The sequence below is a fragment of the Natrix helvetica genome, assembly GCF_964273705.1.
Source record: "Natrix helvetica genome assembly, chromosome: 6".
NCBI lineage: Eukaryota > Metazoa > Chordata > Lepidosauria > Squamata > Natricidae > Natrix > Natrix helvetica.
In genome coordinates, this window is record NC_138553.1 from 37,869,857 (window position 1) to 37,941,945 (window position 72,089).

A 72,089-nucleotide genomic window follows, 5' to 3' on the forward strand; every position below is an offset into this window, starting at 1 on the left:
CCCCTTGGTTGGGCCTCTGCTGACAGTTAGGTCAGCTTCTTGGCTGCCAGGTCATAGTGGGGTGCTCGCTTCTGCAAACCTTGGCGATGTGCCCCTTTCGCTTGCAGCGCTGGCAGATAGCGTCACAGAAATGGCAAGCCGATCTGGCATGGTCTCCTCTGCAGATTGTGCAAGGTGGGAAACACAGTTCAAATTTGCACACCGGCTTGGTGCGGCTACTGCACATGTGGCAGCTGTCAACTTCATCTTCTGAGCTCTCGGCCTCTGCAGCCTCGCAATGTATGCGTGCACTCTTTCACGTGTGACGTGGAGTGCTTTGCCGCTGCAGGGTTTCTGTAGACTTAATGGCCGATTCTGATGCCCTGGCTTCGTCCAAGGCAATTTGTAGAGTGAGGTTAGATTTGGCAAGTAACGTCCTCTGTAAATTAATATCCCACACACCGCATATTATGCGGTCTAGTATAAGTTCGTCTAGGTCTTGGAACTCGCAGTACACTGCGGCCTTCTGTAGCGCTGCAACGTACTCGTCGATCGATTTGCCTTCTTTCTGATTACGAATATTAAATTCATGCCAGCGGATGTGCTTAGACGGCTTGGGAGCATAGTGTTTCCTCAGCGTCTGTTGGAGCACTGACCAAGCGACTGATTGTAGTGGTGTTGGCTCAGAGAAGTCTTTGGCTGTTTCGAACACTTCCGGTCCACAGTAACCGAGGAACATGTTCTTCTTGCAGCCTTCAGAAAGGTCCATGAATTCGTTGGCTTCAAGGAAGCAGTCAAACCTCAGCATATACAATTCCCAGTGTTCGGTGACTGGGTCATACAGAGTCAGTGGGGCGTGCATGGCCATTTTGTGTTCTGAGAGTGTTTTGTGTTTGCGGCTCAAAAATGGCTGCTCAAAGCCGTGCTGAGCTCCAGGATAGATTTACTTGCTGGATTGCTATGCTCTTTTTGGTTCGCTTACTTGCGTTCCAATCCCATCCTCGTCGCCAGTGTTAGATCGGATAATAGAAAGGCACACTCAGACTAAAGGCAACAACAGCTCTTTATTGTAACAGAACATGTATGAACAATCCAGCAAAGGTTGAGTCTGACAGCAGCCCTTTTATAGGGAGCTGTCAGACCCTTCGACCAATGAGATTGAACCTCTGTTCCCGCCGGAACAGAGGATCTTGGTGGAAACCATTATAACAGTTGCTAATATCTAACAATGGGTTTACAACAGAGTGGCATTCAGCAGGTTCTGACCAGTTGTGGAGAACCGGTAGCGGAAATGTTGAGTAGTTCAGAGAACTGGTAAATACCACCTGTGACTGGCCCTGGCCCATCTATTCTCTGCCTCCTGAGTCCAGGCTAATCAGGAGGGAATGGGGATTTTGCAGTAATCTTCCCCTAGAGTGGGGTGGGAATGGAGATTTTACAGTATCCTTCCTCTACTTTGCCCACCAAGCCATGCCCCAAGCTATGCCATGCCCACCAAGCCACACCCACAGAACAGGTAGTAAACATTTTTGAATCTCAACACTGGTTTACACTATTACTTCCCATTTGGTCATTAAGTAAGACATCATGTGACCACATCTTATGATTTTATTTCCACATTTTCCATTAACTCAGCTTGTGAAAAGCTTGTTGTGAAGTAACAAATGGTCATCAGACCACAGCAGGATGCTGTCAGTCATAAATAAAAAGATCGGTCAAAAAACTGTTTTTTGCACTGTTGTAACTTTGGTCATTAAACAAGGCAGTCAGCAAGAAAGGACTATCTTAACTTGGAGAAAAATAACCTAGGATTCATTAGAACCTTTCTTTGTTACTTAATCTAAGTTTGACTGCATTTAATATGTAGGGTTACTGTATGAAGAGGTTGTCTTTTGTCTCAGGAAGCCATAGTACACAAACAACAATAACAACAACAACAAACCACAAATTAGTGCTGCTGCAATAACTTTGCAAAGATAGATACATTGACAAATACATTAAACTGGTGAACTCTCACCTTTGTAAAAACAGCACAGGAAACTTACACCAAAGGGCAATTTTAGATAACTGAAGCACTTTACAAGTCTAACATCACAGCTCCTAAGCTGAGTGGCTTGAAAGTCTGCCAATTTCTTCTTAGACAAGCTGCTTGGAACATATACCAACATCACTCTTCAAAGAAAGGTACTAGATCAAAAATTTTCCTTGAAATACTTCTCAGGTGCTACATCAACTGCTGAGAAATACCTCCAAGTAATGTAGCAGTTGCCAAAAAGAATTAACCTCTGGTGGATTAAAAAATAATAATTTAAAATAAAATACAAAGTGATGGTAAAGATACTACTGAAGATTTCTCAGAAGAGCTACCAGATGGATTCCAGCATTAGTCCATATGGATAATCAACCATAATTTCCTGAATGTTACTGCTTTGAAAACAAAGATATTAATGTTATGGCACACTTGCAATACAGAGAAACATCTTGATTCAAGCTGCACCCTTAGGTGGTGTATTACATTACAATTCAAAGGTTCATTGGTTTTGAGTTTTCAAGCTTTGCAGTTCCTTATACTACTCTAATTAACTCTTCCTGTTTAACATTTATTATTGGGATTTTTTTCCTGGTTTTGGGAAAGCAGGTTAATATTGATGTCAACTCTTTTTTCCTGTTGAGATAGAATATGCCAATATTAATAATGTCCAGCCATGGCCAAATCATATCCTGCTCCTGGCTGCTTCTTGGGACTTCTATAGGGACTTGCATGATCTGTCATCTGGATGGATTTTAGCAGGTACTTGGGGATTTTTACAGCAATTTGATAAGCAGTTTCATTGATTGTCTGGTTAGCCACCAGCAACAAGGGGCCACCTGGACTCTTGATCTTATTGCTCCCCGGGGGCTTCTCTCTGTTAATCTTGGTTTACTGAGAAACTCTGGAAGATGAAGTGGCAGAAGCGATGTCTGAAAGGCTGACGTGTTAGTGGAGAAAAAGAAAAGTAACCCAAGACTTGGTATATACAATGTCAGAAAGAGAAAAGGAGTATTTTGACATCTTTTCCCATTGCAGTGGCACTGGTCAGGGTTGCTGAGTTTTTGTTAGGAAGAGACAAAGTAGATGTCCTGCTTGGCTGTCCTGCGTCCATTTTGCACATCATTTTGTTGACAAACTCATTCAGATTCACCAGATCCTTGATTTCTCCTGGGTATGTTCAGATGGAATGTCTGGGCCAGTAACTTGCCATATTTCCTAGGATTCCTGTTGGCCTGTGAGGAAATGATGCTGTGCATTCTAGTATGACTTCTCCTATCTCTGCGTTTGATCATTGCTGGTTGTCTTAAGAGAAGTTGTGGTATATCCTGCCCTGTGTAACATAATTCCATTTGAGATTAGTTAGCCCCAACCCTTTCGCAAGGTCCTAAACATTTGGTTTTGTGCCCAGGCCTGAGCCCGAGGAGTGTCTTAGCTTTATTGATGGTTGTCTATGATGCTCAGCTGCTATTGTTTTCCATATTATATTATGTATTGTATTGTAAACCACCCAAGGTCACTTATGTGAGAGGGGCAGCTACACAAATGAAACAAACAAAAAGCAAATACATAATCATGGCCTTTCTGCACGCCATATCTCAGTCTCCAACTGTTCTGTTCTAAGGAATGTTATTGAAAGATTAATAAGAATTGGCAGGAATCCAGCAACAGAATACACAGGAAATGGATTATTTGGACTTCTTTCAGTCAGAATTCAGACCTACGAACAGGACGGAGATAGTGCTCTTCATGTTGGTGAATGAGCTAGTCAGGTTCTACAGGAGGGAGGGCAATGCAGCCCTTCTGGTCCTACTAGAACTCTCACAATCTTCAGTATCACCTATCATGGCATCTTTCTGTAGCAGTTTGTAAAGGGCAGGTCTTGTATACAGTATATGCATCTGTAAAATTAATGCATATGCATTTTCTCCTAGCATTTTTCTTCTCCTTTAATACCTGACATATCCATACCCAGAGATTTTCCTATATTTTTGTTTGAACCAGTCTTTTCTTCAAGTTGAAGTTTCTGAGAAAGCATTAATCTGCAACAAAGAATCATCTTCTCCTTTTCCTTTCCTTTTTCTTTCTCATTCAGTTGCTTCAACTATTAAGGGAGATACGAAGTTGTGATTCTTGCTCTTCTGGTGGCCTCAACATTGTTAACTGATGTTGTTGTATTGTGTCTTTGATGTTGCCTCTCCATCTTCTTCTGGGTCTGCCTCGTGTTCTTTACCCCCCCCTTTTAATCTTTTATCTTTTTTCTTTTTGCCAACAAAAAATGGTTTCCCATAAAACATAACATTGTAGGTAGCTTGTTGCTGGTGCTATGGGAGCCTGTTTGAGATCAATATTGGCACTAAGTGAGGGACTTTGGGAAGCAGCTCCAAAAGGTTCCCAGTTAAGTACTACCATTAAACCATTATTTAAATCTGTTTTTTTATATCAAAATACTTTGGCTTTGAGGTTCTTATTAACTATTAACGTATTGCTGTGAAACTGCATTTGATATATGATCTAGTGCTGATTTCTGAAATATTCCTATGAAGCAAGATATTTTTTTGTCCTGTCTAAATTAATTACCAAAGGCTATTAGTGAGATTAATCACTTCTTGCTGTGACTTATTTAGAAGAGAAGTCCTTTAAATCTTTAAATTCCTTTTAACCTGGAACAGCAGGCATATGCAAAGGGGCAGGATCTTAATTGCATTGCCATGATTGCCATCATGCCTGTTTTTGTCTACCTAGACACCACTTATCACATATACTCTGTTTATTTTATTTTCATGTGCCATTGAGACCTACCATTTTCAGGGAAGTATAGAGTAATCTGTCCTACAAACCTGCACCCTACAAATTCCATGCAAATCCTAGTGTCCTTTTGTGTTCCCCGCTTCGTCCTGGGAGTTCCAAGTTGTGGTTATGTGATTTTTAACACTTTTAAGATTTAAAGACATTGAAAGCTGAAAATAAAAGCTTTACCCTCTGCCTGAAAATCCTCTGCCCTGTTATTTCCATAATACTTCCTTCCCCAGTTTATTTCAACAAATCCATACCTTCGGAATGGATAGGCAACCTTTCTTCCAGCTCTGTAATACAACTCCTAAAAACCATGGCATACATGTGGTGAAGCAGCCTTCTCCAGCCTAATGCTTTCCAGATGCACTGGATTAACATGGCAAAAGCTCTTAGTGAACTGAGTTATTTAGATTCCTTCCTGTCTGATTTCAGGCCTAGCCTTGGCATGAATATGGCTTTGCTCTGGTAGATGATCTCTGCAGGAGATAGATGTTGGGGTGCAACGCTGGATCCCACCATTGCTGATGACACAATGGGCCCCAGAAGGTTTTGGACTGCTTGAGAGAGATGGGAGCTGCTGCTGCTTTGCAATAGATTTTGTGTAATGCCTTTCAGCTCTATCAGAAAGTCATATTGGAAGATTTCTGCCTAGCCCCCTAAGAATTATGAAGCAATATTTTGCAAGGCTCTATCTTGTCTCAAGAGATGCAGTAGCTCAGTGGCTAAGATGCTGAGCTTGTCGATCAGAAAGGTCAGCAGTTCGGCGGTTTGAACCCCTCGCTCCGCATAACCGAGTAAGCTCCCATTACTTGTCCCAGCTTCTGCTAACCTACCAGTTCAAAAGCACACAAAAAAGGCAAGTAGAAAAATAGGGACAACTTTGGTAGGAAGGTTCTGTGCGTCTTGGTGTTTAGTCATGCCGGCCACATGACCATGGAGATGTCTTTGGACAGCACTGACTCTTCGGCTTTGAAACGGAGATGAGCATCGCCTCCTTGAGTTGGGAACAACTAGTACATATTTACCTTTACCTTATCTTGTCTCAAGATAGAATTCCTATATTTATAGGGAGTACTATAAAAGGCATTTTGAAAGGGATATGGGCATGCTAGCTGCACTTGCTGGCATTCCTTAAAAGTAGAGCCAAGTATGCATTTGAGTTAAACAAATGTAAAAGTAATGTTTACAGGGCGTAGCAACTGTGTTACAGCCTGTTAGAACCTCCCTAGGTCAAACAGATCCTTTTTAGGGCTGATAGCAGCTTCCGTGCAAGCACAGTGAAGGCATAGTTTCTTTATCTTCAACAGGTGTGGCAAGAGTACCCACACCCCCTTTGAGCAGCTGTGCTTCACTAATGCTACATGGATTTAATCTGAATGATTTCAATCTCCCTGACAAAATTTATTGGCACAACAGTGAAGGAACTGGCTAATACCTGGGCTAAAATGTATGTATATTCTTTGGGGAAAAAACCCCACACAGGAGAATAAGTGAAATGTCTCATGATTAGAGGAAAGCAAATCTTTATCTGTAATTTTCAAAATGGGAATAAATAGGATTCCGAGAATTATATATAGATGAGTTAGGTTGACAATGATACCATGCAAAATGTTAGACCTAGTCACAAAAAGATCAGTTTGTGAAAACAGTACAGTAATTTGCAAAAAAAAAAAAAAAAAAAAAAAGGATGGATTTTTCAATAGGTTTTGATCAACTAATTTTATGCCATGTTTTTGATTGGTAGTATAGTGGGAAGCTACACCTCTCCTAAAAGAATGAAATATTTTGAGAAATATTTAAAAAAGCCAGAATATTATATTTCCCTAAAGGAGAAACATCTTTTTAAAGACAGAAAGTAGCCCCCAAGTATTTTTTAATAGGCCCAGCAGGACTGGGCCAGCCTATCTACAAGACAAAAGACCTTCAGCTCCAGGGTGATGGGATTAAGACATGACCCTCCAGGACATAATAGGATTATCTAGCAGCAGAGCTCACTGCATTGCACAATCTCCTAAGGGCATTGCATCACCCAGCAAACTTCAACCAAAGTTGACTCAGACAAACATGACCCTACATGGCTCCATGAGAGCCTGACAACAGCCAATAGAATACATGTTCTTGCACGGGAACAGGAAATTCAAGTGCAAAGCCCAAGAGAAGGTATAAAAACCCCTCACTCTCAACTCCATGTGGTCAGCTGCACCAGAAACCCATGTGCTTGGTGGTTCTGCTTCATCATTAAACCATCCTTCCAATCGGCCTCCATGTTTCCAGTGTCTTTCTCCCATCTTGGAGCTGAACCAGATGGATATTTCTTCCAACAGTCGCTTCTTTAATAGATTGCAATAAAGCTATTGATATTATATATTTTGATTTTCAGCAGAGCATTTGATAATATACCCCTTGGCATTCTGACTAGTTAGATAGTTAGCTTTGCATTGGGTGGCGTGGCAACTAATGGGATAAAAGGTGGCTATAAACTATTTTCATTAATTATTCCTCTATTCCTCAATATGTTTATTATTTATTTTGGTGAATAGGTAGAGGGAATGGTTGTTAAATCTGAGATGTCACAAAAGTGGGCTGAATACATGGTAGCATAAATAAAATTCAAAATGAATGTCAAAGATTAAAGAAATGGTCTGAAACTGGGAAACTTAAAACAATTAGACTATCTATCTATCTATCTATCTATCTATCTATCTATCTATCTATCTATCTATCTATCTATCTATCTATCATCTATCTCTAATTTTGAAACTGCCCATCTCCCTCATAGAGGAACTCTGAGTCGTGTACAAATAAAATATTAAAGCATAAAAACAGTATATAAAATTTTAAAAAGAGGCAAGGATAATTAAGATTCAACATTAACAGTTAATTAAAAGGTGGGGGGAAGGGCTTCCAGTGCACTAACCAGTTCCACAGGTGCATGTTTCTTTGTGAGCCAAAGCAAGGCAGCATAATCCTGTTTTTACAACTTTCTGAAAGGCTGGGAGAGAGTCCCCCCCCCGTCTTTAGCGGGAAGACTGTTCCAGAGAGAGAGGGGAAATGGAAGAGAAGGCTCTCTTCTTGGACCCTGCCAGACAGAATTCTTTAACTGATGGGGTCCACAATATACATTTTTCATTGACATCTATGTACTCATTCCGCTATTCCATTTTTGTGTAAGAAAAAATGTAAGAAATAGTAAGCCAATAAATAAATTAAAAAAGAAAAGAAATAAAATAAAAAATCCTGAAGTAAGGAAAATGATATATTGTGTAACTAAATCTGGTTTATACCATTATATCATTCAGGTTTTAAAAGAATTATGATCACTCTCTCTAAATAGCTCATGAACACGATCTGAGGTCCTGACCCACAGTTTGAAAAATAATACCTGCAGAATATTTTCCCCCATGGATTGCATTCATTTAGAACAGTGTTTCTCAAACTCAGCAACTTTAAGATGTGTGAATTTCAACTCATGCTGGCTGGGGAATTCTGGGAGTTGAAGTTCACACATTTTAAGTTGCTGAGGTTGGGAAACATTGATTTAGAATGTTCTTCATATAGAAAACAAAATTCAGATGCCCTTGGAGGGGAATGATAGCTTCATGAAAAAGAACAATAGTTGTGAAAAAAGTTGGAATAAGAGTTGCTTAAGAACTGAATGTGAATCAACAGCATGGTAGAAACTGGAAAAATTAAGTTAAACAACATAGAATTTACACATTAAACCATGCTACAGTTTGCTTAACTATGGCTTATTGAATGTCATAATTATTCACCTTCACATGTCACATTAAGCCACTAACAGTGGTTTATATATTTTAATAGATATAAGTTATTAAACCACTAAGCATTAATGAAGCATAAGGTGGTACAGTATATGTAAAAGATAGTAGAAAAAGAGGAACTCATGGAGATTGTTGTAGCTAATTCCCAGCATGGTCAGTTTATAATTGTTTTTTTTAATTATCATCTTTGCTAATTTAAACACACAGAGAAATATTGTTCTGAGCTATGGCTTCTCTTGTTTTAAAGACTTTCCTGAACTATATAGTAGATGCTTCCTAGAAGTTTCAACTCTGTCTCTACCAACACCTTCGGAAAACTGGTTTCTCAGTTCACAAATATGAGTATAAGTACTGCACTGTGCAAGATTAACATGATACCTACTAATAAACATGTAGGTCTTATAAAACATGCCATTTTGACATATTTCATTCCTTTCAGGATATACTACTGCAGGCCAAACATGCTATATTTCAAACAGATTGCCACCTATTTCCATAGAATAAGAGCTAAGACAAAAATCTCAGGTAAATAGCAATTCTACTCTATTACTATCAAAGCAATAGTTTTCATCCTTGCTTTAAAACCTTCAAGGAAAGATATTCTGAAGGTCATTCATTTTTCATTCTTCTAATATGTCCCATGACCAACGTTCTCAACTAGAATCTTATTTAAATAAAATATTTTCCAGAATTCCCTGGAAAAAATAGATAAAAATGAAAACAATAGATTCCCATTAATAAATAAACAGCTCAGAAAAATATAACACATATAAAATTTCCTGTACAGCCTTGGACATCTGTAAGTATTGCATTTCTTTTACAATTTAAAGTACCATATTTTTCGAAGTATAAGATGCACTTCCCCTCCTAAAAGGGTGAAAATTTGAGTGCATCTTATATACAGAATGTAGCCCCACCCACCCGCCTGCCCCCACCCCTTGGCCCATGCTCATCGCGTTTTAAACTTGTTCCAGGCTGCAGGGATTGCCACGGAACATCACCCCCTCCGTGTCTTGCATTTTTGGCCTCTGCGCCTCATGTTTTCATCCTCTGAACGCTCCGTTTGAGACCCGTTCAAGGCTGCAGGGATCACCAGAGCACATCGCCACAGATTGCCGCCTCTGTGCATTGCATTTTGGGCCTCTGCACATTGCGTTTTAGGCCTCTGCATACACTGTTTTTGACCTCTGCACATTGCGTTTTTGGCCGGCGATTGGTGGCAATCATGACCAGCGAACCTGTTGCTAAAGCTCACATCCGGGAACAGATGATTGGAGGTATTCCAGGAGGCCGATCCATTGGTCAATCAGCTGCTCATCCTGAATCAGGCTAATGTGCTGAAGCTGACCAGGCTGTTTGCTAAGGACATCTTATACTCTGGAGCACCTTATACTCCGAAAAATATGATATTTTCTGAATATTTAATTCAAATTGGCCAGTGAAGTAATTTAACAAATTACTTTCTCCCTCACTTGATCCAACAAATGCTTGTATTAGCAATTGAATTTATTTGATCAGATAGAACTGTTTCTTGGATTATTATTACCTATTACTATACATAATATTGTGAAATCACAGCCCCCAGTTTTTTAGCTGATGTTGGCCTTCATTCACACTGAGTTCTTTCCAAGAACCTAGAATGTTGTAATGTATCATTGTAGTATACTGTTTGTGTGGATCCAAGCAGTGTGGCCTTTTGTAATTGACAGATGAACATTTTATCAATGTTTAGATTTTCTAAGTGCATTCCAAGGATCATTGGTATGGCCCCCAGTGTGCCAATAATCAGTGAGATCACCACTGGGGGTTGTTATTATTATTATTTTATTATTATTTTGCTAAATAATTTGCTAAATTATTTTCCAAGATGGCGTCGACGATGGCTGCCTCGGTGAAATGCTCTCTAATGGTTTCAACCCCTGGGGATCACAGAAAAGGAAGTGCAAGATCTATTTCACAGACAAAAGCCCGGAAAAGCACCAGGCCCAAGAAAGATAACTCCTTCTTGCTTAAAAGTCTGTGCTGACCAATTGGCCCCCATCTTCACCCGAATCTTCAACAAATCACTAGAGATGTGCCATGTTCCTTCTTGCTTCAAACGCTCCACTATCATCCCAGTGCCAAAGAAGTCCTCCATCAAGGAACTGAATGACTACAGACCAGTTGCTCTAACATCTGTAGTTATGAAAACCTTTGAAAGGCTAATGTCCCACTTGAAAACCCTCACGGATCTGCTGTTAGACCCCCTTGCAATTTCTATACCGAGCAAATAGATGATGCTGTTAATATGGCTCTGCACTACATCCTACAATATCTTGAATCTCCAAAGACCTACGCAAGGGTCCTAACAGACAGGAAGCAGCAGGTAAAGCTAGGCAAAATCACATCAGATACCTGTACAATTAGCACAGCAGTCCCCCAGGGCTGTGTGCTCTCTCCACTTCTCCTCCCTATGTACCAATGGCTGCATCTCAAATGATCCATCTGTTAAACTACTGAAGTTTGCAGATGATACAACAGTGATTGGTCTCATTTGAGACAACAATGAAACTGCATACAGGTGGGACGTTGAACAACTAGCTTCGTGGTGTGACCTGAACAATCTGGAACTGAACACACTCAAAACTGTAGAAATGGTGGTAGACTTTAGGAGAAACCCTACCATACTACCACATCTTACAATACTAGACAACATAGTATGAACAAAAGTTTTCAAATTTCTAGGTTCTATCATATCACAAGACCTAAAATGGACACCTAACATCAAAAACGTCATAAAAAAAAGCACAACAAAGAATGTTCTTTCTGTGCCAACACAGAAAGCTCAAACTGCCCAAGGAGCTGCTGATACAGTTCCACCGAGGAATCATTGAGTCTGTCATCTGCACCTCTATAACTGTCTGGTTTGGTTCTGCAACCCAACAAGATGGACGCAGACTTCAGAGGATAATCAGAATTGCAGAAAAAAATAATTACTGCCAACCTGCCTTCCATTGAGGACCTGTATACTGCACGAGTAAAAAAGAGGGCCATGAAAAAATTTACAGACCCTTCGTATCCTGGACATAAACTGTTTCAACTCCTACCCTCAAAACGATGCTATAGAGCATATTCTAAATGCCATTGCAGTATTCGGTCAGCAGGGGACACAAGAAATTCAATCAATTTAGCTTCAGAATCCTTGTGTAAAACAGACTGTAAGACAGCTCCTTTAGTAATAGCTTAGATTTTTTTTTCAAGTGCTGCCTTCTTGCTAAGTTTGTTCTGATATTTGGATCCCCAGATGGACATTAACTCCTATCTTATTTGGCAGCACAGCTCTAAGCTATCTGGAGTTGATGACAGCATATCTGGAGAGTACTGGGCTAGAAAAAGCTGTCCCATTACAATAGACAGAAAACAATACTGAAAACAGAAGAGAATAGGGCTTCTTCCCTTCCTTTCTTTGTTCATCCAATAGGTGATCTTTCAGCTTGTTTTGATCCATCAGTTTTAATTATTATTATTATAGACATTCTCTATGTGCTATTACTTTAGGGGCATTAATTAACAGGCACTGAAAGTATTTCCATTGGGCTCATACTTTAATGTACTGAAAAATATCAGGAAATTATTTTTGCTGTGGATGGAACAAGTGGTTCTAGACAGGATTGGCTTGCTCTCACTCCCTTCCTCCATCCCCCCCTCAAAACTTGGTTTTCTTTCATTATCTAAAGGGAGGGAATATATTTATGTCTGCTCTGTTCATTGGATCTACACAGATTAAGGAGCAGCGAATTAGCCAGGGAGGAAGCACACAGAATTGAGCCAAAATCTCAGCTTATGTCTAAACTCAAATGTCTACAGAGCAAACCTTCAAGAGAGCAAAGGTAGTTACAATATGCCAGAATGACAAAATGTGCATTGTGATATCATAATGCAAACCCTTCCCTTTCATATTTACAAGGTAACATTACAACTGTGCCAGCAAACAGAATGGAAGGGAAGATTTGTAGTTTTAAAAAATCTTTCCCCATCATCATCATCATCATCATCATCATCATCATCATCATCATCATCATCACCACCACCACCACCACCACCATCATCATCTCCTCCTCCTCCTCCACCACCATCATGATCATGATCATCCCCATCCCCATCTCTTTTCATTTTAGTACGAGAAATGTAATGACACTTAGTGCAGACCTGGTTCTGGAGCATCTGAAAGTGGAGTGTTGGGGGTCCTGGAAATTCTTTAGCCAATTTGCCAAAGATCTCTGGAAGATCTTTTCATTCTTAAACTTTAGAAGTGATACAATAGCAGAAAGGTACTAGTGTCTTCAGGAACACAAATGAAAGGGGTCAAGTGTCAAAGCTGGCTGTTTGACATCAACCCTTTTCTACTCTTGAACAAGCAGTTTATGTTCATCCATCCAATGATTTTTAATGTATTTTTCATCATTTGTATGTATGTGTCAAAGCTGTCTCATGGCTCAGGACCTAGTTACCTGCGGGATCGTATTCTGCCCCATACATCCCTACGACCCATCCGCTCGCACAGAGAGGGACTTCTCCAGGTGCCGTCCACCAGACAGTGCCATGGGGCGGCGCCTAGGAGCAGAGCCTTCTCTGTGGCGGGCCCAGCCCTGTGGAATGACCTCCCCCCGGATATTAGGACCACTACTGACCTCCGCTCCTTCCGTGTCAAGCTCAAGACCCACCTTTTCCAAATAGCTGGCCTGGCTCAACCATAACTTCGTAACGCTCCTGATGGGTTTTTTAATTTAGTAATTTTATTTAAGGGGATTTTAAATTGTGTTTTTAATTGTCTTTCACTTATAAGTCAACTCTCCTCCATGCACATATGTATATGTCTTTGTTCTTTTTGTATATATGTTTGTCTTATGTGTATTTTTATCCGTTTTGATTGTACGCTGCCCCGAGTCCTTCGGGAGAGGGTTGCGGCTAATCAAATAAAATTATTATTATTATTATTATTATTATTATTATTATTATTATTATTATTATGTACTAAAAAGTGAGGTATTCATATTGATTTCAGTCAGTGAATAGGCCTTGGAACTGTTTCCTAGAATCATAAATTTTGTCGCCTTAGATTCATTTTAAATAATTTAAAATTGTTGGATATCATGATCAATAAATTCCACAACATTTGCTCTTCAATGTATTAATACGAACTATTTTAGGTTCAGATGGACTGGCTCAAATGATTTAAAATGTCTGAATATATTTGCTGAAACAAGTAAACCAATCGAACCACTTTATAATTGAATAATTCATGCCCAGAGGTCATGCAGCTGCTGAATAAAGATAGAGAAATCTCTTGAAAGTTTTTGAATCTGCAGAAACATTTTGCAATCAGAACACTGATTGCTCCAACACTGATTTTTAAATTTTTAAGAAGAGACTGGACAACCATTTGTCTGAAATGGTATAAGGTTTCCTGCCTGAGCAGGAGGTTGGACTCCAAGGTCCCTTACAACTCTGTTATTCTGTATTCTGTAATTTATGAATACTTCAATGAAATTTTGGCAAAAAAAGGTGGTGGCTAATAGGGAAGAGTTAGGAGGAGCTGACATTAAATGTGGAATTTTTAAAGATGACTCATTATCACCTTTATTTTTTGTATAATCACTGATTCCATTGACAAGAGTTTTGAACAAGACAAACTTGGATATGAATTGGTTCAAAAAGGAGTAAAAAAATTCACATTTACGCCATAAGGATGATTTAAAATTATTTGGAAAAATGGTTGATTTGGATGCTGCCAAAGCATCCAAAGAGCTGATAAATTAACTTGCAAATTTATGCTTGAAATCAAAATAGACTTGGGTTTGAGTGTGCACGCAAAACTATACATGAATGCTGCAGTAGGATGAATTTCCGTGGAACCATTTACAGGAAATGTTTTTAAGCTTTTAACATGCCATCCTGAGTTCTAAGATTACTATTTTCCTTATAGAAATTCAGACAAGATATCAAGGGCTCTTAACACAGTCAATGCCAGATGTCTGACTATTTGTAGAAATGCTTCAAAGTTTAATAAGAATATTAAATGACATTTAACATTTGACAACAAAAAAAGAAATGAAATTGAAGAAAAATTCATCACTAATTCTTTTTTAAAAAATATTTTATTTTGTTTGTACAAACTTCACATCCTTGCAACACATTACATTTTTTTACATATCTATTGTGATTCTTTTATCTATACAAATAAACCTTTTATAACTATAATTTTACATATTTTTTGCATTTACATTATTTCATACATTTTTTTCATTCTATTTATAATATTGTATATATTTTCCATATATAGCAGTTTTTATTACATTTAAGTTGTTTTGTATAATATTTATTTGGTATAGTCTACCTCCTATTTCTATCTTTTAATCATTTTCCGGTTTTGTAATTGTCTGTTGATTAGTTGATCTTTCTTCATTTTTTTTTCTTTCCTGCTTCCCCCCCCTCCCCCCCTTTTCCTCTAGCCAATTGTACAATAAATCCCATACGGAGTAGTATTCAGATTCTTCTTTCTCTTTTAATTCTTTCGTGAGCCTATCCATCTCTGCACATTCCAATATTTTTTTATTACATTTTCTTCTGTGGGTGTATAATTATTTTTCCAGTTTTGAGCGAATGTAATTCTTGCTGCTGTAATTATGTGTAGAATTAAGTATATAATATTTTTTCATAGTTTCCTTTTATAATTCCTAACAAAAATAATTCAGGTTTTAGTGCAATTTGGTGTTTAGTAATCTCCTCTAGCTAATCTTTAATTTTTTTCCAATACTTTTTCGCAGATGTGCACATCCACCACATATGGTAGTATGTTCCAAGTTGTTGGTTGCATTTCCAGCAGATAGGTGAACACTCAGGGAACATTTTCGCAATTCTCGCTGGGGGAAGGTGCCATTTGTAGAACATCTTGTACATGTTCTCGCAATATGCCGTTGTTAATTTGTAATTTATTTCCAAACTTTTTTCCCATTCCACCAATTCTATTCTATACCCAAAATTTATCGCACATTTTATCATCGCTTCTTTCACAGTTTCTTCTACCATTTAAAATTTTAATAAATAGTAATATTTTTTAAAATCAATTTTTCTTCGATTCCCTGTAGAATTTTATCCAGCTCTTGCGGCTCCTTATAAAATCCATCCCTTTCCCTGTCTTTTTTATACCTTGCCTGTATTTGTAAATAGGGCCACCAGCCTACATCTATTTCCTCGTCTTTCAATTCTTGCCTTGTTTTCAGTCTTTCTTGGTTGTCTAATATATCTTTATATCTTATTATCTTATTTATGTCCAATATGTTCGGGTATATCAGAGCTTCTATGGTGGATAGCCAGATTGGGATTTTGTTGTAGTGTTTTGTTTTGATTTTTAACCATATTTGTAGTAGAGCTTTTCTAATTAAATGTTTTTGGAAATAGCTATGAATTTTGTCTTTCCCATCCCAGATGAAAGCGTGCCAACCCAGTTCCAAATTATAACCTTCTATTGTTAGTAATCTTCTGTTTTTTAGATTGATCCAATCCCCAATTCATTACTAATTCAAGATCTTAGTCAATCTCCCAAGTTTGTTTCTGTCCAGTTATATTGTTTTGCAAAGGCCATACTTTCATTTGACTGTCTCCTTAACTATTTCATAAGAAATTTACTTTTTTAAAGATTACACCCTTTTGTGGAAGGATCAGGTTAGGAAAGATGGAGCATATTCTGGTTATTTCGGATTTAGAGTTCAAGATATGAACATAATTCATAAAGCCTTGATGAAAAATTGGAATGTGTAGTCTAAAACAACATACTTCATCTTGCAGTTGTGCTGAGCTTCCTCAGTTCTAAGCCAGAATAGCAAATATCCATGCCAACTGAGAATTATGGGACTTTAGTCCCAACCTATTTGGGGAATTCAGGTGGGGAACTGCAAGGAATAGAATGTATTGGTCTATCTGATGACTTACTTGTGTAAAGACAAATATTAATGTCCTCCATAAGCTAAATTGGAATGTAATTTGTTTGGCTCCAGCTATTTTAGATCTACTCACAGTTGCTATTAGCCGTTAAGATTTATCTCAACTAGAGAAAATGCTGAAATAGGTTATGGCCTCTCAACCTCATATCATAACCAGTGCAATGTACTTGAATAGTAATAGCAATAGCACTTAGACTTATATATCGGTTCATAGCGCTTTTACAGCCCTCTCTAAGCAGTTTACAGAGTCAGCATATTGTCCCCAACAATCTGGCTCCTCATTTTACCCACCTTGGAAGCACGGAAGGCTGAGTCAACCTTGAGCCGGTGAGATTTGAACTGTTGAACTGCTGAACTGCTGAACTGCAGCTAGCAATCAGTTGAAGTAGCCTGCAGTACTGCACTCTAATCACTGTGCCACCTCGGCTCTTCATGAACTAAACCAAAGAAAAGGCAAAATATACATTATGTTGCCACATATCCTGTTTGCTTTAAAATAAGCACATGGTGACCAACCCTGACTGGGGCACAGCCTGTAAGAAAACATTGCTATAATCTTTTTTTACTGTAATACCTCTGATTAGTAAAAAAAAAAAAAAGACCACAACTTTTACAAACATTTTTCCAACTTATCTTCTTTTTAACGTGTTAGACTTTGAAGTATCTCAAAACATTGTTCCTTTTGCTGTTAACAATTTAACAACTGAAAAGTCACATCAGAGAACAGTGATTTGAAGGCTGATTGTGTATCCTTCCTTTACATGGCAAATTGTTGATTAAAAATACAGACTAGTTGATTTGACAGAAACTATGTTAGAAATTGATTTCAGGAAATCTCTCACGTGGTTGCTAAAAATTTACGCTCTTCCAAGTAAGCACAAATTATGCACAATATATATGTGTGTTTATGAATGATGGGGAGCAGATTATTAGTATTTTGTGGCTCAAGAGCCACTGTCATCAAGAAGTAAACTGCTTTGGCCAACTACATTATAAGAATAATACTTAGCATGTCTCTTACTTTAAAGTGAGTCCCTTTAAAAATATTTACATCTGAGACCAGGTCCTCCAGGTTAAGATTCAGTCCTAGCAGGAAAATCTAGCTACACAAGTCTAATTGGTCAATTTTGTAGAATCCAAACAATGTAGTTCATTGTATTTGTTTTCAGAGTTCAGCAGGGGTACATCAACTCTTATCCCTTTGCCTCAAGAAATATCACCAGCATGCAAAAATGCCTTTGAACAATTAAGACTGCAAACATACTTATCTGAGAATAAGCTAATTATAGAGAGTACGGTTTACTTTGGAGTAAACATGCTGAACCTCTTCAAGAGGCTTCAAGATAGGAAAAACCTCTCCTGCTTAAAATAGCAGAGTATATACCTTGTCATTATGTCTTAAAAATCCATTATATACTACATTCTGAATCAATAACTAATATTAATACATTGCGAATATTCATGCCAAAAAACTCCCTGAATGCTATTTTATGGACGTCGGAAGGAATAGTAGCAACTAGGGATAAAGCTTATAAAGACTGTCCAATGAAATTGCCTAGTTAGATCAAAGTAGCTTGGCATGAGAAATGAGTAATTCACAATGAATAATTCATCAATTGCATTTACCATTTCATTGGCTTTGCAGAATCCCCATGAGCAGATGCCAGTTCTTTAAAACATCTTCATTATTTTCGTTTTTACTAACCTTCATGTATATATGCTCTTTTTTTTTTGCATTGACTAAAATCTGGCACCAGAAGGAATGGCTTCGGTTTACCAAGTGGGAAGGGATGGGATGAGACAAATAACAGTTGTCTCATTCCTTCTGATGTTCTGCAGGCAAACTTAGGGGCACTTATTAAAAACTCTTCTCTCCTGCCAGGCATCACAGCCTGGGCTTCCATTCTCTTTATTACTGCTTGAAGGTTTTTATCTGTTATTTATTACCCCAGACATTTTCAGTAGCATTTCCTGGGCAGGGTTGCACATGTATGTGGAAAATGCCACACTCATTTGTACGCATGTACCTGTTGCATCTGTTTCCATATCACTCCAGATGCTTAACTTGCACAAGTCGTGAAGATGGGGGGAAAAGTATCAATTTTACTGATTCATTCAAGTGAATCAATGCCCCAGCCTGCTAAAAAGAAAATGGGGTTACAACCCTACGCCTGTCTTTAAGATGTCTTAGTGCTGTAGTGAAAATTATTTGGTGTATTTCACCTGCTACTAATGGAGATCACTTCAACACTGGTCAGCTCCCCACTATTTGATGGATAAATGCATGTGTTTTCCTGTGAGTAAAGAATTTCATTCACTGATGATGAGAAAGTATGAATGGGTTCATATGCTTTTTTGAGTATCCTGGTCCTAAGTCATAAAATGTTTTAAAGATCAAAATTAGTATGTTCCAATGGCGTGGAAATTCAGTCAATTATTTGTTCTTTGTTCACATCCCATCTGTTCTCCAGAACTTCAAGGACCCAAAGTCTATGATGTAGGAAAAGCATTCTTGTATTTAGGAATAGCAAAAATGTTATATATAGGCTTGATGTACATGCGAAATAATAATAATTCTTAAGCATACCTTAACAATACCTCGTTCCTTGGTTAGGATTTGAATTATTACATTTTCAGTAATCTTAGACTATGAATCTAACTGTAAATTACTCACACATCATAAAAATATTGTAACAACAGTTTATAAAATTTAAAACGAAGTATTTGTGTTGCCCATCTGTTGAAGCTGACAGGTTATCTTACTAGACTTGGTATCTGTGTCAACATGATTGTGGTGACCCAGTTGTTACAAATGTGCCTGTTTGTCTGCTACAAAGAGCATTTTGGGGAGGTGGATTAACTCCAAGAGTTCCTAGTAGTTGATTAATATGCACATATAATAGGTTACATACATATGATATTAAATAGCAAATTGAGTCAAACAGATTCTACAGGCCTGTTTGTATAAAATGAACACCAAGGAGTTCAGCTGTTGTCTCTCAATCCACTATTGAAATCAGTTGTGCTATGGAATGGAATGGAATCAGTGTAACAAAAGTTCCTGAAAGAACTGATTGCACTTACATTATCACAAGTATAGCTATCTGTGCTATCTGGGAAGCTACTTTTTTGCATCCAGGATCATATGGAGAGCTGGGATAAGCAAAAACAAGAACATGTCTCTCCTCACCTGAATATAAGAAGGATGGGGTTGATTGGGATCACGCTTTGTGTACGGCATCACCCTCTTCCAGCTTTATGTTCCTCATGCCAATGCCTGATTATGGCCCTGTGCTTCCAATGCCTGATTATGGCCCTTGTTCAGCCAATCTAGTTAGAAGGACACCATATATAATGCAATGTATGCGTTCTTTATTCTACTTTCTCCTACTGAAGCTTCTCAAATGTTGGTGTGTACAGAGTGTCAGGGTTCAGAATAACCTCCAAAATTAAACTGGCTGTAGGTCTGACCCAGAGGTTGCCATATTTGGCTGTAACGTTTAAAAAGTTCTTACATTGGGATGACCCTTTATTCATGCAAAGTCATTTATTCCAGTAATGCAACTTAAAAGGTGAAACTAATATATGAGATAAGACTCATTACATGCAAAGCAAGATAGTTCAAGCCGTGATTTGTCATAATTGTGATGATTATGGCTTACAGCTCATGAAAACCCCAAATCCATCATCTCAGAAAATTAGAATATTACATGCAATCAATAAAACAAGGATTGGATATAGAACAATATCAGCCCTCTGAAAAGTATAAGCATGCATATGTACTCAGTACTTGGTTTGGGCCCGTTTTGCAGCAATTACTGCCTCAATGCAGCATGGCATGGAAACTATCAGCCTGTGACACTGCTGAGGTGTTATGGGAGACCAGGATGCTTCAATAGCGGCATTCAGCTCTTCTGCATTATTCGGTCTCCTGTCTCTCATCTTTCTCTTGGCAATGCCCCATAGATTCTCTATGGGGTTCAGGTCAGGTGAGTTTGCTGGCCAATCAAGCACAGTAATCCCACGGTCATTGAACCAGGTTTTGGTGCTTTTGGCAGTGTAGGCAGGTGCCAAGTCCTGCTGGGAAATGAAGTCAGCATCCCCATAAAGCTCGTCTGCGGAAGGAAGCATGAAGTGCTCCAAAATCTACCCCTGGTAGACGGCTGCGTTGACCCTGGACTTAATGAAGCACAGTGGGCCAACACCAGAAGATGACATGGCTCCCTAAATCAACACAGACTATGGAAACTTCACACTGGACTTCAAGCATCTTGCAGTGTGTGCCTCTCCATTCTTCGACCTTACTCTTGGTCCTTGGTTTCCAAATGAGATGCAAAAGTTGCTCTCATCAGAAAAGAGGACTTTGGACCACTGAGCAACAGACAGATCTGTTTTTCTTTAGCCCAGGTAAGATGCTTCTGATATTGTTTGTTGTTTAGGAACAGCTTGACAAGAGGAATACGACATTTGAAGCCCATGTCCAGGATCCGTCTGTGTGTGGTGGCTCTTGATGCACTGACTCCAACCTCAGTCCACTCCTTGTGAAAGTCCCCAACACTTTTGAATGGCCTTTTCCTGACAATCCTCTCCCTGCTGCTTGTGCACCTTTTTCTTCCATACTTTTCCCTTCCACATAACTTTCTATTAATGTGCTTTGATACAGCACTTTGGGAACATCCAACTTCTTTTGCAATTACCTTTTGAGACTTTTCCTCCTTATGGAGGATGTCAATGATGATTTTCTGCACAACTGTCAGGTCAGCAGTCTTTCCCATGATTGTGATTCCTACTGAACCAGACTGAGAGGCCATTTAAAGGCTCAGGAACCCTTTGCAGGTGTTATGGCTTAATTAGCTGATTAGAGTGGGACACTTTGAGCCTAGAATATTGCACCTTTTCACAATATTCAAATTTTCTGATATTGTGGATTTGGGGTTTTCATGAGCTGTAAGCCACAATCATCACAATTATGACAAATCACGGTTTGAACTATCTTGCTTTGCATGTAATGAGTCTATCTCATATATTAGTTTCACCTTTTAAGTTGCATTGCTGGAATAAATGAACTTCTGCACGATATTCTAATTTTTTGAGTTTCACCTGTATATTTGGGCGATACGTATATATCACGATTGGGAGGAAACATGAAGATTTCAAGCTTTGTGACCAATCTACTGTTACACCAAAACAATATCATTTTAATGGCATATGGTATCTAAGATTTAAACTGAGCCTTAATTATGCTAGCTGAGATAACTGAATTTGATTAGTCCTCAGTCAGGTAGAGGATTTGGCATGATGATTGGTTCAAGATGAAAAATTGCCGCAGATGTTCAGACTTGTAAGTGGTTTTGTCCAAATAATACAGTTGCAATCATTCATTTTGAAATGTAATTTAATTACATCTGTTTATTCTTCAGAAAACTTAGGATGTATTAAAGATTTTTTCTCCTACTTCCTTCAGAAGAAGCTTCATTCAGCCTAGTGCCCTCCAGCTAGTTGCATTACAACTTCCATATTTCCCAGAATAGAATAGAAGTTTCTAGCACAACGAAAAGGTTTCAGGTTGGAAAATACTATTGAAGAACCTGGGGCAAAACATTTTTCTCTTGCTAGAAAGTAATCAATTGCTTGCCTTCCTAGGTATAGTTTGATTCTTTATAGCTTCATATTCAGATTTTAAATCTCTATCTGGTATTTCTGGAAAAAAGAAAGATGATAGCAAGATAGCTAGCTAGCTAGATGATAGAGAGATAGAAAGTTAGATAGAGAAATAGAGAATATATTTGATATATTTATTTAAAGAATGCCCACAATATCTCAGCTCCAAGCTGCGAGTTGTAAAATGGGGGAAGACTAGTTTCTGAGAGGAGAGAGTCAATCTGACAAAGAGTTCCTTCAGGCTGTTAGCAGCTCTTAGCAGTGGAGTCTAAAGAAGAAGTAAAAAAAGGTGAAGGATGATATTTCATTTGTGCTGCTGTGACTATCATTCCCCTTGTGGAACTACTGACTGTTAACCACTATATTGTTTCTCCAGCGTATTGCATAATGATACTGTGTCCTGTTTCATATTTCAGTTTATGAGGTATCGTTCATTTGCTTCATTTAAGAAGCCCATACAGAAAAAAATATCTAATGATTAATTAAATTATGATTTTTATATGATAACTTTAAAGGGCCAACTGATGCATGGCAGTGCCCTTTGTCCTGTTGCTATTTCATAATTAGAATACAATACAATAGTAGAGTTGGAAGGGACCTTGGAGGTCTTCTAGTCCAATCCCCTGTCTAGGCAGGAAACCCTATACCGTTTCAGACAGATGGCTATCCAACATCTTCTTAAAGACTTCTGGTGTTGGGGCATTCACAACTTCTGGAGGCAAGCTGTTCCACTGATTAATTGTTCTAACTGTCAGGAAGTTTCTCCTCAGTTCTAAGTTGCTTCTCTCCTTGATTAGTTTCCACCCATTGCTTCTTGTTCTACCCTCGGGTGCCTTGGAGAATAGTTTGACTCCCTCTTCTTTGTGGCAACCCCTGAGATATTGGAACACTGCTATCATCTCTCCCCTAGTCCTTCTTTCTCTTAAGCTAAACATACCCAGTTCCTGCAACCGTTCTTCATATGTTTTAGTCTCCAGTCCCCTAATCATCTTTGTTGCTCTTCTCTGCACTCTTTCTAGAATCTCCACATCTTTTCTACATCGTGGCGACCAAAACTGAATGCAATATTCCAAGTGTGGCCTTACCAAATCATTATAAAGTGGTATTAACACTTCATATGATCTTGATTCTATCCTTCTGTTTATGTAGCCTAGAACTGTGTTGGCTTTTTTGGCAGTTTCTGCACACTGCTTTAAAAAACAAACAAACCCCAAAACATTAATGGTGAATTTATTGAATCAGCAGAATGTGCCAATGGATAGAAAAAAAAAAACCTAACTTTTTTGTAGCCTTCAAAAAAAAAAAAAAACCTAACAAAGCATAAATAAGGATTGAATAACTGCATAGGCACCATGGAGCTGGGAGATACATTTTTAAACACAAATGAGCTGGGAAGGATTATGATTCCCCTATCAAGTGGCCTCAATCTGGACGGAGTTCCATTTTTTTGACAATAATAATGAGAAGATCAAGAGAGAGAGAGAGAAAAGAAACCGAAGCAATATTCACTATACATTTTACCCTATCATTTCGTTTGCGTCTACAACTTTGAAGTTTCTTCTACATGTCATCTCTACTTTATTAATTCAACTTTCAATCCAAACCCATAAAGAGCTGAAAACTTATCTGTAGCTCTCTAACATATGTTTACATTTATGGGAAAGGCAAAATGGTATCAATTGCTATTGAACTGGCATTCATTTTTTTTAAAAAACCAAAGAAGCAGAAACTCTATAGAAACCATAAAATCCCTTGCCTGAGGTGATTGCTTTGAGCTAGGGTCTGAAGTAGCAGCCAATTTCCTAAAGCATTTTCATATACTAGCACTAGAGCACTCGGATTTCAGGGAAATGGTACTAGATCCTGTCAAAGAGACAGTGGCACTGTCTCTCATGTAAAATTCACATTTAAGCTTCAATCTCATTTTTCTTGGTGCTTGCATATTAAAATGGTTTGGATCAAATCCGTGGGTTATTTTGTGTTCTATGGCAAGACACTATGGATGGTAGTTTCCTTCATTTAAAAAAAAATCATATAAAAAGCATGAATTCAATTGATAGAATGAAACTGCAACAGTGTTAGGTTAGGACATCTCCGCTTCAATTTTCATCCCCATCTATAGATTCCCAGAAATTTTGCATTATAATTTATTTTTATTTCTGTAATGAAATCTTTACCTCAGGCTCCAGGCACTTTTCTGTAATTCATGATATAAAATTTGCTGCAGAGGTTTTGTTATCCCTCAGTAAAAACCTGTTACATTAATTATATTTAATTACCGTATCTGATCAATAATATTTACAGTTTAAAACAATGAATTGCTTTTTATTATAGCTATTATTGTTTTTCTATTAAGAAGCATATACTCTTCAGCAATACTAATTGTTGGATTTGCTTTCTTTATTTCAATGAAAAACATACATTTATGTGAATCAGAACTGAAAGTGATCCACAGATACAGGATGCTCTATATACCTAATTGCCATTCAGACCTGGTTTCCATTATCTGTTATCCTGGCATTGCAAATCCTATGAGTTGTTTTATAAATATGCATTTATTATTATATAGAGTCATTGACTGAATATATAGTGTATGCATTAAAAAACGTGTGGGCCTAAAAAAGTGCTTATTTTGGAATGTAAATATTTCCTTTCAATGTAAATTTTCCAAAATGGAAAATGTACTAAATTATATAAATTATATCTAAAAATATAAACTAAGAACATTGGCCTCACACAGCTAGCAAACAACTATAAACAAACAACTAAAGCACCTATTAAAATGGCCACTAAACATCAAGAACAAAAAATGTATTCACCATTAACTTTGCAGAACAAATGCAAACATCTGAATTAAAAGGCAGTAGAGGATAAAAAGGTATTTTTTCTACTGGAAAACTGAGCTAGGGAAGCCACACAAGGGTCTTTGTGTGGAACAGAGCCCTGATTGAAGGCCCTCTTTGAGGCTGCTTTGCAAAGTGACAGCTCAGCAAAGCCAAGCCACATCAGAGCAGGTGCTTCAAATACCTTCAGATACCCAGAAGACACCTCAACTTTTGGCAAAGTGGCTTGTTGAAGCAAAACATAAACGAGATAGGCAACATACTATACCTAACCATTATTAGGGCTGTGCAGTGGTTCGGTTTCAAAGGGGCAAAGTTGTTTATGAGTATGTGTGGTCATGGACATAGCATCTGTCAGCAAGTTTTAAATCAAGAACTTTCCTGGTGGGCTGTCTCTATATCCCTGTACCACACCATTCACAGGTTCCTTCGATTCTGTGGGTATATAATTCTCAATGAACGCCATGTCAGCAATTTTGTAAAATAGATTCTGTTAATGCACAGATAGCAATACTGAAGAGTGTCTGCAAACAGCCGCCACCTTATTCTGGTCAAAATTGTATAAAAGGATTTACATATGTCCAAAAACATGTATCCTTGAACATAAACAGCTGGTGGCAGCTTCCAATCAACTGTTTAAGATCACAGAACTGAGCTTTTTAACTTACAGTTAGTACTATTCAGGGATCCACTGCATAGAAAGCACACCAGGAACAGAAATTTTGTTTAAGCAATCTCTCCATTCTGCAAGAGAAGGGGAAGAAAAAAAAAATCAGTGAGGCACAGGACAACACGTGCTAACTCAAGTAATGCTGAATGCCACTAAGCAGTAGACACCATGAAAATTGTAAATGTGTGCATTGAATGCAAAGTTACTTTTTTTATCATTATCGTAATTGCAAATGATAATTGTTTGAGGCAGTTGCTAAAGGAAGATTACCTGTGATTAGCTTCCAGGTGTTCTCAATTTGCACTGTTTAGGTACAATCCAGATTTTTATTTTAATGAAATATTGAGAGTTAAGATATGCCACCATAGTGATCCTACCTGGGGAAAGGTTATTGTGAACTGAATTGCATATAACAATAATGAAAAGTATTATGGCACCTGAAAGATTGTTGTGCTACAGTGGACAACCAAGGCTGCTCCTCTGTTAACCTCTGCATAGGGGCTATATATATATAGGCATACCAGGGGTTGTAACACAAATACATACCTATTTCCCTGGCTCAACTGATAAGGAGGAGAGCCTGTGGCTTAGTGGCTAAGACTCCTGCCTAAGATATAATACAGCCCAGGTTCAAATCCCAGTAAGGGTATGGCTAGCTGATGAGAGCTAATTAGCTCGAAATAGATCTATACTAGTCTCCCTTTATTTATTTATCAGTACAAATACAACACACACAAACACACACACACACACACACACACACACACACACACACATATACAGAGTGCCAGATATTCACAATTGTGATTGTTGAGAATAATGCAAGCTCAATATCACAAATGGCTAAAAATATCAACTCTCCACTTGCACATACATTCTTTCCCCAGAAATGATGTCTTCCAAATGAAGGGATAGTTCTTGTACTTGAGTGGATCTGATATTGAAATCAGAGAACTGCAAGCAATTTTGATATATCCTTTTGGTAGTTACATTATAGTCAGGGATGGAGAAATGCTATTTCAAACCAGCAAATTCTATTTTAAGAACAGCATGCTACCACTGTTTTATACTTGAAAAGTTATTCTTTATTTTCTTTGCTGAGTCTTTATCTTGGTCTTAAACCAGTGGTGGGATTCAATTTCTTTTGCTACCAGTTCTGTGGGTGTGGCTTGGTGGGCATGGTATGGCTTGGTGGGCATGGCAGGGGAAGGAGCAGGGGTGGGTTGATGCCAGCATTACTGCCAGTTCGCAACATGCACACGCAGTCACCAAAATCCAAAATGGCGGTGGCCAAGCAGCAGCGAGGGAACTGGTTTGGGAGCATGTCAGGCTTGGGTCACTGCCAGTTCTGTGACCCAGGCCTGAATTCCACTACCAGTTTGGCCAAACTGGGCTGAACTGGCAGCAACCCACCTCTGGGAAGGATATTGCAAAATCCCCATTCCCTCCCCACCCCACTAACCTGATTTCCAGCTCTGTTCTCCTGTGCAGGGCAACAAAAGAAGACCCAGTTGATCAGCCAGGACTCGGGAGGCAGTGAATAGATGGGGGCGGGGCCAGCCAGAGGTGGTATTTGCTGGTTCTCTGAACTACTCACAATTTCTGCTACCAGTTCTCCAGAACTGGTTAGAACTGGCTGAATGCCACCTCTGTCTTAAACCCTCCCTGCCCTATCCCTAGGACTCTTCTATAGAAGCTTTTTGGCATGACCAGGAGAATGTCAAATTGTTGCTAAGACGGCAACATGCTTTTGGAAAACAATGAAGGTTTACTACCACAACGGGCACTGAAAGATTAAAAAAGATCACTAGCAATTTATTTTCTTTTTCTAAAGATGGGAAGTGATATATATTTAAGCCTAAAACTGAGGTGGCTGATAGAAAACCAGGCAGCTACAAATTGGATGACTTTTCTGTGAGCCCGGCTATTTACCAGAAAGAAGAAATATTGTCTTGCTCTTCTTTGAGCTCCATTCTCATATACTGTACTTACCCTTCTCATAGTGTCCTGACATCCAAACAGATCTGAAAACATCAGTTTTAGTTATGCTTTAAATTGGAAACCAAGGGGTTTAAAGAGAAATAGCGATTATCTGAAAGATGAATGGTATAGTTACAGGAGGAAATGGGGCATTATGATGTCTCATGCTCAATAGCACCTAAAATGTGTACATTGACATAAATTTAAGATGGCTGCTGATCTATTCTTTCAAGTTCTTTATACTTAAAAGGTGAACCCAGAGCTTGATTTTTGTTTTTTTGTATTTCTTGTCTTCAAAAATAAGCTAGAAAGACAAATTTAAACGTTCTGGCAGTGAGGTCATTCGCCTGGCCTCCGACTGAGTGATTCCAAAATGATACACGGTATTTTCAAAATTTAGATGGTGTTTAAAATGGAATTAGGAGTCTAAACAGAAAATTCTAATCCACATGCTTATGTAGGAGTGGTAGCAGTTGTTCTAGAGCAGGGGTGTCCAAACTTGGGAACTTTAAGACTTGTGGACTTCAACTCCCAGAATTCCCCAGCCAGCTGGCTGGGGAATTCTGGGAGTTGAAGTCCACAAGTCTTAAAGTTTCCAAGTTTGGACACCCCTGTTCTAGAGAATCAACAAGGAAGGGTTGCTTAATGTTTTCTGCTGATAATTGATACTTCTCAGAACATCATGAGTCTTCATCTGATCTGATTTTTTCAAAGCTAGGTTCTTAAAATGAAAAACAACCCCACACAGAAGAAATAAAATGCAAGACTGAATCAATTAAAGGAAGATTAAACTACACCCCCTTTCACAAATCCCGCAGCCATGGGTCACCATTAAACAGAAGAAACAAAATATTTTTGTCTTTTATATGAGCCTACCTCATTCACTGTGACTCAGTGCAGGATTTCATATTTAGAAACATGTTCCATTTCAGTCTTCCATTAGGACTTTAGGCAGTGTAGGTAGGACAACCTTTTCTTTATCCTCCCAACAATAACTCTATGAGTTAATATCAGTCCCAAATATTTATTTAAGCTTTGTGGTCAAGAGGGGATTTCAACCTGCTCTTCCTATGTACCAATCTAGTACCTTAACTATTACGCCAGGGGTGTCCAAACTTGGGAACTTTAAGACTTGTGGACTTCAACTCCAAGCTGGGGAGTTCTGGGAGTTAAGTCCACAAATTTTAAAGTTCCCAAGTTTGGACACCCCTGTATTATACCATTCTGACTTTCTATGCTATGCATCACTTTTTCTTGAACCTTTAAGACGGACTGTATAAAATACATTATTTGTACTGTTCTGTTTGGCTCTTATTGATATCTTCTCATTTTTCTTTTCCAAAGACTCATCACATAAGGAAAAGGTTGTTGATTAATGTTATTTCCCAACTTCACAGAAATGCAATTATTACATTTCCCGGAGACACTTTAAGAAGCCCTAAGCTACAACTTGTTTCATCAGGATTACGTGCGATAGCACAGGCTTTGTTACAATCTGCTTGAGTACATAGTGATTCCTATCAGGCAGTTTACTCAAAACTGTCTCAGATCAAGTTTCAAGTTTTGCAGCCCGGAACAGATGTGATTTTCCATGCAGCATCACTGATTTAAAGAAACTTATGAAAGGGGTTCAAAATGCTTTGAAAACAACTCCAGGTCACAAATGAAGCAACATTTCAAGTCTAGATGCTGATCAGTTTCAGACACATTAACAAAAAATGTTGCCTCAACTGGTTGTTAAATAGTATGAAGAAAAAAGAAAGAGAAGAAAAGTAGGTAGATATGTATCAAGCAAGCCTGCTGTCCTAAAAAGTGTGGCCAATTAAATATGTAGACATATACAGTGCGGTATATGTAGTGAAGAAGCTGTCAGTTCTGTCACCAGCTAAACCATGGGCACAAACTTTTCTTGCTAAAGACAGTTTAAGTTACATGATTTGGGACTACACTCCAAAAAGTAAGGGATGGTGCCAGGCCAAATATTAATTTTCATTTGCTTTGCTTAATTAAAATTAAAATTAAAAATAGTCAATATGCAAATTCCGGTATTCAGGTATGCGATAGTGTTTCTGTTTTGCCCTAATTGGCAAGAAATGAAATATCTAGCTGCACAAGGGATATTTGAAGAATAAATTTAATCCCAGGGTCTCAGGTTGTCCACTTTTGTTCTGGGCCAATGAGAGAAATCAAAACTCTCTCATTAACCAACATTTGTTAAATGACACTCTATTTGTTAAGCAACAAGGTGCCGAGCAGCATGCTTTGAAATATGCGTTGTATATACAGAACATCTCTCTTATTAGTGAAATTAAAATTATTTAGATTTGGAGGATGTACTGTAGGGCTATTTCTGATGCCTAAATTTATTTGCATGGAGTATGACCTAGCATCTTGTCATCTGAAGAAATCTTTATTTATTTTGTTCCACCTATTTTGCTTGGTGGATGGATAAATCTGGTACAAAAAATGTACTTGCTTATATTCTGCCCTTTTTCACCATTTCAATTCAATATGCTTTTCAAGTCTTGTCTTATTTTACATTCAGTCAGTATCTATTGTCTGAAGAACTTTTGTTTATTCATATTACTTTGGCATTCTGCTTTGAATTCTGCTCATTATCTATCTATGTTCAAACAGATTCTTTTGTTAAGCTGGAGGAATCATTTTTGCAAGTTTGGAGTTGTTCTGTTCTGAGATAAGATCTCTGGGATTTGATTTTGGAAGAATCTAAAATATGAATTAAGCTCTGATCAATCCCAGACATCAAATATCAAGCTGACCCATAGTGTTTACTTTTAGAATTCCATATTCTTTATTTTCCAGATCACGTCTAATAGTAGATATGTCTTCAACATCTACATTTCAAAAGGCATGTGCCTTTGCTTTTATTTCATAATTTATTTCAACAGCTTTCAACATAAGCATCCATTCATCACCGCAGTGAAGTCAAAATGGTGAAATACATTGTAATGTCATACCATGAGCTTTGCTCTTTCATATCTGCACTACAACATGATATGCAAACATATGAGGGGTAGGTTAGGGCTGTGATGTTACAATGCACACTTCTATCCTTTGCTTCTTCTGTGAATGTCTATGGTTATTTTGTTGAGCAAATGCAAACAGTAAGAACATGACAGTACTTGTGGCCATTTAGAACAATTGGATGTCTTCTATGAACAGGAAGATAATGGACTAAATCAGGGTTTAGCTCTTCTGGTTGCCTATAGGCAATTGGAATAAAATTGCAATCATCCCTTACTATATAAGCTAGTGTTGATGTGAATACCAGTCCAAAATATCTACATGTTGTTTGTCCCTGGAAAAGACGGATCTCAAATTTAATCCAGAACAATCAAAGGCCATATTGGATTACAGTTCTAAGTGGATTCTGATTACAGTGTAAGGTAGTGGTGAGTTTCAAATTTTTTTAGAACCTCTTCTGTAGGTGTGGCCTGCTTTGTGGGAGTGGCTTGCCAGCCATGTAGACTGGGTGGGAGTGGCTTGCTAGCCATGTGACTGGATAGGCGTGGCAAACTTGTAAAATGTGGTGAAACTCACTTAACAATGCTCTTGCTTAGCAACCAAAATGTTGGCTCAGAAACTCTGGCACTTGAAGCATGCAAGTCTTAAAGATGTCAAATTACAAGACCCTTGCACCCCTAACCCTTTAGGAAAAACACCCAGGGGTGTTCAAACTTGACAGCTTTAAGACCTGTGGACTTTAACTCCCAGAATTCCTCCTTCAGTCACGTTGGCTCAGGAACTCTGGCATTTGAAGCACGTAAGCCTTAAAGCTGTCAAGTTACAAGACCCTTGCACTCCTAACCCTTTAGAAAAAAAACCCAGGGGTGTTCAAACTTGACAGCTTTAAGACCTGTGGACTTTAACTCCCAGAATTCCTCCTCTCGCTCTTCATCTTGATGATGTGCAGACGGCCGGAGGGGAGGGAGCTGGAACTGGTTCTAAATGGGACTATAGATTTGTGGAATCTCTTCTATAGAAGAGGTTAGAACTGGCAGGAACCCACCCCTGGTGTAAGGTTACAGAATACTACTGTACATTGTTTTTTTCTTGTTTCTCAACATTCTGAACATGACTGTACTTCAGATGGTGAAATAAATTTTGTATATATTTTTTAATCAGAGCTTTGGGAAATATGACGCTGTTTCCAGCTTCATATGAAAATCTGGCCAGTGACACAGCTGCTGCTGGTTATCACGTCTTCATGGCTATGAGTCATCCAGAATCAGTGGTAAATTCTAATGCATTGTGGGAATGTGGTATACAAAGGGGCTGAGACAGCAGATCCAGCAGGAAGCCACTGAGAACTTATTCACAATTATATCTGTGTAATTTGATGGCTTTTTAACAGAAAGAATATTGTTGGTAAAAAGCCAAGAAACCCAATTTGAGATTTCTAACCAATTTCTTCTGTTCTCTTAGATAGTTCTTGATTTAGGAGTTATGAAACAAAATGCAGCCATTAGTCCCTTCTAACCAACTTGATGAAGAGGATATTACTACTGACTTTGAACTGGCTTGATTTCAAGAATGTTATACACCAACTATGATTTACTTGGCTTCCAGTTACTGAGCATTTTTCAATCACTATGGATTTAGCATAAACCCAGATGCTATTTTGTCCTCTTACAAACAATAACATTCCAAGATCTTCTGTTTTTCTCCATAGGACATTCCATCAAAATAGACCTCTTGTCTGGTCTACTGCTTGGCCCTGAAAAGATCCATCTAGTGTTTGCTTGTTATGTTCACATAACAGGACTAATGTAAAGCTATCCATGGGAGAGTTCTCTTAATCCAGCCTCAGAAGAATTTAAAAAAAGAAAGGAAGCCAAGGAATACATTTAAGGTTTTCATTAAAGATTAATTTGGAAATGAATTAAAGCTTCTGGTGAATCAAAGCTTACGTTAAGCCCCTGTAAACAAACATAATATGGAAAAATACACTGAACGGTGTTACCTTTAGGGAAACTTTCCTGGCTGCTGTGTTGAATTTCAGCTTTTATAATTTTGCAGAGACCGATATATAGATGTTATAGAAATATAATATATTATAGAGTATGCCACAAGGCTATTTTTCATTAAGATAAAATGCAGAAATGCACAAACCAGTATATGGAAATAAAAAAAAAAATCTATGGATCAGGTTTGGGAACTCTACTATAAAGGAACAAGCAAGTTTAACTAAAGGAGGAAATACAACATTCAGTTGTGGTTTGTTTTCCCAGTTTACTCCAGTGCTGCCTTGACCTTTCCTAACAAAAACAAAATGAGGTTGGCCGCACTGAGAGAGTTTTGTTGGGTTTTCCTATATGGGCTTTCCTTTGCTGACTCAAACAGAACCAGGCTTGTGCTTCTCTGTGCAGGCCACATAATAGCTCCTTTGAGAAGCACAACAGAAATAGCACAAGAAGCCATAGACTCTTAATTGCCACTTGCAGTGAGAAACTGGAAGCAAAGAATGATAGAACACACCAATAAGTGGTCTAGTAGTAAAATTGCTAAAGGAGCAGGGAAATGAAGCTGTGGGATGTTTTAAATACAACATTCTTGCATATCTGTCATAGGTAAATTTTTGAATGAAACATTTTGATCTTCTGAACTGGTTTGAACTATGGTAGCCAAATGGAGCCCAGGAGCTTTACATGCATTGTACTTGTATATATGAAAAAAAGTTTCCATTACTGAACATTGTAAACATATCGGGGTATGTTGGTTTCCATACAGAAATGATCTTCCTAATTTATGGATGCTTATTTAGGTTTCATACCAAAATCAAAGCCGTATAATATGAGGAAGCACATATTCATAGTCCATTTGTAGAGCTAGATTTGATTTTCTTTTTAAAAATATAAAGTGGAATACATGTAACACTAAATATATGTGATATATATTGATTTGTACAGATCTATTGCTTGTAAACACTTTAGAATGTGCATAAAACTACGTGTATTTGATATAATGCTTATATATTTACACTATAAGGATATTTATTCTAGGTCAAGGCTGCCTGACTTTCTACAAGATTGCTATCAACTATATATTGGGATCTGAGCCCAGAAAGAACTAATGGGCACCATATGTATACCCAACATAAAAATGAACATTAACAGTCTAAAACAGGGGTATCAAACTCAAGGCCCAGGGACCGGATCTGGCCTGCAGGGTGCTCAAATCTGGCTTGTGGGGCCAGCCTGGAAATAGCAAAGGACCGGCCTGGGCAGAGTCTCTGGCAACCAAAATGGGGTGTGCAGACCCCCTGCACCCCATTTTCAGCCTGGATGGCCTCCTGCAGCAACTTGCCAGCCAAAACAGGGTGTGGTGGGGGAAACAGGGTGCTGCAGGAGGCTGTCTAGGCCGAAAATGTGGTTCAGGGGCTATGAGTGTCCCCCCATGCCCCATTTTTGGCCGGCTGGGTGCTGCAAGAGGTGTCTGTCCTGTCTCCTCCCACCAGCCAGCCCACAGAGGAAAACTACAATGCTGATCTGGCCCTCAAGGAAATTCAGTTTAATACCCCTGGTCTAAAACATCAAAGATGAAACCAGTAATTTAAAAGCCAGTGTCCTTCTTGCTACACCCATCTGACTTAAACTCGAAGGATGTAATTGATACAGCTAAAACCATGTGCCTTTGAATGACATTTCATGGGTCATGGGACACCAAATAAAGTCTCTATATTTATTCCCATTCAGGTGTTGCATTGTCTTTAATGTTCAGTGTGTGACATTTCAAATTAAAATGTCGCATTGCTCCAAAACAACATCTGCAGAAGAAAGATATAGCACATACAGCTATGCATGTGTAGCTTTCCATGTATTCTAGGGTACATTTCTGAATGTGCACAGTGCAGAAAATGCAGACAAACAACCACATTTGAATGATGTTGGTGAGAGGGAGATTTTACTGGAATACTCACATAGGACCACTCAGGCTTTTGTAATGTGTGAGTGGAACCAATTACATCTTCCAATATAAATAAACAAACTTTCAATTGCAATCTTGACTCTAAGGGTACAACCTAATTCAAATAGGTATAAATAGTTGTTAAAATAGTATTAAGCAGTTTAGAACTTTATTCAATAAAACTAGAAGTTTGCACTTAATTGAAATCCTTAGAAATCAATGTCTACTGCTGAGAGCTGTGTGCACTATAATCCATCTTGGTGATGCATATTGGCTTATTGGCCCTTAATCTGAATGGAGCCAACTCAGAAAGAGCAGAAACCTAGGGTAGCTCTCAACTGTCAACAAAAGAATTTTTAGCCTAGCAGAAAAAGTGGGTGGAAAAAATGCTTGCTTCAGTATTTTGCCCTTTCCCCGATATTCTGCAATCAGTAAAGCAGAAAGCAAATGGCCTCAAAGTTTCTATGCTGCACAGCAGAAAGATAGAAATATTCTGATATGGGCAGAACAGAACAGAAGGAGTTGATAGACTACCTCAACTGTCTTGTATTGAAGCAGTTTTCAGGGACTGCAAATTGGGCAAACATTTTGAAGCATGATCATTTCTCAAAGCTCGTTGAAAAAGGAATGTTTCTACACACTTCTTGTATATATGAACTAGCTGAATCCCAGGCAGTAACATATTTCCATAATTTGGAGACTGTCACAGAGAGGGACTGTCATCTTATTCAAGTTCCTGGAGAAGCCAGAGAAATTTCTTAGCAAGTCTTCACAAGATACCTGGGTCAATCACTATCTTAACTATGTACTTATATAACAAGTTACTCAGAGGTGGTATTCAGCTGGTTCTGACCAGTTCTGGAGAACCGGCAGCAGAAATTTTGAGTAGTTCAGAGAACCAGCAAATATCACCTCTGGCTGGCCCTGCCCCATCTATTCTCTGCCTCCCAAGTCTCAGCTGATTGGGAAGGAATGGGGATTTTACAGTATCCTTTCCCTGCTATGCCCACCAAGCCATGCCCACCAAACCACCAAGCCATGCCATGCCCACCAAGCCACCAAGCCATGCCATGCCCACCAAGCCACACCCACAGAACTGGTAGTTAAAAAAATTTGAATCCCACCACCATAGCTATTGTACCATAATAAGGCTTTATAAGTATTGGCCTGCATATTCAGTTGGGCTTAATAGTAATAGAAAATCAGTATAGTGTTCTCAGAATCAGTATTACTTTGCAGTGGTGGGATTATCTCACCAGCAGTTGGGACTAATTCATTTCCAAAAGTTAACTCATGTAAAGTGTATTCCAGAAGGCAACTATTCATTTAGGGATGAATTATTACTGCCAGAGCATCTTGGTTGAGGTGGCTGGTACTGGACAAAGGTCCTTATGGCCACATATTCCATCTGTTGTTTAATCAAGGGTCAAGAGTCCAGAATGACCTTGAAGTCACAGATCAACTCTGTCAAGGTTAGTGTGATTCCGTTTAGAATTACAACCAAAATTGTTTGTAACTAGATCATCACAATGTTCCTTGAGAAAAATAACCTGATTAGGAGGATTTAATTTGAACTTGTTTTGCTCCATCTGGATTTAAGATCATTCATATGCTATTTAGGCTATCCATGGTGTTTCCAGCAGTCCATGCTGAATTATGCTGGTACACAAGACTAGAGGGAAATTATGAATAATGACATATTCACTCTGCTAAGATGAATAGGGCACGTAACCATTCACATCTCTTTTCTTGTTGTTTTTAGGGCATACAACTGCTGAAGCCCCCATCTATAATAATTGTCAACATTGACAATAGGAGAAAATGAATTTCAGGGAGTTGGATGCAGAGCCATGATAGTGCAGTGGTTAGAATGCAGTATTGCAAACTAGCTCTGTCCAAAGCCAGGTGTTCAATCCTAACTGGCTCAAGGTTGACACAACCTTCTGAATGAGGACCCAGATTGTTGGGGACAATATGATGATATTGTAAGTCGCATAGAGAGTGCTGTAAAACACTATGGAGCAGTAAATGCTATTGCTATTTCACTTGGGTGCCAGCCTTCGTTCCTTTCTCAGGATATCAGGAGTTTTGCACCATGTTAAAAACAAATAAAAATGTAGAAACTGATGTATACTTCAAATGCTTCTTTGTTTTTTACATTTACAGCATTGGGCTATCTTGCAATGTAATCAAAATATGGCAGGAAGTAAGAGGAACTTACACCAGACAGATATTTTTGTGTAGGGTTTGCGCAAGATGGAGTGCCCTGCAACTGGTTCCTTAAAATGCAGTGATTCATCCACACATTTCATAATGGCTGTGTATATTTCTAAATAACCTTAAATCTAAGAAGGTGTCTTGAAAAATGGGATAAATATTGTCATCCAACTATGTCAAGATCACTTCTCTCAGACATGACAAAAGAATCTGCAGTACCAGTAATTCTTTTCAATCACATCTTGATACTTATTCATTAAATGTTATTAAATATTATTAAATTTATTGAATTTATATTGAGAACTGCAGTGAGTTGGATGATCTGCCTGTTGTGGCCCAACAGCGGCCGGCTAAGCTGTTAGTGGAATCTGACAGCGCTGAACACTATGGGACTGCCCTGGAGGCTGAGGGGTGTTTGGAATCAGAGCAGGGACTAGAGAGGCCTGTTGGCCACCAGTGGCGCCTGAGTCAGGAAGCCGTGAGAAAGAACAGAGAGAGGCTGTCCCTGACATACGTATGTGTAGGGCTGCGAGGAGGAGGGAGCAGCTTTGGAAAAAGAGTCACAGAAGGAAATAGGAACAGGTGGCTACTGATTGGCCCCTCCCGGAGAGCTTATAGGCGGGGTGACGGGAGGAGAATTTTGCAGGAAACAACAATTTACTGATCCAGCTGTAGAGAAAGATTGAGAGACTTTAGTAAGTTCAAGCCTTGTTTCATGGGCTCCCAGCCAAGGGGTTGCTTATCTCCCTCCTTAGTTGTGGCAGACAGCCAAGTCTGCGTCCGTATATATTTTAGAGGCTTGGGACAGAATACTGCCCTCTAAGTGCTGGCCAGAGAGTGCCCTAGTACAATGTCTTTGGATCAAAGAAGCAGCATTTTTCTGCATGTACATAGGCTGTGTCTTTTCTCATTATTCCTTATATATTGTTCACTTGAGAATAAACATCTTCAGAAATTTAAGGTCAATTTCATATATCTATAAGGCAGTCTTCCCATTGTAATATGCTTCAAATTGTTGAAGTTCGGATCCCATTATTCTGCAAATGGCTGGGGTTATAGTTCACCCCATATAGACTAAGCAGTGGCTGCTTTAAGACATATCTTGTTTTATAATTCTTATGCTTATGAGGGGTCCTTGATGCTTCCTGAGCTTGGTTGTTTTCTTTTAGATGTTCCATTACCATGCTCAGCACTCCTAAGCACTGATGATGTTACCTAATTCGGGTAATGAAATGTCTGCAAGAAAATAACCAAGCTCAGAGAGCACCAAGTGTCCCTCATTGCCACCCTGAGTACAAATATTTTCCTTTATTGGTCTTATGCTTATATAGTCTGTTGTATTTGACATAAAATGGTAAATCAAATTTGTCCCCATCTATTTCATTTAGTTGTTCTGTGTGCCTTTTCCACTTCTCTTGATCTGGAGAAAATTTTGGGGTCGGAATCTGGCACCTTTTGCCTTGCCAAATTCTCTTAACAGTATTAGTTCTGTAAAAATCATTTTGGCAGGCATATATGCAAATAAACTACTCTAGTAATCAAAATTTCCTCATGAACCTCTGTTATTGCTGTATGAGAAAATGTCATAATGGGCTTGTACTGTTTGGGGAGATTTCATTTGATATGTGTTTTTTTTAAATTTATTTGTTTATAAAAGTTTGGCTTTTATCTTCAGCTCTTAGGCAACCAATGAAAGCATACTGAACCAAAAGAGATACTGGTTGTGCATATCTAATCATCCTTTATCTTCCATGATATGGAAGGAAAGGGAAAAAGTGTGTTTGTATGGAGAGAAGGGCGGGGGGAGGAAGGGAGGGATAGAGAAAGGGATACAGTTCAGGCAAAGAAGAGGCTTGGGAAGGGGCTGATCTTTCAGCAAAGTTGATGAAATGAATAACTTTCCATATTATCTCTCTTGGCTGAAGCCACATATGTAATGGTCAGTTCAGTGATTATATCACTCTTCTCCCCACCTGGTCTATTGCAAATGGAGAAGATTTGCCCTCTTAGTCATGCTATCTAGATCACCAGGCTGCCTGTGCCAAAAGCAATAAAGGGTCAACCTTTGTCCTAACACATATGCTGGCAGAAGTTATGGAAATATGTTTTGTACGTTAAACTGTCATGTGTGCTGAATTCACTTGGTTAAGGATTTAGCTTCTGGTTTGCATTTGATTTTGTTTTGTTGGCTTCAGATTCATTTGAGATAGATTTTGCTCTAGGTGAAGCTTAATTTTGTATATCTTATTTTTAAAAGCTAACTATCTAGTCAATTTTGACACTCTGAGATAGTTCTTTCTTAATAGGAATTTGATTTTCTTTTGTCTAACAAATGTATAGTTTGTTGCCCATTTAAGACTTTGTGATGGTGGTAAAAAAAGTCAAGGTGGCAGATGCAAGTACAGGATTGATGTCAACTCCATGTCTACATATATCATTGACCTGGCTATATTTATTTATTTTTTCATTTATCATATTTGTATCGTTGCCTATCTCACACGAAAGTGACCCAGGGGACATAAAACAATTAAAAAAAGATTACTTCCACTATTAGGGGAAAGGAAACATTCTAACTTGAAAAGATTGCTCAATTTTGCCAAACAGTATAGAGGTAAAATACAGTGTATTTTTAGCTATTCCTATTTTTGACATATTTTTTTATTGATCCAAATTTGATCTCCCTTGTTTATTCATTCAGGTTTAAAATTTACATGGGGTTTGCTTACAAAGAAAAATAAGAGTGGAGTGGGGTGGTCTCATGTTGCCTAGGATATAAATAACCAATTATACGGTGCAGTGGCTGGCCACCTTTTTCCTGAAACAAAATCCTAAATTTACAAGCAATTTCTAGTCAAATGATGAACCTGAACTCTCCCTGAACTTGGCACATACTGAAACAACAAACAGTCAAGAAGTGGGGAAGGAAAATATGAAGAAATTAAGCAAGAAGCAGAAGTCTTACAACACAGTCCAGTTCATAGTCGCTCCCTTTCATTGCTAGTCTTGTTGATACTTGCTGAGTGTCAGCAGATTAAGTTAAAAAAGAACTTTATAGGAGAGAAAACAGGAAACTGAAAGAGGTGTTATTTTTCTTTTTCTTAAGACACAGCAGGTAAAAGTTGATGGTCATTTCCTTCTGTTGGCATTGCTACCTGCAAATTTCATACTTTTGGCAATAAACAAGTATATCAAAGCGCATTCCAAGCTGTGCAGTATAAAAAAAAGATGATACTCCTGACTAAAATACTTTAATAAACTGTTAGGAGGTGAGATTGAGCTGCGTCATTCTTGACACCTAAAATACCTCATGGATTAGCAGTTTTGCCATCTGTTTGTAGTGTGATTGTATAAGATTTGTAAGATCTGCTAAAACCAAGAATTTCCAAAAACCGTTAGAACTCCCATGGCTCCAATTTGTTTGAAAGATGTACGATGAACACTATTTATTCACATCGTGCAATATTACAGTCCTGGTAGTTATAGTGGTGGGAATTGGCACAATGTTGATGCAGTCAAGATTAACAGAATTTAAATCTATATGTAACAGGGCAATGTGATCAGATCACACCCCACTCTTATTTCAGGAGTCATGGTGACATTGATGACATCCTTATTAAATGAAAAAGCAACCAATAAGATTTTTCAATACAAGAAAGTATTTCCAAGATTGGAATGAATCTATGTTTAAAACAGTGATAAGCATGGCTCCTGGATCCTATAAAATGAAATTATTTAATTATTGCAACATAGAATATATAATCTTGTCAGATATTTTGGGACAAAGATAATTGGAGATAGATAGCTCCACAAATATCTAGGCTTTGTGCCATGCAGGGCTTTGTATATAGCCATCAGCACCTTGAATTTCACCCAGGAATCCATATATTTTACCGTGTGTTCTTTAGATTCTTCTTGTTAGCCTTTCAAGAGACCCCCCCCAAACAAAGAAAAAACTATGGCCAGGACTGCAAGAAAGACAGAATCTTGAAAAGAAATCTTTGCAAAGAAAAATGAGAATTTGCATGATATACATGAGCAAGAAAGGAAACATAATTCATCTTTCCTTATATAATCAACTCAACAGCAGATAAGGAAACCACAAATTTGGCACGAAGATACCACACATTTTAGTTCCACGCCATTACTTCTGTTATAATTCAGTTATATCAGTCATTTTAATGTTACAGAATATAAATATCCAAGCTGTGTGCTCCTAATTTAACCAGGTGAGTAAGAAATATTGCTGTTTAAATGGGCAAAATTTGGTAGTTAAAACATTTTGATCTTACTGACTAAAACATTTAGAGGGATGACTAACTCGTGTTTCATTGGACTGTAAATTGTCTAGGACTCAATGACTTAGAAGTTATATGTACTAAACACCTTGGTAGCAAATGCCCAGAATGGCACATATGGTAAAACAGTTACCCCCCCCCACCTCCCCTCACCCAACTGATGTGAAATGAAAGTTCTCTGAAAGTGCACAATTGTCAGTAATAAAAACTAATATAGAAGAAGCAACTGCATACTAATTTATACTTTTAATTATATTAACCAGATGCCCTGAGGAATAGAAGAACTATATGGGAAAAGAGGCAAGAGAAATGATAGTGTTATTTAAACTGATTATCTTCCATTTAAAATTTGTCTTCCTTACCTCAGTTGGAAAGGAAATTTTAAGCTGGCAGTGAAGATATGAATATGATGCATTGCAGGTCAGTGGTTTGAAGGGTTTAGATCAATGTTTCTCAGCTTCAGTGATTTTACATTGTGTGGTCTTCAACCCCCATAATTGAAAGTCCTCGTGTCTTTAGGATGCTGATGTTGAGGAACACTGGTTTATATACTGAAGAAGAGTTGTCGTGCCTTTTCCCAAAGCAGAATTTTGATGGCCATAGTTGTTATTAGAGAATGAGAAATTCAGTATGTGAATATTGAAATATCATGAGATCATTACCTTGAATTTCAGCCTGTTTCAAAGCTTGGTGGCTCTGTTGGTTGGAGGATAGTAGCATCAGCTTAAACATGGCACTAGATTGCGAACAGCTGACATATAACCAATTCATTCTTCATTGCTAAAGCTGTAACTATTTTGTTTTTTAAGTTCCCTCTGCTAGAACGTGACGTTTAAATAACCTTGGGCAGAAAAAAAAACCACCATAGTTATTTGATTCACTGAAAACAGTGTGTGCTAGTTAATCTCCAACTCGAAAGATATAAAAACATGCCACATAGATGAGAATGAGAGAGGGTGATTTCCACTACCTCCACCCCAGCTGTTGCATTTGTATTTACTGGCTGAGGCCACTGATATCTAGAAGCAGAAGCAGACAAAAGTATGTGGAAAATACCCTAATAAATAGCTCTTTTATATGTAATCACACAATTTCTATGTTGGTATTTCTGCTGCTTCTATCTGGATAAAAGTAGCATCTGTTTTTGCCCTGAGGAGAATATCAGAGAGGTTTATTTTGTTCCCTCCACCCTCCCTCTCCCCATTTCTCTTACCAACAGTGGCTCAGTTCAACAGCTGTCTTGATAAATGCTGTCAGTTAGGATTTAAATAGTTTTACATAATCTGCAATCGAGGGCAGAAATGAATCCAGGCATTTTGCTGGTCAAGTGGCAGGTGGGGAATTTTAAGTTTTTATACCAGCAAAATACAGTTTCTGCTCCAACAAGGATTTTATTTTCCTGTCTATTGATTTATTATAAAGTCTGAGAGAAAGCCTGCGATTACAAAAGTGAAGGTAGAAGGGGAAGTTCAGAGAGGCAGAAGGCAAGAAATGTCAGCTGGAAAAACTGAAGTATCAAGGACAGGAGGACTTTGATTGTTGCAGAAAGTAAATCTTTGTGATTTCAATATTTGTATTTGTATTTATTAGTTTGTCAAACATGTACAAAATAGCAGGTATAAATATAAACATGGACATGAACAAAAGAAATGAGTACAAATACATGGGGACAGTAGGACAGGGATGTTAGGCCCACTGGTGTGCTTATGCATGCCCTCTTTATGGACCTCTTAGGAAAGGGGTGAGGTCCACGGTAGACAGATTAACGTTGAAGCTGTGACGGTTTGAGGATGTAACAACAGAGTCAGGTAGAACATTCCAAGCGTTGACCATTCTGTAACCAAAGTCATATTTCCTGCAATCAAGTTTGGAGTGGTTTGCCTTGAGTTTGTATCTATTGTTTGCCTGTGTGTTATTGTGGTTGAAGCTGAAGTAGTCATTGACAGGTAGGACGTTGTAGCAGACAGTTTTGTGGATTCCAGGCAGATGAGCTGTATTCAATATGATGAGGCTAATATTAGTTATCCTTGAATTTTCAGAGAACTCTCCCATCTTGCTCTGCATAATTTCATGCGGGCTTAAATAAACTTTTCTTCCAATACAAAATTCATCATCATTCTGTGACATCACTTTTCCCCAACACCAGAACAAGAAGGCAAAACAATACTCCAGGTTTGGGGGAGGGGGGGTACCTTTAGTTTCATATATGTTAACAAATCAAAATAAACAAAACATGATTCTAGCCAAGATCTTCTTTTGGCTTGCTCTGCAAATACATTCAGCTAGATACTGTCAGAATTAAATGAAATAATAACTGTTCTGAAATAGATTTTGCACCAAATAAATCTTCATTCAAAGGAACAAGGGTAGCACATCTCTTGATATGATGTATACCAATATATTGAGGGACATATTTTATCTAAGTATTTAAATAAAATGCCATTTACATTATTCTGTTCAAAATATAACTATTATTTGCAATTTACCCAGCAGATGGCAGCATTTATATTTTTTTTAAAAAAATAGGCCCGAGACCTGTTAGAACTTAGAGAGGAGACCAACAAGAAATACTTTTAAAATATTCTAAAAAACAATGAGAGTTCTATATGGCTGCCATAAAAACCTAAATGGGCATATCTGTGTAGTCACCAGAAGTCAGTCTAAATTCTTTCTTTTTTGGTGATTCTAGACTTTTATGGGTTTTATAAACGGGATTCTGTTTACAGTGAGGTTAAAAATCATCCATATTTTAATTTTTAAAGCTGTTTTGCTTCTCCTATATCCCCATATTAAAGACTTTTAAACGTGCTTTTATCTCTGGGCTTTTCCAGTGGTTGAGATGACCAGAGATTGTCCTGAGTCGGCAGAAACTACATTAGCTTGACATCTGTTGTGCCAATGTTTGATCCCCTTCTGCTTCTCTTGCCTCTGTCACTGAGTTATGTGATTTCTTTCTGGCTATGGTCACCCAGGTTTGCGACTGCCTATGGAGGTTGCCAGGGAAAACACATCGGTACAGTTTAAATCTGTCTCACTTTGGGTTGGAGAAAAGATGAAAGCAAGTGAGAAGACTTGCCAGGACATGTTTGCCTTGTTGTTTGGTGCAACTGGAAAAAGGCCCACAGAACTAAATCCTTTTTTAAAAAATGCTATAAATTGCACCTTTGCAACATTTCACAGCCCAATCCTATCATCAAGTTATATCTGCTGATCAGTGATGAAATCACTACTAAATCTATTAATTGTCAGAAAAACAAAAACAAAAGCAACAACAAAAACATGTTTAACATTACAGTAATTTGACATAGCAACAGACCATGAACAAATGCAATGGACTGAATCAGTGATGGGTTGCTAATTTTTTTTACTACCGGTTTGGGCACGCTCCTGCACGTGACGGTTCTGCACATGTGCAGAAGCGTCTGGGTGGGTGGAGCCTCCCACCGCCGCTACTACCAGTTCGCCCAATCCAGGCTGAACTGGGAGCAACCCACCGCTGGATCGAATGTAATGAGAGCTACAGCTTTTTCTCAGTCCTCCCAAAAGGTGGCTTTAGGGTTCTGGAGATTGGAAGCCAAAAGGGTGATGCAAATTAAATCAGTCAAAAGAGAATAGAGATTTTATATCAAGCTGTCTGGTTCAAAGCACATGTAATGCAAGTTGAAAGGGGATTTTGGATTGGATTCTATGGAGATTCTCAGTTATCCAGATCATGGTGGCCCCAAAGGTGCTTTTTCAAGAGGCAACTGGGCTTTTTGGTTTTCCTTTTCCTTTTCTTATTTTATTTATATTACTTTCCATTTTCACCGAACAGTGTGAGATCTGGGTTTTAAACAATCAAAATCCACATATTTGTTATAATATTCAAAGAAAAGAGATTTTACACAGCACCTGACATCTGTTGACTGTGTGTGATGGGATTTTTAGTTCAACATATCTGAAGGATTCTGTTTTGGAACAATTTGCCTCAAGCCAAGAAATCAAGTAAGTAAGCAAGTAGATCTATTTTGCTACTCGAGACTCCATATCTACCCCTGCAATGAGCCAAGCTGTTTGGCCTGGCTTACTCCGGGCACATCATTATGGAAATACTGTGCTCTCAATATACTTCAAAGGTTGTGGGGGAGAAAACCTCACAAAGAAATAAAAGTCACTTTGAGAGTGAGCTAGGCAGCATATAAATTTAATAAAAGCAAAAATAACCCAACAGACAGAAGTGTAGTCCAGCTTTAAAAAGAATAACTACTTCTATTTAATTAATTTTATAGCTATGTTTCAGACTGGTTTCACTGGTTATGATGACTGTACTGTAATGGATTGGATATCTATGGAGATTCTCAGTTCATGGTTGCCCCAAAGGTGCTTTTTCAAGAGGCAACTGGACTTTCTGGTTTTCCTTTTTCTTTTCATATTTTATTTATTCTACTTATATTACTTTCCATTTTCACCGGACAATGTGAGATCTGGGTTTTAAACAATCAAAATCCATGTTATAATATTCATTACAATACTATTAATAATATAACTATATATCCATACAATTACAATAGTACATAACATCTTCATCATTAAATTCTCTCCACATTAACACATCCTCTCTTTTATATCTCCTCCTTTCTAATGGTTTTTCCTTGAAGACATTTTGCTTCTCATCCAAGAAGCTTCTTCAGCTCTGGCTGGATGGTGGGGAATGGAAGGGTTTATATTCCTTACAGACAGTTGGTCATTTGCATTCTTTCAGAGAGTTGTTGAGGCCACCTGGAGGTTTATCTGTGTCATCAGGGTCCCCCGAGTAGTGCAAATGGGCGTGGAGCCTTCTTAGAACTATTGACAGTAGTAGTAACTACTGTCAATGTAGTAACAATGGACTGGAGTTGCTCCATGGAAGAATTATTATTTCAGTCACAAAACTTGCCATATTGGGTTTTCCCAGTAGAGCTATTTATTCAAACAGAGTAGCTGCTTTATCTATGAGTCCATATAAGACATTGCTGATACCCATCAGAATATCAGCAATATTAATAGCTACACGAGCATTTTCACTGATCAGCTTTTGTTATCTGGAGCCCTACTGGAACCAGGAGAGAGACTGCTGTTGAACTTGCTTGTTTTTCCCCCACAAGATTCCAGACTGCCAGACCCTCATGCCAGATATGGGATCCATATGCTTCCCTTTGAATGTAAACCTCCTCAAGGCAGATGTGCATGCTTTGGTCACATACAAAGTAAGATCTTGCTCTGCTTCTCTACCACAGCTGTAGAAAAAGTGATTTTGATCAAAGCAGAAGCTAGGTATTGGGGTTATGAAAAGTAGAAAATTGGCATTTGAGCATTTGGTTAAAGGTTGGTATTGGAAAGAAGCTGAAAAAATCCAAATAAGCAAGCAAAGGATTTTTGTTTCAACAATTGAAACAGCCAGAAATTGCTATATGTAATTTTCTGTTAGTTAAGCCATATGTTATCTGTACAAGTACAGAATTTGGGTAATCTCAATCTTTTTATTCTACTTGTTTCCAAAAGTTTTAATTTTCTCTTTATCAACTTCTTCCTGCTTTGAAGTATAATTTAACACCGTTTCTTCCATTCCTTCCTACATCTTCCTTGCACTATTATTGAGTGCAGGATGGGGTGAAACACTTGACTTGGGACTTAAAGACAGTTCCTTCCCTTCTTCCATAACCAGACTTGTAGCATTAGGGTTTAATGAGATAGAGAGATTAGTATTAGGAAACCTCCTTGATGCTTTGAGGAAATAATCATCTTGGATTGTCCAGTCAACAGAGAATAGCATTGATTATCATGCATAGCATAGTCAGAATGGCTGGAACAAAAACTCAGTGCCTATCAGAACATAGAATTATAGGCAGGACTGTAAAAGATTAGTTGTGACCATGAAAAAGGAGCCACAACAGAAGTAGCAACCAAAGGAAGGAATATAAAGAAGATCCTTTATATATAATTTATGTGCTATCTTACAATGTGTTCTGACCACCCCCCCCCCTTCATCCACACCAAAACACTCCGAGCCAAAGATACTGTACAAGATTTATTGACAGACAGACAGGTCCTTGGCAGTAAACCAACACAGATAAGCCTTAATAACAACCCGGCACTGATAAGCATTAGCAGCAATCCAGCCTGCCACGCTCACAAGACTGTACTCCCACATTAGTTCATGCGTTGACTTCTGCAAAAGGGCGTGTTCACAAGCAGTCCTTTTATAGTCTGGAGAGGAGTCTAATTACCATCAGCCGAGTGCAATTACCTCCTGTAACTGCGCAACTGTTCCTGACGCCTATTAGCTCTTCGGTGACGAGCATCCAACCACAACTCACTGCTGACGCCCGACTCACTGTCCCTTGTCTCCTCCCCACTGCTCCAAGGCATGACATCAGGAGCACACTCCCTTTGGCTTTCACCACTGCTCCATGCCTCAGGGGCCTCCAACAAGCCTCTCTGATCCCTGCTCGGAGTTGGAAACCTGTCCAGGGTCTTCCACATCCTCCAGAGCTGACTCATAGGGACCCTCACTGTCGGAGTCTGGTGGCAGCTCCAACGGCTCCTGCTGGGCCACAACACAAATGCTATACTGTCTTTTTATGACTATGCATTTTTTTAAAAAAAATCATAATTATTTTGAGCACAAATATTTATTTCAGATTCTGCAATGATTGGCCCTTTGCTAATGGATTCTTCTGACAAACTATCTTAGAATTAGGTAAATTATATTATATCCCCAGAATAATCTCTTTACAGAAATCTGACAAAATAAAAAGCATAGAAACTGCAAAAACTGCATAAAGAAACTTGCAGATAAAGGGTTCAGGTAAGCAGCAAGGGTTGAGTATCAGGTTGCACCAGTTTCTGGCATCTCCAGTTGAAAGTATTCAAGTAGCAGGTGGGGGGGGAAATCATAGCCTGAAAAAAATAAAATAAAACAAAGGTACAAGCAGTATGGGGCAATTGAAGCTAATGCTCTGAGCCATCAGAGACGGTTGTAGATGAAGATTTTGGATAATTCATTTTCCATTAGGTCCGCTTGTCTAATGCTCTGCTGAAATAAAAAAAAAAAAGGTAAACAAGAATCTGTGGTTTCTGCAGGCTGATCAAAGATTTGTGCTACCATATTTGATGTTATAAAGAAATATTTTTTCCAATTACAGTATATTGGCAAACTGGAGAAACTGGTTATCTGTCTTTGTGAAGGACTGACTCCCAGATCTTCATTTTTGTCTTATGTATTGATTGAGTATGGAGGAGTAATAGCAGCTATTGTGTCTCTCCATCTTTTGACTTATTTTGTAGTCATGTCTGCGCCATCTTTATTTTGTTGCCGCTATTCAGCCCCTGAGTTGCAGGGGGGCAGGTGAAGAAGGAAACCCCAAACAGGAGGTTCATGGGCACAATTCATGGTTGCATGTATAACTTTTTTTTTGAGGAGTACCCCTCAACACTTAAATTAGCAGCTAGATCTGCTAATTTGAACAAATCAAACAATTGTAGCTTTAGTAGGAAATAACCTGCAGCTAGGAAAACAGTTTTTGAGATATCCAGAATGCTATTTTCTGATGAGTTATAATAAAAATGGGGTTTTAAGGGGTTATTTATTGGAAATCTTTTCCTTGCAATTTATTATGAAAGGATTGTACCTAGAGGGTGCAATTCCATTTGATCTGACTAGAAAATGTGTTCCTTTTATATATTTCCTACATGTATAATTTATATGTAGTATCTTATCTCATACTTAGTTGCAGTCATATAGTTTCATGGTTGGGCTACAACTTTAGGTCTCAGACTGCAGCTGGATGAATGCTATTTGAGAGGATCTGACTCTAGTTTTCTATTCACTAGTCCTCAACAACTGGGACTTCAATTCACTTTCTCCACTGTCGCCTTGGTGTCTTTAAATTTCTTCTTTTCTTCAGAATTGCTTCACAAAACAAAACAAATCCCTCAAAACGTTCAAAAAAGATTGTAGACCAAACATCTTGTAAAGGAGCAAAAAGATTAAAGTCTCTTATTTTTCCTACTCACCTATTCTCTATAGTTAGTTAGCATGATCTGGCAAGATCATATTGCATAACATACTGCATATATATATATATATATTCGTAGATTTTCATGGGTGTAGGTGTGCTGGTCTTGTTGTATTCGGGTCTTTTCCTGTGTAAGATTTTTCCAATCTTACACTGGAAAAGACCCGAATACAACAAGACCAGCATATATATTATTTTATATATTACTATTATAATTACATAGCAACATAATTAATATAAATTGTACCATGTCAAATTACAAAATCAGAAAGAATACAGCAAAATTAGAGGTGGCTTGAACATCACAGAATAATTGTCCATAATTGAGGTAAGATTTTGTTTTTAAGATAAAAATATATTTTACCAATATTTTTATTCACAAAGTGAATTGCAGGGTCATCTTAAAGACATGGCCTGCATGAAGAGTCTTTTGTAAGCTGCCCTTCAGCTGCACTGCTTGTTTGATTTATAAGCTGTACTTCAATTTGGGTTGGCATAAGGATCATAGCAGAAAAACAAACAGAACCACCCACTTTGGCTATCAACTTTGCCCACTGCACTGTGCTTACACCTCTAAAAGAGAACTTGTAGCCTCTTCCTATGTAGCTGCCATCCAGTTATCTTTTATACTAGACTCTTGTATTATAGAGGGAGAGTCGTTTATTTGACATCTTGTCACCGTTGTGTTTTTTTTATTTCATATAAAAAATCGAGACACAATTAGTACTTATTTAGTGGTGATAAAATAGTAGACTCTTGGACTTTGGTAAAAAGACATTGCATTTGGTCTCTGATTGCAGGTCAGAATGCCTTCCCAAACCACCATCTTCTAATGATAGCAGACTCATATTGCTAAATATTATTTATTTGCCTTCACTAAGAGCAAATACTCTGGTTGGTGGTACAAATGGTATGATTAGTCTATTTGTTTGGGCTTAGTTCCCAAAGCATCTAGCACTGACAGTTAAAAAAAAACAGCAAACAGAGATACACTTAGATAAAAAAAGAACAAAAAGAATATCTTTTAATGGTCAATCATTAATCACTGAGCAAGCCTAGAATAAAAGCTCACTAATACTTTCCTCCTTCCATTTCAATTCCACTGCTAGAATCCAGTGCCAATCTTGTGTGAGTCAACTCACATATCATGTGTGTGCCTGGAATATATGTATATGAAAAAGAATGACTCGGTGACTTTTCTTTGATAATGATTATGCCAATTTTCTCTCAAGGTTAGAGTTTTCACAGAATAGTGTGACTCTTTAAAAAGAAATAATGTGGTGCAATTCTGCATTGATATTACTGCATGAGAGTGGATTTGGCAGGGTGACTTCAGGTCACAGTTCATGTGACTTTCTGCAAAAACAAATTTCATGGAAGAGTAACAATTCAGAAAGCAGATGGAGAAGGGTGACCCATTTAAACAGCAATCATAGCAAACTTTCCTGAAGAGAAGAGAAAGCAATGAGATTCCAGCTTTCTGATGTTATGAGCACGGACACACCTAAACTTGATGCCTTCCTTGCTTTTTGAACTGACAATTGCAGCACTTATTTCTAATTTCTGAATGTTTTAAATTCTTCTAAGGAACAGCTAATTTTTTTAGGAGGCATGGGCATAGCATTTATAGCAGTGCTATCTGCAAAGGAATAGAAAGGGTGCAATTCCTCACATAGAGAGACTTAGGCCATCAAAGCTTGCTAAAGGGAAACACTGATTTTAATGTTTTTGGCCCTCAACTTAACTGGGGGGTTTTCTCCCCTTTCTCATCAAAGATAAGTTTGAGGATGGCAAGGAAAAAAAGTGTATTTTATATCAATTTGGTAATTCTCCTTAATAAATTCTGAGCTCAATACTTATTTAGAATCAAGTTCAAGTTGATTTGTCCCCCAGTTGATTTTTACATGGCTTTTCTTTATGCTGATATTTGCTACTTTTGTTAATTTGTATTGATTTTTATAAGGTACAGGTAGTCTTGACATACGATCACAACTGCACCCAAGATTTCTGTAGCTACAGTAAGCAAGGCAGTTGTTAAGTGAGTTTTGCCCCATTTATGATCTTTCTTGCCACAGTTGTTAAGTGAATCACTGCAGTTGTTAAGTTAGTAATATGGTTGTTAAGTGAATCTGACTTCTCCATTGACTTTGCTTATCAGAAGGTTGCAAAAGGAAACCACATGACCGTGGGACCTGTGCAGCTGTCATAAATATGAGTCAGTTACCAAACGTCTGAATTTTGATCACCTTGGGGATGCTGCAACGCTCCTAAGTGTGAAAAACAGTCCCAAATCACTTTTTAGTGCCATTATAATGTCACTAGATGACCTATTGTAACTCGAGAACTACCTCTATTTTATTGATTTTACTATTTATGGATTTATTTCCTTTTTTGCTTATTTGGTGGAAAATAACATACAATGGAGTGCCACCAAATAAGCTTGTTTAAATCTGAAATAAAGATCAGGTATACACATAGCTGGCCTGAGGTAACAAAGCTTTGTTATGAAGGGATTGTATTTTATTGTGAAATTCTAATCTTCGGGAATGATCAAGGCAAGGTATTTTAAATGTACGGTATGCCTCCTTTCACATTTTAGTTCAAAAAACTTTAACCTTAAACAGGCTCATGAAGAAAGAGGACGGGGAAGGGATCTGTGTGTATTCATTTTTCTTCTTTTCTGAAGTTGAGATTCTAAAAGTATTTCGTCACCCTGACAATGGGTTGTTCTTGACTTCTGTTTGGTGGTGGATTTTGATGTGATTTTTTCTTTTAGCGTAATGAAAGCATTAACTCAAATGCCACTATTCTGGCAGTGTTATTTTCTCCTTCATTTGCTGGAAACCAAGTAACCTTTGCTTTCTAAGTTATTAATTTTTTTTCTATCTCATTTTCTTTTACTTTGAAAGAAACTGCCCCCTCTCCCAATATCTGGAGTACATTAACTTGACCCACACATGTTATCTCCATAGCAAATTCCCCAAGAGGCTTCTAAGGATAAAGTTGACTATTAGCTATTTCATACTCCCTAGGCTCTTTTTATGCAGATAGCATGGAGGTTCAGTCAGGCTTGGAAGCCTTTATCTGTGCACTAAAATTAAATAGCATTTTACTTCTCAGGGATATAGCCAGCACCGTACACGATGGTCATTTGTTATGCTGCAGTAGCTAGCTTCTAAAACATACTTTTTATCCATGTAATCTATCTGGCTTGAAAAGGTTGTGTTAATCAATTTTGATTAGAGTTTATCATCATATTAGATTGGGAGGTTTGATGAAAAGCAAGAGACACATTTGGCATAAATCCCAAGTGCTTTAAGTCTGCTCTAGATATAATTGCTACTGTTTTCTTAAATTTCCTTCTTCTGGCCATCCCTAGAGATTTCATCTTGCTTTAATCTCTCTTTCTTGAAGTTATGTCCTCATAAATCAATAGTTTAGCAATAGCACTTAGACTTATATCCTGCTTCATAGTGCTTTTACAGCCCTCTTTAAGCAATTTACAGAGTCAGCCTCTTGCCCCCAACAATCTGGCTCCTCATTTTACCCACCTCAGAAGGATGGAAGGCTGAGTCAACCTTGAGCCTGGTGAGATTTGAACTACCAAATTGCAGTCAGCCGGCAGTCAGCAGAAGTAGCCTGCAGTACTGCATTCTAACCACTGCGCCACCGTGGCTCAGTTTACGTAGCCCTATGTCTCTGGATGGGACATTAGGGACCATAGACCCAGGAGGCCTCACACGTCATCAGAGACATGAGGCAGATGAGAAGTTGGCAATAGCACCTGGCTTTGACCAAAGTAGGGATGCAGGTACCTCTGATACAACCCACTGAATCTTTTTCTCTTTCTTTTCAAAAAACATTTTATATTCATTTATGCGTGTATGTGATTTCACACATTTTATTCATAACACTCTTTGAAAATATGCCACGCTTTTCAATGTGGTGCTTCTCTCCAAGTTAATTTTATTTTACATATAAGTTCATAGCTATCTAAAGCCAATGCCAAAAAAATCTATTATCTCCAAGGTTCAATACTGTACAGGTAACCAATTTATAAGAGTTCTTGGAGCTGCAAGATTGGATTGTAATTCAGTGATTGAGTTTATACATCATATTAAACTATGGTTTGCTTAATAACCATTTATTGAATAAGCCAAAATAGTGTACTACTCTAATGTTAAACTAAACCTAAGCAAATCACATAATGACTAAATATCATATGTGAACTCAATTGATGACAGCACACATGCTTTTCCCAGGTGAAATCTAATCTTCGGCTAGAAAGGGAGCAGGTGGTTAGAAAGATAGCATCTGAAACCATAGGGAGTATTGTTGTTGTCAGGCAGAGCTCAGCTAGAAGTTGAGTCACCTGATCAGGTGTAAAGCATTCTACAATTCCCAAACTGCTCTAGCTAATTCACACTCACAGGGTCCCAAGTAAACCTGTTCGTAGTGTGAAGAGATCCCTGGAACAGCTCTGAGAAATATTAATGGCCCTTAGCAAGAATCCCATTATTTTTACTGGCTCTCAAGGATATTTTACTGCTGAGTACATGATCATGTGAGACCACAGAGGTAATTCATGGAAGAATCTAAATTAGCTTTTATCAGGTTGTTAGATAAACAGAAGGCTTGGAAAGAGGAAAACTCTTTTGGCTCTTGATTCTTCTGCTATGCACAGGATTTGACAAAAATCACCTTAGAGGATGAGAAATGTTAGCCTGGGGTGTTGGAAAAGCTAATTTTATTTTTTCTTCCCTGTTAGATTCTGTTCCTTAATTCCTTCCAATCTTGGAATAAAAGCTTTGTGAATATAACCCATTCATTCTCCTCATGCTTAATTGAATAGCTAAAGCTTTCTCTTATTCCCTCCGCATTTATCCTACATGTTTTGCAGTCCTTGCTGAGAATGTGATTTGGGCACATTGTAGAACAAGAGAAGGCCATATGTACACACTCAATGGGGTGTTTGCGTCATCTATTTAAATTAGAAAAGAGATTTGCCCTTGTCATTGTTGCTGTAATTGTGTCACTCAGTGGCGCTTTTATCTACAGAAAGGGCTTATAATTAAAATGATGAATTAATCATAAAGTAGACATCTGGTCAAGAAGTCTAATCTTTCCCTATTGGCCACAAAGTGTTTTGATGTTCATAAATTCACAGTGAGCACCATTCACACTAAATCTCCTACTGAAACTCTACCAAAACAAATGAGACTAACAGCATAAGAGCAAAATTGTGTTTTTGAACAGCATCTAATACCAGTGGAACTTTGGAAAGAACAGTTCCAATTAATAAATATAAAAATGACGTCAGGGAAAGATGCTTCAGATGTTTTGCTAGCCCAGATATTAAAGTGGCTTTCTTCACCCTTGTGCCTTGGGACTTTTTGAGAAGAAGAATCAGCCAACAAGGTTAGCGGCTGAACATTCTGCTGATTACAGTTCAACAATGTTTTAGGCATCACAGTGGGGAATATCATTTTCACAATGCAGCATAGTTGATTTAATTATTTTTTCTTGATTGCTAGTATGGCATACTTTAAAGATGTATGTTTGCTACAATAAAACAGGAAGATTGCATATAATTATCTAGTACCTAAAACCCATCACCCAGAATTTCAAATTCCCTTTCCTAGCCACCCTAGGAACTAGTTGGATGATCAATAATTTCTTCTGGCTGTATAAAAGTAGAAAGAGAACTAGGATGATTGTTCAGGTTGCATTTTTATTGACCTAATATCTTAGTCAGTCCAAGTACTGGTATGTAACTGCTGGGCTTGTAACCCATTAGAGGTTTAATTTTTACTAACTGCAGCTAGACTGGCAGTCTTGTGTAATGTAGGGAAAGAAAAACCAAAAATGGTGTATCCTGAGTGGCTGCTAGTGTTAACTGTCATTCTGTTCTGTTTCAAGATAAGCTTCCTATAAATGTATTTCAGCTTGTTCCATCAGTTCAGTGTAACAAAGGCATATAGCATTGAGGTTGTCTTGTCTGAGAGAGCTTTTTAAGGTAGCAGGGAAAGGTGAATATTTTATGAAGGAAATTGATGACTTGATTTGTTGCAATGGTGCAGATCTATTATACAATTTTTATATTTCTTTGTAAGGAGTCCATGTAGATACTTTTTTTCTAAGTTTATGTATTAAACAAGGACCCCTGGGCAGTGAACAGTACATTAAACTACCAATTTAAAACAATAAACTACACTTTCTGGGGTTGTTTTGAGCCATTGAGATAATGTTGATTCCTGGCAACTGCCTGGAGAAGTCTCTGCAGATTTCAGAAGTGGCTTGCTATTGCCTCCTTGATCCTCCTTTTGACCAAACTCCAAACTAAGTATTGTGTCCATCTCTAGATATAATTTTAAAAACCAATTCAGATAAATTAAAACAGATTTATATAACAAGGGCAACAAGGGTAGTTGAGGAACCATAAACTACAGTTCCATGGGCATATTTAGCATTAAGCGGGTATGTCTTGTTTAATCTTGAGAAGAAAGCTGGAATATGGGAAAGGACTTTTGAAATATTTGAAAGGAAAGCAGTTCAAGACTTGTGGATTCAGGTCCTTTCAATTAACTTTTTATGCATTGATGAGACAGATACTACATATCAGTGGTGAAATTCTTTTTTTTAACTACCGGTTCTGTGGGTGTGGCTTGGTGGGCATGGCAGGTGAAGGATACTGCAAAATCTCCATTCCCTCCCCACTTTGGGGCAGCCAGAGGTAGTATTTGCCGGTTTTCCAAACTACTCAAAATTTCCGCTACCGATTCTCCAGAACCTGTCAGAACCTGCTGGATTTCACCCCTGCTACATATGCTAGAGATTCTTTAGTTTGGATTCCTACACTCAGCAAGAGTCTGGGCTCAGAGGCTTAGATGGGAAGAAAGAAATCATCTGAGATGGAATTTAGTATGTGAATTCCATAAGACCAGAGGTGGCTGCACATACTTTAACAACCGGTTCGCTGGTTATGAGTACAGCTGGTGTAGCACAGAATCAGCTGGGCAGTGTCCAGGGACGTGCAGTCAGGGGAGGCAGGGGAGGCAGAGCCTCACCGCTCTCATCATGAAAAGAAAAAAAAGGGAAAAGGGAAAAGGCACACATGGTCCGATTCCCTGCCTTCCTAAGTCAACATGAAGGGGACCGCGGAGTGCGCTCCGCCGGCTCGCGCTCCGCGGTCCCCTTCATGTTGACTCAGGAAGGCAGGGAATCGGACCACGTGTGCAGGAGGCTGAGGCTGCCTCAGCCTCCTGCACACGTGGTCCCATTCCCCACCTTCCTGATGACGTCACCAGCCGCACCAGCCATAAACCTCACCGCACGTCACTGGCAGTGTCAGCGGGGGAGAAGCCAGAAAGTTAGTTATAAATGGAAAAGATAGTATAAGGGGGTGGGGGTGGGCCCAGCCAGTGATCACAATGACTGATTCACTCAAACCGGTCCAACTAGGCAGCAGAACAACCACTGCATAAGGCCCATAAGAGGATAGTGACTCTAAAAAAGGTATACGAAGAAAGAAGACAGAGACGAGGAATGATTTTTTTAACCAAATAAATGCATTTCCAACTTTTTTTTTAAAAAAAACTTTAATAAGAATATTACATGTGTAGCTACCAAATTAGTGTTTATGCCCTTTATATCCATGTCCAATACTTAGTAACTCTGTGTTGTCTAGAAAAATGTTGAACAATTATCTACTTTTTCCTTAGCTTATCCTGAAGGTACTTATGTTCACATCACAGATACCTTCAGTGTAGAATACAAGATGACCAACTGTTTTGTGTTTATTTTAAGTCATCCTAAATTAGCTTAAGGCAGGGTTTGGCATTTTGGTTAAATTGGCTAAGCAGCTTATTCCATTTTTGCTGTGTCTAGCCCAGTGTTTCTCAACTTTGGCAACTTTACTATGTGTGGACTTCAACTCCCAGAATTCTTGACTAGACAATTTGACTTGGATCTCTGTAAAAATTCTACAATGCACCCCTCTCTTTATATTCAGTCTATGAGTTTATCCATGTTGCTCAGTTATCCATGGCCAGAGTAGACCAGCAATGAAAAAATTTGCCGTCGACTTGCACTACCTCCATTGTACCTGCAATCTGCATGTATGTTTTTGCACTGCAGTTTTTAAGTACCGTACTCTTTTCCTTGTCAGGTATGCTCAAACATTCCTTTCTATTTTGGTTGGTATGCTTTACTTGAGTATAGGCTAATTTGTGCATGCTGGCTGGGAAATTCTGGAAGTTGAAGTCCGCACATCTTAAAATTGTCAAGTTTGAAAAACCCTGGACGAATCTGTGGATTATTGGCTGCTTCACAGATGTAGGAACTTCTCGGTATCTGACAGAATGGATACTTTATGTCTAAAATCTTGTAGAGCTATTTTTTTCCCTGGGCTTTTTGTTTTTGGTTTTTTGAAACTCAATCACAATCTCAATTCCTCCCCCCCCCCCACTCTCCACCCCCATTATCCCTTGAGATAGAAGATTTGATAGCTGGGGATAAATCTCTTCTCCTGGTTGGAAAACTGATGAAATCTTGCATCACTAGGTTTATTTAATTGCATCTGCAACAGCAATAAAAGTATAAATGTCTATGACCAGCAAGACTCTCCTGCAGGAATGAAAGTGATTGATTTCATGGACAGAAAATTAGGAGGGCACAAATCTCCTATTGGGACAATTTATCAGGGAATTATTCAATAAGACGATGTGTTAACCTGCTGACTAGACTGAATACTTGCAAGCTTTTGCCAAAGCATCTCAGTTGGGACAGGATTTTCTTAGATGGGCTTAGAACCAAGCCAACATCAGCACAAGGCAGGAGCTGCTTAAGGGGCAATGCATGCAACTTCTAAGGAAACAGAATGCTTTTCTTTGCTACCCATCACTTTCTTTTCATCCTCAATCTTCCTCATGCACTTTTCTTTCACGCATATAAATTTCTTCCCAGTTTGTTCTCAGCTCCTCCCTTGATTTATCATACACAAGAGTTTTGGCCATATCTTTAAAACCAGGAATACCGTATCTGGAATGTAAAAATCCGGACAACCAGGAGATGGCACCAGTTTCTTCACTATTTTTTTCTTGTTGCTTAGTCCAAATGCTTGTAACTTAGGCAGAATAATCCTAGCTGTCAAGATGCATTGCCAGAGGAGAGAGAAACAGAACAGATGAAAAAGGAGGACAAACCCATGTTTGCCAAAAACTGGTTAGAAGATAGGCATTTTTTAAAAAACTGGACTGTCCAGCATAATTCCAGACATCTGGCCATCTTCCATTTGTATGTTTTTGTTTTTCAATTCCCAATGATAGCAAGGTCATTTTAAAAAGTCTAAAGAGCTTCTAAAAAGTAAATTAAAACTGTTATACAAAAAATACTTATTCCTATATTTTGATTTTACACATTTGCAGTTTGCTATCATTTGTATTCTGCTCATGGGCTTCTGAGAGCTGATGAAATCTATGTGCTATTATGAATAAAAAATAGTTCTACCATTAGCAAACTTTCTACTTATCATGGAGCAAAAGTACAGGAAGGGGGTCTGCAGATAGTGCCTGCTTAATGGGTATGTTCAAGGTTAGCTTTAATCAGGGTTATTACTTACAGTTCACAGGTGCATTGTTATGATACACATCTTTGTCACGTTATGTGAAAATCTGTCTTTGAAAATAAATGTGATAGCAACCATTAAATCATACAAATGTGACAAGAACAGTTTGGCATTTCTTTGCAACATCCATTTTTTAATATAATTATAAAATGGAGGAAATGTTGCTCTAAATAGAACATTCAAGTAGAACAAGTATGCTTTAAAATTATTTTAGATAAAGAAAAGAAGCTTCCATTGAAGTTTTTCTGGTCTGGCCACTCATTCATAAGCAAAAAAATAACATTGCCATATTATATTGCATTTCCCACAAAAATTACCAGCTTCATTTCTGAGTATTTGAAGTGACATCTCCTTCATTTTTCTCAACTAGAATAGATAATACACCCTGTGACAATACCTTTACTACCATCAAACAATGTCTGCTAATCCCAGGTCCTTGCAAAGAACTAAATAGGTAGATAAAAATGCCAAATCAGGTCTAAATAAGCCATAATTTAACTTGTATGCTGCCTGATTCCCAAAGAATATGGGTTGCCCACAACAATAAAAGAAATTGCAATAACATCAATTAAAAAAAAAGATGGCAAAATCTTTCATCTACTGGTACTAAAGGCACCAGTCTGATTTTATAAAATAATTTTAAATACTTTTTTGCATGATAATATGTGTACAAAATTAGTCATGTTGATCTTACAATTGATAGTTACTATGTCTGACTAGAATATTGGACTTGGATTGGGGAAAGCCAGGTTCAAACTCCACTTGAGTATGAATGACTTTGGGCCAATTAACAGCTGCATTCTGATAATGTGACAAACAGTCTCAAGGAGTGGACAACACATTGAACAAATCTTTATCTTGTTTCCTTTTCTTTTTTAAAAAAAATATCCAGTATTCCAGGGCATTATTGGGAACTGGAGATGGAATAAAAGCTGCATTTTAAAAAATGACATAGGAAATATATATATAAAATTGCTTTTTTAATAGCAATATTAATTATCTTAGGAAAAAAAGTCTGAGAAATTTCAGCTCAACTCTCATTGTAAGTATTTAAACCAGATTCTATAACCAAGATTTAAAGATGGTTAAGAGTGAAGTACATCTATACAATAATAATAATACAATAATAATACAATAGCAGAGTTGGAAGGGGCCATTTGTTTAGTGACCATTCAAAGTTAAAACAGCACTGAGAAAAAAGTGACTTATGACTTTCCTTCTATTAAAAGTAATGTGTGATCCAGCTGTTCCACATAGATGATTATCTGGATATCCACATTGTATAATCTCTTCCTTCATTTCCAGAGATGTTGCAAAAACAGAAATCAGGCTTATGGAGCTCATTCATTTGATTTATCCAATAACTGGAATTAAATAACATACTTTATTTTAGATGGTATATGGTAAAGGAGAAAGCAAAGCTGCAGTCCTATTACCAGATAAAATTGTATGCCAAAGTTCTGGCTTTTTATTAAAGAGTTTAATTATGACAATCAATATTGTGCCCATAAAATATATCAAATGTCCACCCCAACATTCTTTTCTACTACTGCAGAAATAAGCAAGCTATGGCCCTCTGTTCATCCCCACAATTGTTTTGCTGCTGGCTTTACTGGCTTTGGTTACTGGGAGTTCTAAACTAGCATGTTTTGAGGGAACAACAGATTTCTTCTATTGCAAATCATTGTTTCTGCACAAACCTGTTCAATCATACCACACATTTAAATTCATGCTTAGTTGAAAAGCTGCAATATCCTGAATATCCCCAAACTCAACAGTCAACAACTGATTTTGTCACATTGAAAAACAGATCTGGTGTTTGCATGAACGTGAGAATTCTGCTATATTAGGGACAATTGTTTCCTTGATCACAGAGAGGGTGAAGTAAGGTCAGTGTATGTAGAATACCTATTTCAGACAATGCCATTTAACAATAAAATTAAGAATTAGTGGTATAGGATCATCATAAGCATTCACTGTTCCTTATGCAACTTTCAATAATCTCACGTTTGGCCTAAACAGCTGTTTGAGAATTCCCTCTATTATTAATCTGTAAAAAGTCTCCAGTTTTATCAAAACATAACTGTAGATGCCTTAATTAAATTTATATAAAAAAAGACCTGTGTGGGATTTCTAAACCCTTTAATGCATTCGCTTCCATTTATTTGAATGGAAATCTGTTGTGGTATAGAAGATCTTTCTTTGTGCAGAACCAATCAGAGAAGTGGAATATGCATTTGAAGCAAAAGGGGAGAACGGATGTGGTTTAGTCTAAACAGGATTTATTTAAGGTTTAAGCAGACTTTTCTCCCTTGGGGAATTAAGCTGCCATTTAAATGTTTATTTCTGAATATTTTACACATCACTAAAATCACTTTCAGATGACTTAAACATATGCATGGTATTATTGTTTATGCGTTCTGTCATCTCATACATTTTTCTTCAGCTGTTCTTTATTTTGAAGCCTCTTTGATGTCTCTTGATTTAGGACTTGCCAACATGGGAAATCTTAATCAAGGCAGCCATTACTTCAGAAGAGGTTTTTTGGCATTCAATCAGAGATTTAATTCTTTTTAAAAGTAAAGATGGGTAAAGAAATATAAATGCTGATCTCAGCCGTAGTATCATTTGATCTTTCCACAATTGCACTAATTAATACATACAGTATGTACTTTGATAGATTCACTTAATAGAAATTCTCAGTTGTTTTGCTAGAATTCTTGCTCTTACATGCTACTGCATAAGGGCCATTCTTCAGGATTTTGCAGGCTTTGGCTTGCAGAAAATGAAAAGTGGGAATTTCTTTTCCACAGCAGGCGTGAAGATTGGAAAGATACTTCTCAAAGTCATTCTCAGTTGGATTGCTAAACCATACTCAACCTTATGCCTGTGGGTATTTTTGCTTAAACATAAAGAAATAGTTAAAGAAATTTTCTTTGTTTATCATGACCATCCTTGTCTTTGTTAAAAAAAAGTTTTAATTTAACTGTATCTTGCTTATTACGTTGTTCACTCTAATGTTGCTTTTGATTGATTACAACAAATCTCACAAGATTCGGATAATACAGTAGATATATTTGTACAAAGAAAAACATTCTTTATGATCACTTATGATCCACATTTTTCCTTTTATTTTGATTACAGTAATAAGATTTAAATCTGGCCCCTTGGATCCTTGTAACCCAGTTAAAAGTAACCCTCCAGCCCTCTCATTTTGTGAGAATGACTGACCATAATGTAGGAAATTATTTGTATTGATTGTGGACAGCATTCTGTCAGAAGCTTGTTGTATGCCATTGTTTCTTTGGAAAAGATTAACCCCTCTCCTTTCAGATTATCTGACATTTTGCTTATATTTACCACTGCACATTAAAGGAGCTTTATGTGGATCACACTATTGCATAAAGGAACTCTGACAGAACAAATATCACCAACGTTTGGTGCAGCTTTATTTCATAAAGAAAGCCAGCCATTCTAGTCATTGGTGCAGTGGTGGGTTCCAGATCCCGTTCCAACCAGGACGGTTGGAACGGGCACGGCGGTGTCACATGGATGTGCGCAGCGTACACATACATCTTACCGCCTGCGCGATGCTCCAGCTCCTCAGCGGAGCAGAGCGCAGGTGCTGTATGCACCATGTGTGTGCGTAGAAGCACGGAAGCCTTAAAAGACAGGTGACGAGCTTGGGCGGGTGAGTGGGCCCTCCGGAGCACCGTACTGGAATGGTATCTGGTGCTCTGGGCAGGCTCCAGTACACCCGTACCAGGGCATACCACCTGCAACCCACCACTGCATTGGTCCCACTGCAACATTTCTATGAGACGTGGGGTTGAACTTTCAAAACATTGAGTTTGTTTTTTATTAATTCTGTTGTCTATTTCCTAATCTTTTAGACCATTTCTTGCTTTACAATAATCCATTTGTGTTTCATTTTCAGTTGATGGACAGAAAATCTGGTGTTTTTCTGTACAATTCTGATGCAGAATCAAATTCATTCTTCCTTCACTTGATGGCATCCATGTCCTGACATAGCAAAGAATCTCATAGCCATTTTTTTTTGGTCCATAGAACTTTCCTCATTTTGGCAAACTTGGATTGAACATCAATGTTCTTCAGAGTATTATCTCATGAATTCCATTTTTACTCATTTTACACCAGCTTTTCTGATGATGGAGACATGAACATTGACTTTATCTAAGGCTAGAGAGACTCACACATTCTAGAAATTGCCATCTAGTTCTTTATGACTTCTTGGACAATTTGATGCTACATTCTTAGAGTGATGTTGACAAATCAGTCCCTCTCGGAAAAACATAATATTTCTCAAATCTTATTCTTTTCAAAACAGTATCTTTGACTAAGAACAGGGTAAAGTTCCAAAGTTTTAGAGAAGCGTTTGTAATATTTTCCAGACTGATATGACTCAGTATCTTTGGTAGAGAGATCTTTAGAAACCTCTAGTCGTAATGTGTTCTTAGAATCTGTGTGGTAAGACCTTCCCTGTGATAATGGGAAACAAAGTTTGACATACAGGTAGTCCCTGATTTAGGACTATTTATTTAACAACCCACATTGCATTATGGATGTGCATGCTGTCACTTTTGGCACGTGGCAACAAAAAGGTTAGGCATCACTGTCTTATCTCATGCTGAGAGGACTAGGTCAGATCCTGTATCATGTTGTGATTTCATTGATGTGGTATTTGATTACATCTAAAAGGAAATTTTGAGTATTATAGCCAATATGAGATGAAGCTTCAGAAAATAATTGAAAAGATTATGGTTATTTTCTTAGTTTCAAAGAACACATTAGAGAGAATACCTTTGTTAGCTCTTACCTTATTAATTTATACAGCACCACAGAATGTTCTTAGCAGGATAAGAAAGTAAAGTAAATACTTATGAAAATCCTAGCTATTAATCTCTCTCACACACAGTCTGTAAAAAGGGATAAGTGTATTCTGCCCCCCAGTCAGTGTCTGGAAGATAAGGGTAATAATTACAAATCCCCAGTTTTCATGATGATGAAAAGAACATCTGTATCATTTAAGCACACACAGCTTTTTTTTAAAAAATGATAATTTTTGATCTTATGAATATCCAATAAGATTGTTAAAAAAAATTACTACAACATCCTAGAAGAAAGTCAGCTATTTCTAATCTTCATCCTCACTGAGAAGGTTGAACAGTTTGTTTGCCTCTGTCATATTGACACTAGGATGACTTTTTTCTACTTCTGTTCTTTTGATAAGGAATACATCTCCAAAATATCAATGGGAGCTGACTCTTTGAATTAGAAGTTGACTAACATTTGTTCCAAAATTTTGGAAAACTTTAGTTTCTTATTAAATGAAGAGTTCAGGTGCTGGTTTCTGAAACCACCCATGGTGCTGTTTGAGCTTGGTTGTTTGCTTGCAGATACAGTGATGATGCTACCTAGTTAGGTAATGAAATGTCTGCCAGCAAGCAATCAAGCTTAAACAGCATCAACAATCTAAAGATTGCATTTGTACCTGATCATTGGAAAAATATTATTGTTCCCCTGCAGAAAGGGAAAGGCAGCAAGAGTAATGCAAAAACTACAGGAAGATTAATTTGTTAAGGAAGTTAGTAGACCTCATATCACAAGAGTATAAGATATGCAACATTTGGAAGAGAAGGTGGCTTTATGGAAGCAGGATGTACAGACAACACATTTGAAAAATGTATGAAGATTTTGAATATTTGTTAATTAAATTCACTAGGCTTGAATTATTGAATGATTTATGTAAATATTATTTACATAAAATTGTTATCTCACCTATCTCACCTGAATGACTCTGGGTGATTTACAAACAATATAAGAAAATTATATAAAAACCTGATTAAAATATGAAGTGGAAGGTCAGTTGCTGAATGCAATAAGATCAATCTACAAAAATTGAAATATCATGGATGATTGATTCAGTGTATTATTTGGGGATGTGGAAGCATGGAAGTTTTTTTATGCAGTAGATGCCCTTTTGTTAACTGGGAATCTGAGTGATTTTCAGCAAATGGTAGAAGAATTGAATGATGCAACCAATAATGATTAATTGCAACTCATACACAAATAGGAAAAAATAGAAGTGGGTTTTTTTTGAAAGATGGAAAAGTAGAATAAGAAATTGTGAGATGTGCAGATGTGCCAGTGTAGTCTAAGAAGTGTTATAGAAAAGAGCAAAAACTGTTCTTTCAGACAAGCTAGTGAATTTGGCCATATACACTTTACCTATACAAGGTTTTTAATCCATATAGTAAAACTAAATAAATGACTCTGTTTCATTTGTACATTGTGTATTTTGCTAGTTCATTTGCTGTATAGTTTTCTCTTTGACAGATCAGATCCTCTTTTAAACCTTCACTGAAAGCTTCTATGTTACAATATTCTGTTTAAAACTATTTGGCTCAGAGTTCACAATCCTCTCTTTTGCTAATATGTGCATAAAAGTTTATGTCAGTCCAAAACTTCCTCTGCAGGGTTTGGACTCGGGGGACTGTGACAGATTGGATGGTGGTAGTGCCAGCAACCTTGAAAGAGCTGCAGGAGAGCCTACAGTCAAGGGGCTCTTATAACTGATATTCTTCCAGAAAAGAAGAAAATCCTCAGCACAGAATATTGAATGTCAGAGAGAAGACTGTTGTTAGAGTTCCAAGTAACACCCCCAACAAAAGAAGACTCTGAGGCTTGAGTTTCCTCAAAGTTCCGTTTTGTTAGAGATGTCATATTGGCACATCTTGGAAAACCCGAATCTGAAAGTTTCCAGGTTTTCCTCACCCAAAAGAAAATTCAAGTCCCTGCCCAGCACTCACATGTCAATCACATGGTCCAATCAGGCATCATCCAAAACTGGAGATGCCTCCGAGTTACCTCATTGCAGCTGCCAGGCAAGGTGGCCTTGACTCTCTGAGAAAATAATGTTATTTTGGCTATATATCACCCATACTCCATATAACCCCCCTCGCATTTCCCCACAATAGAAAATGTAGCAAGCCTGAAGACCCAAATGTAAAAGATGGCTTCCAGGTCTGACAACTGTTACATGGAGTTTTTTTTTTAAAAAAAAAACATGAGCAGTGTATGCAATCATTTGGACCCCATGTGCAATTTGGCATATTCCAAACAAGATAAGCTTTGCTAGCAAGATCTTCAAGATGGAGAGTGCAGTATGGTGATCAAAAGTCACCATCACTTTTGTACATCCTGAAACATCACAGCATGCACAAAAGGTGTGGGGCTTCCTTTGTGGTGCTTTATTCACTTTCTTGCACATTTGGACACAACCTTCCATAAATATTGCTTTTGCTAATTTAGTAAGGCCTACCTAGAAAAAGCTGTTCTAGTTGTCTAATATAACAAGAGGAAGATGGTGGCGAAGGAAACAGAAGCTATGACTTTTATAAGGATAATTTTCATGGCAATTTTAAGTCTCAATTTCTCACTTTTGTGAATTCCTGAATCCCAGTGTGTTGACAGCATTGGGGTGAGAAAGCATCATTTTTGTTGCCCTCCCTATAATATTTTGTAAATGGAAAATCTGTTTAAATGTGTAATGTCTTTCAGACCCAACTTGCTTATGAAGTGTAGAACATTTTAGCTCAATACATATGGAGAGGCGGTGACAGAATTACTTCATGAAATGTTTCTCTTATATTATGTCATATATATTCCCAATAAAACTGTGCATGTTTGTAGGCTCAAATGTATAGCATTTGTACAGCAGCAATTTGCTTCAGTCTATTTGATGGCTTTACCTGATAAATTTCCTTTCATCATCTCTCTACAAATATTTTTTCTGTAAAAGAACTGTACTTGCATTGGTAACTACATTTATATAAGCTCATGATGTGTTATTGCTTTCTCAGATTTCTTTAAAAATCAATTTTTAAAATGTCTTATTCAAATACACACATACTGAAGAATAAACATATTACAGACTAATGCATCATTGAAACTTACAGAAATTCAAAACCTACAATTCCTACTAATCAATGAAAGTTAAAATAATGAATAAAATATCCAGTATCACTCTCTGGATATATAAAATACATTTGAATTTTTGCTAACAGATTTATTGAGTCTCCACTCTCCATGGACACTTTTCTAAGTGAAAAAAACTAACTTGGGAATAGGTTGAATCCCAAGATTTGATTTGAGTTACGAATACAGTGCATATTTTGTGAGGAAAAAGGTTCAATGGAAAAGCCACATGATTTGTGAGAAGATTGGAGCTATTAGAAAACAATATGTTTCTTTTAGACCAGCCCAAAATTCTGGATGAGAGCACAGATGTACTCTATAATTAATCCATTAAGAACAGCAGGGAATTCTCTAAGGAAAGAGGTAAGTGAGTTCCATTTGATGAAAGAGACACTTAAAGGAATTTAAAGAACTCCCAAGCATTTGTGTATGTATGCAGGAGTATGTGAGAAACATTCAATAAGCAATGTATTAAAGAAAAAAATGTGGGTGGGAAGAGGGAATTGGCCTTTTATCCTATCAAACCACATAACATAAACTTTGCTTTGCCTTCAGGATTTTGCCTTTGCTTCTCTCTGTCGCCATTTATGATATACATACTGAAACATAAAATATACTATAGCTTTCCTACAAATTGTTACCATAATAGTTTCTTAGGGTTATAATCTTCAGTTTATGCAGCACTGAACCACCCAAGACTACCATTCCACTTTGGTATGTTTGTTCAATGATTATATAGGTATTTTTCCTCAAGACAGATTTAATCAAGTTTTAATCACATGGTAACAGCAAATGAGAGGCATACCAACATCTTTCAATTGGATCATATTCTGCTTAAAGAAAGTGCTTAGCATTTCATAAGATCACCAACTTGAGATTTCAGCATTTTATAGGTTAGTGTGAGACTTCTCTAAGAATAAGTGAAATGACATTTGATGCAAATTCACACTATTTTTACAATTGGGTAGGTAGGCCCGAAATATCTGTGAGATTATATCATGGTTGCCCCAATGTTAACATAATAAGTGGAGGAGATTGTTTTACGTTCACTGAAGTCATCTTCAATGGACTCTGTCATTGATACAGGCATACCTGGATTTACATTTAGACTGCTTTCAAGTTATATTTATGCTCTGCAGTGATGTCTGTCAAGTACTCTTCAGAAGCACTCAAAATTATGCCATCTGAGAGATGGCCTCATCAGCACCTCTTCTGTCTTCAAGCAGTATTTTGTTTGTATGTGCTGAGAAAAAAGTATAGACAGGTCTTTACTGACAGGATAATGGTATAATATACATCAAATATAAAGGTGTATGTTTATTGCTGAATTTGCATTTCAGTGTTTCCTAGAATACATTTGGTATTTTTGATGCTGCTCCTTCCCATCATAGCTTGTCTTCTTTTTTTCCAATATCAACTTTTTAAAGTAATACAATACAATACAATAGTAGAGTTGGAAGGGACCTTGGAGGTCTTCTAGTCCAACCCCCTGCCTAGGCAGGAAACCCTATACCATTTCAGACAGATGGCTATTCAACATCTTCTTAAAGACTTCCAGTGTTGGGGCATTCACAACTTCTGGAGGCAAGCTGTTCCACTGATTAATTGTTCTAACTGTCAGGAAATTTCTCCTCAGTTCTAAGTTGCTTCTCTCCTTGATTAGTTTCCACCCATTGCTTCTTGTTCTACCCTCAGGTGCCTTGGAGAATAGTTTGACTCCCTCTTCTTTGTGGCAACCCCTGGGATATTGGAACACTGCTATCATCTCTCCCCTAGTCCTTCTTTCTCTTAAGCTAAACACCTAAAAGTCTGCCATACTGAGCTTTTTTCCTCTGATAAAAAGATGACATTCAATAGAATATTATTCGGGACAGTCACAGAAATATGACTAATGACCACTATGGTCCTTGCCATGAAATATAAACAATGAAGACAAAAAGGCTGAGGATTTTAACCTGGAGCAGATTATGTAGATTGATTCCTGTGAACCACTGTAAGGCAAATCTTCTGCTCTACACAGAGCAGAATAAAATAATTATTCTATCTGATTAATGTCTGTGAACTTTCTGTAGAGTGTACCAGATTCTAAATAACATTTAGATTCTGCACAGCCTAGACTTGTTCTGGATGTAAAATCTAATAATATCAATACATTTCATGTACAACTAGAATATTGAGGTGAATCATTACACATTCAAGCACAAATGATTTAGAAACTCATAAAGGCTAGTTTATGGCTTTTGAAATCTGGACTGTGTTTAAATAAAACCCTCAGAAACTCAGTTCTTGCTTTGGTATCAATACCAGCTGAGGCGGCATAAACAAACATAAAAACACAGGCTGGATCAGATTAAAGCCCTGGGAGTCTAATGTTTTTTGTCACACAGTGGCCATCCTGGAAACTCACATGCAAGACACAATGGAGATAAATTCCATTTCTTAGGGACCCATAATACGCCAATTACATGTGAGAAGTAATACTATTTAAAATGCATCCATGAGAATGAATAATGCAGCCTGAGAAAGTAAAATATAAATTTTCAGATAAGGATCATATTTAACAACAGAGCACTTACTTTCACAATGAAAGATATCATGGTCAGAATATGAAATGTCATATATAGCTGTTATTGTTAACCATAACAGAGAAATGCATTTTAGGATATAAGGTAAATTTATATGACCATATGCAGCAGTTAATTTTGTGTACAAATTCCACAATTCATCTATGAATAAAATACACAAACCTGAAAGCATTTGTACTTATCCTTCCTTTCAGAGAAACACTTAAAAATTAGTACCTACAGAATTATTTATTTATTTATTTATTTTATTCAATTTAGCAGTCGCGCCCTCTCCACGAAGGGACTCGGGGCGACGTACAATCAAATAAATAGGCGTGTGGCATGGAGGAGGTAAATACATCAACATTTAACAATTCAAATAGAAATAAAAGCCACAAAATTAAGATAAATAACAGTAAAATTACAACAATTAAAACAATTAAAATACCCAAAAGATTTAAATTTACAGTTTAAAATTGCCAGGGAGGTTAGAGAGTTCTAATTAAGCCAGGCCGGCTAGTTGGAACAGGTGGGTCTTGAGTTTCGTACGGAAGGAGCGGAGATCAGTCGTTGTCCTAATATCTGGGGGGAGGTCATTCCAGAATGCTCAGAGATATTTCTATAAATAATGATGAAGTAGAATACTGGTTCTTATGTTTCACCTTCCAATTTATTTTTATCTAACAAAAATAAGAATAATTAAATTAGGTGAGATATCAAGGGAGATGGCTCTGGTCTCATGGCTGAAAAACAGCGTTGAAGTTATCAGTTGCAAACAATGTACATTGTGAATAGAAAGCAGGTCAGTTGACATATGACAAAATAGATGCTTACCATGGACATTTCTGGTTCTGGATACAAAAATGAACCTAGGCTAGAGATTTAATTTTCTAAGAGGAGAAATTCATGAGGAGCCTTGTATCTGTCTTACAGCAAAGCACAGATCATATACCTGCCATCTTCTCTTTATAAACCCTGAAGAAAGGCCACTCTGCTCATCCTGGCTAATTATGGATGGCGCTCAGATATTGTTGATTTATCTATATTGTTCCTACTTTTACTTTTACATTTTTTGCTTTTAACTTTCAAAAAAATCTTTTGGAATTGAAGCAGATTATAAATACTGTAAAATAAATACTAAAATGAAGGAAGGAAGGAAGGAAGGAAGGAAGGAAGGAAGGAAGGAAGGAAGGAAGGAAGGAAGGAAAGATTTCACAGAGGTCAGAAATTATTCAATTATTCAAAGGTCTCTTGATAGTTAACCTACCTGAGATCACCTACCTAAGATTTAATAAAGGTTTAATTCACTCCTATTGGGTCGTTAATGACTGAAATATAATGACTTGGCTAGACTGCCAAATCCAAGTTCAAGAAAAGCATACATAACGTCTCCTTTTTTCTTGTTGATTCTGCAAGATTGGTTTAGTTTCAGGAGAATGCCTGATCAAGGATCACTCAGAAATTGTCATGGCTGAATGGAGATTTGACTCTGAAATTCTCTAGTTTATTGCTCTAACTATTATACTATCCTCTTTATGTTCCCTAGAAACCATTTGCCAACCTTTTAGAATGAATGAAACTTCTTTAAAAAGAATCTTCAGGGCTGCACTCAACAAATGAATTAAATAAAGTTGAATGGTATAGATTATGCTATTAAATATGAAAAGCAATTTAGAAATGCTATTGTTCTAGCAAAATCAAACAGCATTTTATTTTGCAGAACTGCCAAAATTAAAAGAAAAAAAACATTGGTCAAATATTATATGGCTTTGGTAGTAAAAACAGATGCTTCATGATTCACAAACCAAATGAGTCAAGCAGGAGGTCATATTTACAGTAACATTTTTTTAAAAAAATATTAATGGTTTCATCTCAACTGTACTACTCCAATTGAGAACAGATTAGGAATAACAAGACCAGACGCTTGCTGTTGAGTTACCAAAGTTCACCCATTTATTTAATTTTATTATAATATATTTGTATTGACTGGTATCTGAGATATTATGGGCAGAGGCCAATTTAAAGTCAGGGAATTAGCCTTGATTCTTTTTATTTCCAGTGGTGCTGTAACTGGACTATTTGTGGAAACACAAGTGGTGGTTTTATGTTAGGATGTGTTAAAAAAGTCTATAAAATTATTAGACTCCTGGTTGGAAAGTTTGGCATATTTGAAAAAGTGAACTCTGCCCACTTCCCAGTTAAGAGTGGACAATGTTGGAACCTTAAGTGAGGAGCTTATCATTGATAGTTTAGGATGGTTGATGGGGTTTTCCCCCTATTGTAAGGGATTTGGAGCAGCCTGGAGTTTCACTTTGACTATAGCCTTGACCCAATTAATTGAGGGCCCAAAGCACATGTCATTGTGATTTGGTTCTTTGCTTGGGGGCAGATTAATGTTAATCTGATGGAGATTCTAGTCACCATTGGAATAATGAGGTTACCAGGGCACTTGACCAGACTGCATTGGAACACACTATATCCTCTCATAGATCTGGTGCAGCCACTTGATTTACTGAGAAGCTCAAGGAGACACAGTAGTCAAGGTATGTTGTGAAAGAAGACTTAAATCTCACAGGGCAACTAGTGAGGGCTCATGTTCAAGCCTATTCAGTGGTGATTCAAGTGACAAAAAGGATGCAATTTCCTGAATTCTCTGGGTGCTGCTCTGGGACTCTTTAAGGCAAGTAGTTGTTTTTAGGAAAAGA